Genomic DNA, 67,587 nt, shown 5'->3' with positions numbered 1-67,587 from the left:
CCTCTGTCGTGTGTATACATACATGGTTATCCATTTGTGTCATTCAAACGCTTTTTTAACGCGCGTTGTAAAAGCTCCCGTGCGAATGGGGGCTTAAGTGTCTTATTTTCATTTCAGCAGTAATCATCGTTCGAATCGAACGTCGTGTTTCGGTCGAATTCTTTGTACATTTCGAGAAGCACTTTGTTACCATCATTTCTAATGTCTTTGTTTTTGTAACCTTTATGTTTTTTATCCCATAAAAATGGCATGTCTTTATAAAGTTCAATCATGTTTAGCAGTACTTCCTTTTCCCTAGTCTGTGGCTGCGTCATTTTGAACTGAAATGCAATAACCAAAACAATAAAACATTCATACGTTCGAGTGCGTCGGAGGCGTGCCGACATCGACAACTGACCTTAAAGCCCCCTCCAGACTATGCGCGTGAATCCCGTTTTCTAAGGGGACCTTGCATTTTGGAGACAAAGCAAACCGCTTGGAACAGGTGTTCCTGGGGGTGACCTGAACTGATTAAGCCCGGTTGCCAAGAGGTTCCCCCCAGCAGGTGGGCAGGGGAGGGTGGGAAAAAGTGCCTCCGGCGCGCCTCACTCTAAGCTTTATATCTGCATACATCTCGCAACTATATCAAGTTTGGTGTCATTTTCGTATAATTCGAGGATGAAAAATTAATTTCTGTGACTAAATTTTCACTCACCCATAAAAAAAAATCGATAAATTCAAAATTCAGAAAAAATCTTTTAGTTTTTTTTTTCGAAAATCCTCTACAAAATTTATACTATGAGTATTTTCTCTAGAAAAAAAATACCTGTGAATAGCCCAGTTATCCTACTATACAGAATAGTAAACTTGTCAAACATTTCTTTTCATAACTCTGTTAAAAAAAATGTTTTGTGTCGCGCGGCGTACCTGCATTGTAAGAGCGGTATGCAACGTTTAGGATTTTTAAGTATGTTTAGATGATTTCTGATAAGTTGTTATTCTTCTGGTGGTAGATTACATTAATAAATTACTTCTGGACGTGATATATATACAAATATAAATTAAATATATAAATAAAGATGTTGCGAAAACTTTCGCTAATAGAGTTAAGTATTATAAATGTGAAAAAATTAACATAGGAGATGTTTGACAAAAAATGCGGGTTAAAATAAGATATATATTGTTCCTAATTGCCATTACATGCCCATGGGACTGTGCATTTTAGGTTTTTTTTAACGCAGTTGCACCACCCTGCGCATTTTGTTTTGCAGCGGCAATGAATAAGCTCTAAACAAGCAGCAGCCGCCGCAGGTAGACCATACTCAATGGTATGAAATCAAAGGGAGTAGACGAAACCACCAGATGGGTACATAGCATGCTCTCGAACAGAGCAGCCACTCTGACCATCAATACTATATATAGAGCATGAATTTTGTACCACTAAAGGGTGCCTATAAGGAGGCGTTTTATCCCCACTATTATGGACCCTAGCAGTGGACCAACTTCTTGCAATCATGTCAGGCCAAGACTTTGATACACAAGGATATGCCGACGACCTTGTAGTCATCGTCAAAGGCCCTTGCCTCAACACAATATCCAACCTAATGCAAGGAGCTCTAAACACAATATTCAAATGGTGTAGAGAAAATCACTTGTCCATTAATCCGAGCAAGACTGTAATAGCCATTTAACCATTCACAAGGAAACGGTAGCTTGATAAACTCACAAAACCAAGACTTAATGGACAAATAATACCGTTCTCGGCAGAGGTCACCTCCGACCAAAAGTTAACATGGAACCCTCACCTGAGAAACATTATACAAAAAGCGAAAATGGCCATGTGGTCATGCTGTCGAATGGCAGGAGCAAGATGGGGCTTAAGACCCAAATTGCTATGTGGTTATACACAGCGGTAGTGAGGCCAATTGTCACCTACGCCTTCGCAGTCTGGTGTAACAAAACCAGCCAAAAGACAGCAATAGACACTCTAAACAGCCTGCAACGCACGGCTTGTTTAACAGTAACAGGCGCCTACTCCTCGACACCGGGAGCGGCCCTAGATGCACTGCTGGACATCATACCACTCCACTTGCAGGTGCAAAAGGAGGCCAAGCAGTGCGTCTACAGAATATGCACGCTAAACAGGTCAAAATGGCATTAACCAATCTAAAGGCCTGGGTTTTTGCGAATAGAACCCTTAGCATGCCCACTGATGACACGCACACCGAATGTCATCTCACCAAACTGTACACAGTAGAAATACCTCCTAGAGACAAATGGATCAACAACCAAATGTACGTCGAAGAGGGAAGCCACATCTGATATACAGATGGTTCCAAGAAAGGCAACGATGTAGGATGTGGGATCTATGGTGAGAGATCTAAGCTCAGAGCTAGCGTCAGCATGGGCACACTGACCTCAATTTTCCAGGCAGAAGTCTTCGCCATCAACAAATGTGCGGAGATCAACCTGGATAGAAACCGAAGAAAGACACTAGCATATCTACATCAACTCAGACAGCCAGGCTGCTCCGCTGGCACTAGAATCCCTTGAATCAAACTCAAAACTAGTCCAGAACTGTAAAACAAACCTAAATGCACTGGCTTACTCCAACAACGTTACACTTAGATGGGTACCAGGGCACTCCGACATTAAGCCCCCATTCGCACGGGAGCTTTTTCAACGCGCGTTATAGCAGGAGATCTAAGGTCCACCACCTTGCATTTTGGAGACAAAGCAAACCGCTTGGAACAGGCGTTCCTGGGGGTGATCTGAGCTGATTAAGCCCGGTTGCCAAGAGGTTCCCCCCAGCAGGTGGGCAGGGGAGGGGGGGCAATAGTGCGTCCGGCGCGCCGCACTTTAAGCCTTATATCTGCATACATCTCGCAACTATATCAAGTTTGGTGTCTTTTTCGTATAATTCGAGGATGAAGAATTCATTTCTGTGACTAAATTTTCACTCACCAATACAAAAAATTCGAGAAATTCTAAATTCTAAAAAAAATCTTTACTTATTTTTTTCGTAAATCGTCTAAAAAATGTAAACTATGAGGATTTGCTCTAGAAAAAAAATACCTGTAAATAGCCCAGTTATCCTACTATACAGAATAGTAAACTTGTCAAACATTTTTTTTCATAGTTTGTTAAAAAAAAATGTTTTGTGCCGCGCGGCGTACCTGCATTGTAAGAGCGGTATGCAGCGTTTAGGATTTTTAAGTATGTTCAGATGATTTCTGATAAGTTGTTATGCTTCTGGTTGTAGATTACAATAATAAATTACTTCTGCACGTGATATATATACAAATATGAATTAAATATATAAATAAAGATGTTGGGAAAACTTTCGCCAACAGAGTTAAGTATTATAAATGTGATAAAATTAACATGTCTTTTCCATATCTCGGGACCATGGGGTCCCGGACCTTTGGGAGGCGTACGTGGGGCCGAAGCCAACAGCGCAGAGGCCCTTTAAGGCACTTTAATCTACAAGCAAGGTATACATGTGGTGGATACTATCTCCGAACGCACAATGTGATACATCCGGAGATGGTCCCCGCCAGGTGCAAAGACTATTGCAGTGCAGCACTTTTGTGCTGCGATGGGAACTAAGGTCATGGGCTATAGATGTGAAATTTGGATGGACTGGATAATGGGCTATGGGAGAGACTAGCGGACACCTGCCGTGACAATCAGTCTCAAAATTGTAAATGACAGGTGGTGACTCGCCAACTCATTGAGTGGGCCCCGCAATGGCCGCACGCACAGTGCGACAACTGGGCAACAGTTTGGAGTGGCTGTGAGGTTGCCGAGAGGTGAGTATGCGGTAGCCAGATCCCGTTAATCGGTTCAGCAGGCCGCCGGCGTTATGACATTTTACACTTCCAACCTGGAGCATAGGTCCCGCTCTTGCGACTCCATTCTGGCCGGCCAATCAAGGCAAGCACAGAGGCGAGGGCCAGATGACAGGGCCCTATGGAATAGGGGTCCGCGGTGTCGCCACTCACCGTCAGCTCGCCACAAGCTGCCCCCGCGGGACATTATTATTATTATTGTGGTGTTGTGGGCCTTTGAGTGTCGCATTGACCAGCATTGATCTATTGTGACGGCCCTTTAAGTTCATTACTAATGCCCGTTGCATCCAGAAAGTTCCAGATTCTTTGGGCCGTAATGTTTTGTACCTCATCGTGTCGCCCTAGGTAGGTACTTCTTTTTGACATTAGTGGTCCACAAGAACAGAGAATGTGCATTGCAGTCTCCTCTGACTCCTGACAGAACCTGCATGTCGCATCTTGTTTCTTGCCAATTTGAAACATATGTTTGTTCAACTTGCAGTGTCCAGTCAGTATTCTGGTCACCGCGCAGGTTTTGTGCCTTTTGAGTCCTAAAAGCTCCTTAGCAGTTTTGCTGTTGAACCCTTTGATCAGAGCTTTCGAGTGTTTTTGTCCTTTAACGAACTTCCACCAATCGATTGCTCTCGTTTTTTCTAAGTTGCTGAGCAGAGAATATGCATCTCGTTTTGTGCTTCCACAGAACGGTTCTGGGCCGACCAGGGGTGTGTCTGCGCCCTTTCTAGCAAGTACGTCCGCTTCTTCGTTTCCGTTAATGTCGGAGTGCCCTGGTACCCATCTCAGTGTAACTTTGTTGGAGTAAGCCAGTGCATTTAGGTTTGTTTTACAGTTCTGGACTAGTTTTGAGTTTGACTCAAGGGATTCTAGTGCCAGCGGAGCAGCCTGGCTGTCTGAGTTGATGTAGATATGCTGGTGTCTTAGGTTTCTATCCAGGTTGATCTCCGCACATTTGTTGATGGCGAATACTTCTGCCTGGAAGATTGAGGCCAGTGTGCCCATGCTGACGCTAGCTCTGAGCTTAGATCTCTCACCATAGATCCCACATCCTACATCATTGCCTTTCTTGGAACCATCTGTATACCAGATGTGGCTTCCCTCTTCGACGTACATTTGGTTGTTGATCCATTTGTCTCTAGGAGGTATTTCTACTGTGTACAGTTTGGTGAGATGACATTCGGTGTGCGTGTCATCAGAGGCCATGCTAAGGGTTCTATTCGCAAAAACCCGGGCCTTTAGATTGGTTTATGCCTAAAAGCGCCATTTTGGCCTGTTTAGCGTGCATATTCAGTAGACGCACTGCTTGGCCTCCTTTTGCACCTGCAAGTGGAGTGGTATGATGTCCAGCAGTGCATCTAGGGCCGCTCCCGGTGTCGAGGAGTAAGCGCCTGTTACTGTTAAACAAGCCGTGCGTTGCAGGCTGGTTAGAGTGTCTGTTGCTGTCTTTTGGCTGGTTTTGTTACACCAGACTGCGGAGGCGTAGGTGACAATTGGCCTCACTACCGCTGTGTATAACCACATAGCAATTTGGGTCTTAAGCCCCATCTTGCTCCTGCCATTCGACAGCATGACCACATGACTATTTTCGTTTTTTGTATAATGTTTCTCAGGTGAGGGTTCCAAGTAGGGTTTCCAATACCGGGATACCGGTATTTCGGGATCCCGGGATACCGCCTTTTTTTGGCAGATTTCAATCCCGGTATTTAATTTTGAAATACCGGGATCCCGGTATTTTTATAATCTAAAAAAATATGCATAACGAACATAAACTACCCCTCAAAATGTTAAAATTCGGCATCACCACGAAGCTTCGCGCGCGTATATCATGCGTCTCCCTCTAGTTTTACGATTCCACAGTATTCTCTGTCTTGCGCACGCGACGCGGAGCGGTAACTTAAGCTAAGGTATTAGCTACTTAAAGAAGAGGCTGATAGAATGGGCCTGCAAATCAACAGACGCAAAACAGTCAGCATGCGAGTTAAATCAAGGACAACGGATCCGCTATCACTGGGGGGCGAGAGCCTAGACTCGGTGTCCAAGTTTGTGTACCTAGGGAGCGTATTATCCTGCAAAGGTGGAGCGGATGAAGACATCGACAACGGGCTAAAGAAGGCGAAAGCTGCGTTCGCTCAGTTAAAGGCTGTTTGGGAGTCGAATGTGCTCACGCGACGTGTTAAACTTTCCCTCTTCGAATTCGAATCAATTGTGAAATCTGTGTTGCTTTTTGGCTGCGAAACGTGGAGAGTGACTAAGGGCCTAACGAATAAACTTCAAGTCTTCGTCAACAAGTCCCTCAGGTCGATCCTTCGCGTTTTCTGGCCAAACAAAAACTATTCGTAACGAATACCTATGGCGTATATGCCGACAAACACCCATTGGCCAAGAAATCGCGACACGGAAATGGAGTTGGATAGGACATACCTACTATTCGAAGAGGGGAAACAAATAACGCGACCATCGCTTTCGGTTGGAAACCGCCGGACGGAAGCCGTGGCCTCGGGCGCCCTGTACACTCTTGGCAGCGGTCCGTCACAAATGAACTACGAGAGGTCGGGTTGAGCTGGTGTGAGGCCAGAGCGGTCGCTGAAGATAGGAAGGAGCGGCGCGAGCTTGTGAAGGCCCTTTGCACTTCTGGAGTGCCATAGGACAACAACAACTAGTTACTAGTTATAGCTTTGATTGTAGAATGTTGACTGATTTTTATTATATTACAACTAGAAAAACTGTTTGATTGATTTTTAATTTATTACATACCTAATAAGTAAATTTTAGTTCATGTTTAGACGTTGTCTTTTATACAATGCACTGTAAGTGCGCTAATTTTGTTAGAAAATCATTGTACCTTATACTAAAAATATTTGTTTTCGATTGAGTTGCAAGTGCCCCAACTTGTCAATAGAGAGAAAAAGAGATTGATTATCAAGTGATAATTATGATTGTAAAAAAATACTATTGTAAAATGCATGCAAAATAAAAAAGAATTTGATTAAAAATTTGGTATTTTTCTTTCAAAATTTCTTGTTTCTCATTTTGTTGCAAAAAATCCCGGGATCCCGGTATTGGAGTCGCCCATCCCGGTATTAATACCGGTATTGAGAAAGGTCCGGTATTTGGAAGCCCTAGTTCCAAGTTAACTTTTGGTCGAAGGTGACCCCTAGATAATTGACCTCTGCCGAGAACGGTATTATTTGTCCATTAAGTCTTGGTTTTGTGAGTTTATCTTCCGTTTCCTTGTGAATGGTTAAATGGCTATTACAGTCTTGCTCGGATTAATGGACAAGTCATTTTCTCTACTCCATTTGAATATCGTGTTTAGAGCTCCTTGCATTAGGTTGGATATTGTGTTGAGGCAAGGGCCTTTGACTATGACTACAAGGTCGTGTTGTGTATCAAAGTCTTAGCCTGACATGATTGCAAGAAGTTTTGATTTCATACCATTGAGTATGGTCTCTGTGGGCGTATTGTCGAAAGCACCTTCAACATCAAGGAACGTACATAGAGCGGTTTGCTTTTCCTCTAGCTTACCAGGTTGACAAGGTGCAGAAATTATTCCGGCGACACGGCGGTTTTCAGTTGTGTCGCATGTTCCGGTGTAGGATTTGGTCTATGTTTGGGGACAGATTATAGCCCCTCAGCAACAGCCACCATGCCCTGCTGACTGGGGCTGGTCCAAACAACATGGTTATTGGGAGCCCATATGGACAAGCCTACCTGCGGCGGCTGCTGCTTGTTTAGAGCTTATTCGTTGCCGCTGCAAAACAAAATACGCAGGGAGGTGCAACTGCGTTAAAAAAAACCTAAAATTCACAGTCCCATGGGCATGTAATGGCAATTACGAACAATATATATCCTATTTAAACCCGCATTTTTTGTCAAACATCTCCTATGTTAATTTTATCACATTTATAATACTTAACTCTATTAGCGAAAGTTTTCCCAACATCTTTATTTATATATTTAATTTATATTTGTATATATATCACGTCCAGAAGTAATTTATTAATGTAATCTACCACCAGAAGAATAGCAACTTATCAAAAATCATCTAAACATACTTAAAAATCCTAAACGTTGCATACCGCTCTTACAATGCAGGTACGCCGTGCGACACAAAACATTTTTTTTTAACAGAGTTATGATAAAAATTGTTTGACAAGTTTACTATTCTGTATAGAAGGATAACTGGGCTATTCACAGGTATTTTTTTGCTAGAGCAAATCCTCATAGTATAAATGTTGTAGAAGATTTTCGAAAAAAAAATTAAAAGATTTTTTTTGAATTTTGAATTTTTCGAATTTTTTGTATGGGTGAATGAAAATTTAGTCACAGAAATGAATTCTTCATCCTCGAATTATACGAAAATGACACCAAACTTGATATAGTTGCGAGATGTATGCAGATATAAAGCTTAGAGTGAGGCGCGCCGGAGGCACTTTTGCCCCCCCTCCCCTGCCCACCTGCTGGGGGGAACCTCTTGGCAACCGGGCTTAATTAACTCAGGTCACCCCCAGGAACACCTGTTCCAAGCGGTTTGCTTTGTCTCCAAAATGCAAGGTCCCCTTAGAAAACGGGACCTTAGATCTCCTGCTATTAAAAAAGCGTTTGAATGACACAAATGGATAACCATGTATGTATTCACACGACAGCGGTGGCGCTTTCTTATCAAACGTTGTTGGATTTTCGACTTTAAGCCTTGGTCGTTAAATCGAATTTAGAGTGCGGACAGATTCAAACGCTTTTTTAACGCGCGTTGAAAAAGCTGTCGTGCGAATGGGGGCTAACGGAAACGAAGAAGCGGACCAACTTGCTAGAAAGGGCGCATATGCAACATATGTTTCAAATTGGCAAGAAACAAGATGCGACATGCAGGTTCTGTCAAGAGTCAGAGGAGACTGCGATGCACATTCTCTGTTCTTGTGGACCACTAATGTCAAAAAGAAGTACCTACCTAGGGCGTCACGTAGTGAGGTACAAAACATTACGGCCCAAAGAATCTGGAACTTTCTGGATGCAACGGGCATTAGTAATGAACTTAAAGGGCCGTCACAATAGATCAATGCTGATCAATGCGACACTCAAGGGCCCACAACACCACAATAATAATAATAATAATAATGTCCCGCGAGGGCAGCTTGTGGCGAGCTGACGGTGAGTGGCGACACCGCGGATCCCTATTCTAGAGGGCCCTGTCATGTGGCCCTCGCCCCTGTGCTTGCCTTGATTGGGCGGCCAGAATGGAGTCGCAAGAGCGCGGGACCTATGCTCCAGGTTGGAAGTGTAAAATGTCATAACGCCGGCGGCCTGCTGAACGGATTACCGGGATCTGGCTACCGCAGACTCACATCTCGACAACCTCACAGCCACTCCAAAGTGTTGCCCTGTTGTCGCACTGTGCGTGCGGCCATTGCGAATCACCACCTGTCATTTACAATTTTGAAACTGATTGTCACGGCAGGTGTCCGCTAGTCGCTTCCATAGCCTATTATCCAGCCCAACCAACTTTCAAATCTATAGCCCATGACCTTAGTTCCCATCGCAGCACAAAAGTGCTGCACTGCAATAGTCTTTGCACCTGGCGGGGACCATCTCCGGATGTATCACATTGTGCGTTCGGGGATAGTATCCACCATATAAGGGATAAATGATCCCTTGCTTTTAGATTAAAGTGCCTTAAAGGGCCTCTGCGCTGTTGGCTTCGGCCCCACGTACGCCTCCCAAAGGTCCGGGACCCCATGGTCCCGAGATATGGAAAAGACATACAAATAATAATGATAATTTTATCACATTTATAATACTTAACTCTGTTGGCGAAAGTTTTCCCATATTTAATTTATTATTTAATTTATTATTATTTATTATTTATTTATTTATATATTTAATTTATATTTGTATATATATCACGTCCAGAAGTAATTTATTAATGTAATCTACAACCAGAAGAATAACAACTTATCAGAAATCATCTAAACATACTTAAAAATCCTAAACGCTGCATACCACTCTTACAATGCAGGTACGCCGCGCGACACAAAACATTTTTTTTAACAGAGTTATGAAAAAAAATGTTTGACAAGTTTACTATTCTGTATAGAAGGTTAACTGGGCTATTCACAGGTATTTTTTTTCTAGAGCAAATCCTCATAGTTTAAATTTTATAGAGGATTTACGAAAAAAAAAATTAAAAGATTTTTTTTGAATGTTGAATTTCTCGATTTTTTTGTATGGGTGAGTGAAAATTTAGTCACAGAAATGAATATTCTTCATCCTCGAATTACACGAAAAAGACACCAAACTTGATATAGTTGCGAGATGTATGCAGATATAAAGCTTAGAGTGAGGCGCGCCGGAGGCACTTTTCCCCCCCTCCCCTGCCCACCTGCTGGGGGGAACCTCTTGGCAACCGGGCTTAATCAGCTCTGATCACACCCAGGAACACCTGTTCCAAGCGGTTTGCTTTGTCTCCAAAATGCAAGGTGGTGGACCTTAGATCCCCTACTAGAACGCAGACCTGCGAAATCGACTCCAAACTCGCGTTCGCGGCTTCGCCCGCGATTCACGCGCATAGTCTGGAGGGGGCTATATGTTCGCTCCGCGACGTCGCGCCGCGTGAAGCACATAGTCTGGAGGGGGCTTTACACAGTAAGCGCTGAGCGCGCTAAAACCATTTACACTATACGTTCTAGTGCGCTAGATAGCGTTAGTGCGGCAGAGCACATGCGATCGCACTAGATTGGGTCACTAAAGCCCCCCATTCACACTCCTACCATGTAGGCCGCCTCGTTGGGTAGGATTGTGTATGGGGGTTGCGGACTACGGGCCGTCCTACCGTTTAGCCGTTTGTATGGGGGTTGCGGACTACGAGCCGTCCTACCGTTTAGCCGTTTGTAGGACGGCTCGTAGTCCGCAACCCCCATACACAATCCTACCCAACGAGGCGGCCTACACGGTAGGAGTGTGAATGGGGGGCTTTACTGGCTAACTGTCTTTACACTATACTAAATTAGTGCGCTAATGCAGGCTACATACGATGACAAATCGTTACGATAATCGACAACGATTTGTCATACACACGGCAGATAAAACTGCGCAGTTCGGACTGCACAGTTTAATCGCTACGATTTATCGTTACGTGAGTAGCCGGGGTAACTCAGCTAGCGCACTGCAAATTGTATAATGTAATGCCCGCTTATGGAGTCCGTTCTCTATACCTTTCTAAATGTTGCCATACAGGAAAAAAAACGGTTCTTTGGTGGTGACATGCGTGCGCCCGTGAGGAACAGAGAGCCTGCCGCGACTCCGCGAACCATGTTCGATGTGTTGCCTCTCTGTCGCACTTGTAAATTCGTACGTAAGTGTGTCAGGGAGGCAACAAGTGGAACGTGGTTCGCCTTAGAGAATATAACCAACGGAGACGCCATGTCTATAATTTTTGGTACAAAATAGTCTGCCATATTTTGCGGGGGAGGGGCACATCAAATTATCATCAAATGTATACGTACGTAAACTTAGCCCAAAGAGAATATAATCACTACGTTTTAAGAGACGGGACTTCCATACTGGCGATTTGATTAGTCTGTTTGTATGTTTGGTGTTCCAATCATTACCAACATGTATGACAAAGAACTGTCAAAGAACAATAGTACCAACATAACAGACTTAAATAGTGTAGTATGCCACACGCTTGCCTATTTTATCGATATCGATAAATTGGGGAGGGTTGAAACATGGGCCCCTGTCAACAATTTTCGCAATAGAAATCAGGTTAGAATCAATCCACATGTAAGTCGTATGTTATATATAGTGTGGACTTTTAGTGGACTTAAGGTGGCTACTGACGAGCCTTCCAACAGTCCAAATAGCGTGGCTGCAATCCAAAATCGGTCCGTGAATGTCAAAAACGTACAATGTTTAATATTAGGATGCCGTCCATTTGGATGAATCCATTGTAACGGCATCCATTTGGAAGGCTCGTCAGTGGCCTGCTTAATACATGGTTGGACTTAAATGTGAACACGATTTTTATTTGTTAAAATAAAAATATGTAAAATGTTTTTTTTTTAATTAATTTAATATAATTAATTTAAAATACATCCCGACGGTCCGACGGTCCATAGGTAACAGAGGAAAATGTGTGTTCATAAATGTTTTTTTTTCTATAGGTATATAATATTCTTGAATAATAAAATTAAGTCTTCCTTTACAACTTATTTGCGCCACTGCCTGCATCTAAAAACATTTAATAATTACACATACTTTTTCTTATATTTTAGGTTAAAATCTTAAATAATAGAATATCACGCAAAACTCTGCCTACCTACGCAGAGTTTTGCGTGATATTCTCTATTATTTAACGTCACTACCACTATATGTCACAATCTGGGGGTCTACCGCCTTATCCTCTCTATCACTCTTGCATATTCGAGCGATAAAAAGGCAGATAACTAAATTTAGATTTTCGCGTTTACCAGTACTTCGGACCTTGTTAACAAACCGCCTTGATGCATCAATGTCATAATAATTTATTGTCTGTGAAAACTTGTCAAAAAACAGTTTAAGGCAGAGTATGTATAAGTTAGTCTATGAATTTACTGGAGTCGGTAGTACTGCACTCTGGCGGCAGAACATTGCAGTAATATCCCCTATTACTAGAATCCAAAAATATCATATATATATATATATATAAAATTGAAAAACCAGAACGGGATAAAAAACTAGGGAAGAAGCGAGATGGCGCCTTACAAATTTCTAAGAAAGTTTTTGACACGTTTCTCGAATACGACGCACGTATGATAAGAAAAACCTGTTCAAATCAATTATCTACATATGGGAATAGAACTAGAGCATAAAAACTATCGCTTCCGATGCGTATTTAATTTACAATAAGGAAAAGAAATTTTCATAACAATCTTCATTTTACGACATCGGCCATTTCTCGGCAACTCTCGGTTGCTTTCGTTTGGCGGTGCTACAGATTAGACCAAATAATCCGTAAGTTAAAGTAAACTAAATTATGTTTGTCATGTTGGTATACAGTTATTTCGTCGTTTTTTTACACGAAGTAAAATAAAAAGTGCTGTCAACCTCAACCTTAGTCTATAGAGCCCATACGAGTGATTTATGTCATATATGACTTATCATTATTATCATTATTATAAATCAAAGTAATTACTATATTATTATTATCAATTTGTATTTTGTTGTTTTAAATTTATTTTTCAGTTATATTATTCAGATTGACTTTCACGGCTTCGGCAAACATTGCCATTCGTCCGGGGAACGGGCTAAGAATGCTGAGATGGGCCAAAAATACAAAGTTGATAGTAAGTTATGTAGGTAGATTAAAGTGCATGTTCAGATATTATTGAGCGACCTGATAAAAACAAGCAAATGTACAGTCAGCAGTCAGCCAAATATCGTAATATAATTTTGTTGCCATAGAAATAAGGATGTGGTCCGATATAGTGGCGAAATATTGAGAGACAAAAGCGGCTAAATTCAGTGGTGGCTCGGACACTTAGAGAGAATGGGAGAGGATCGTGTCGTGAAGAGAGCGCAGGTACTTGGGACAACAAAATGAGAGTCGCCCGAGTGGACGTCCTAGGTACCGCTGAAACGACGTAGTTGCTCAAGACCTGCTCAACCTCGGCCATGGCGACTGGCGAGAGCTATCGCAAGACCGAGAGGACTAGACTTATGTTTGTATGAAAAGGCGATTTAAGGGCGGTGGTCGTCCATATTCGTCTTAAGGCGGAAATTAATCTAATGAACGTTTTTGCAACTAGGCTTATAAGAACAAATAATAATTTTATCTTGAAACAAGTTTTAAATAAATACGTGTAGATGAAAAAATACAATCTTGCCTTTTATCAAATCACATCATTTTTTGACAAATTTGCGAATTGAGTTATCCAAATAACGGCTACAAATAAGAAATCCCTATCACAGTTTTAAACCATGGCAGGGTTGAATACATAATAATGTCGGTATTTAACTAAACATAAGACGAACTCTTTATTTCATTTACGCGAGCGCAGCTGCGGGCCCGTCTAGTATAATATAATGTCCATTCCATTAATGCACAGATGATAAACAATTTTCCACTAAAAATATTCGGAGAAATAATTATAGTTATGTTGTATACCAGGAAATTCACACATTTTATTTTATTTACATTGATAAAAAATAAGGCTGCAGTCGATATCGATACTTCGTATCGATACTTGTAGTACATCACTAGTTCACAATGAAAGTGGATATGAAATATCTAATTTTCGATGTGTTTATAGCCTGCTAGCCTGCTACACCAAAATAAGGCTAAAAGTATCTAAAGCAATACTTACCGGTCTTCATCTAATGGAAATTTCGCCATAAACTTCCTTTTTTGCGATTTTCGCGAGCGTATCAATTGCCACATATTTCGCACTGAAACAACTTAGTTTTCGGTGGCATTTAAACTAAATCTATTGACTCACTGTATGTTCTTATCACGTTTGACTGTTTTGGAAAATAACGAAGGCTTTTAAAAAAGAAATTGCAAGAAATACGTAAGTAAAACCTACGAACCGCCATGACAAGCAACAAAGCAATGTGGCTGACAGTTGACTTGACAGATAAATATATATATAGCACTGACGTTTTATTTTGTTTTTTTGGCTATGGCTAGGTCACTGAAGACCATACAAAACCTATTTTTGTTCCTAGTTGCGTCAGCCTGATTAAAACGACCGAAGGCAGTGTTTTTAATCGACACGATTTGCGAATTACCTAGTTACCTAGTACAACATTTTACCCCACGCTGGATATCTGTCTCGCTCGCTCTTAAATATATACTTGGTCAAGCAGATCTTGTCAGAAGAAAAAGGCGGCAAATTTGAAAAATGTAGGCGCGAAGGGATATTGGCCCATAGAAAATTTGAATTTTGCGCCTTTTTTTACTGACAAGATTTGCTTAACCAGCTATAGCTGTGTTTTTTAATGGACGTACGGCGGACCACCTTCCTCACAATCGACCATGATCGCGATTCAATACGCCCATCCCATCTGTAACAGTTTTTATAACGACTAACGACTTTCTGTTATAACGACTAAATTAAGTAAGGTTGTGTGAAGCGTTTTACAGAAGAGAAATAAACTATATCCATCCCTTTTATGGGGCAATTATACTAGCATAGGGAAAATACAGTATGATTCTCTCTGATTATGCACGAATGAGAAAAGATCCTGGCCAAACTATACATTCCATCTTATGCTAATATCCCACATTCATATGACTTATGGTCACCCTAATTAGAAAGAGATGGAGGGCTCAGGTTTGACCTCTCATGTGGACACACTTTTTGGCCAGTGTACACTATCCAGTTTACTCTCTACGTCCGTGAGTAAATGTCGCAATGTATTAAGGCCCCAGTACGCAATGGGCCATCACCGGCCACTCCAAGGGACGCAGCCATGCGATGCGGTAGAATGAGATAGCAATATAATTTGCTCCCTCTAACGCATATAGTTCGTTTTTTTTAGCATTAGAAAGAACTCCACAGAAGCAAGCGTGCAGTTTTTATCAGGTTCTTTAATTGTTAATAATTATTGAATTATATAATGTAGCATGGTCAATACATATAATTTACTTCAAATTATTACCGCTGAAAGTGCTGGATTTGGAACCACAAGCTTACTTCTGCGAAGTTCTTTCTAATGCTAAAAAAAACGAACTATAAATGCATCCCTTGGAGTGGCCGGCGATGGCCCATTGTGTACTGGGGCCTTTACAAATCATCATACGATTATTGGTGACGTTTGGAGAGGCCATAAATTCCATTTCCATGTCGATTATGAATGTAGTATTTAACTGGATCAGTCATGTGCTGGCGAAAGAAATGACCGAACGGGATAGTCTTATATATCTTTCAGTAGGAGTAGCAGAGAAAGAGTTATTATTGACATTATTGTTTGTCCTTGTCACAACCTCACTTTTTTTTAATTCCCCACCAATAACCCGACTAAATTACGTAGGTTATGTTTGGTATGTTGTCAGGAATCTTAAAAGGAGTTTTAATTTTGTCGCATTGCGTATGTTCTGTCCAAAATCAATGGAAAATTAGAAGATACTAGAGAGACATAAATCCGCCATTTTGATTTCAACGCTTGGGCTCGCTTTTCGTGTGTCGCTCCTGCCCGCCATTAGTGACGCCGGCCATTAGTGACAAACCCATTAAAGGTTATTTGATGGATTTAACTTAGTTGTGGTTTAATTTAACGTGACTGTTGCACCAGAGATACTAAATATAAATGTGATTAGTTCAACACGCTAATTTTAAAAGCTTGGTACGTATTTTTATTTGAAACATGTACGTAGGTAATAATTGTGTTTTAGGTTACTTTGCTGCGTATATTAACATGCATTGTTTTATTTCAGATCATGTCACGTTACGGTGACTGTAAAGTGTACGTGGGCGATTTGGGTAACAACGCCAGTAAGCCTGAACTTGAGGATGCATTTTCGTACTATGGCCCTTTAAGAAATGTTTGGGTGGCAAGAAATCCGCCAGGCTTTGCCTTTGTTGAATTTGAGGATCCTCGAGACGCTGAAGATGCGGTAATTACCTTTTAACTCTATAAAATCGCTAAACTTGGCACAATACTTAGAATTTTATTGTTTGTGTGTACTTATTCAGGCTAATTAAATGTTTTCAGATCCGTGGTTTAGATGGCCGTACAATATGTGGTCGTCGAGCTCGCGTCGAGATGTCCAACGGCAGCCGTGGATTCGGAGGCCGGGGGCCGCCGCCCAGATCCCGCCTGCCGCCTCGGCCCTACGACGACCGCTGCTACGACTGCGGAGACCGCGGACACTACGCCCGCGACTGCACACGCCGTCGTCGCCGCAGGTGACTATTATTTTAATCATTTTATGTATTAACTTTACGGCTTGTGGGACAACCAATGCAGCTTTGAATAAGATATTTTCAGCGGCTGATAACAAAGAAAATTATAAAATCAGCAGAGTTTAGTTGAACACAATCTTTTTTTATAGTGACGGGTTTGCTGTATGAATGGTGCACTTAAAGTAAACAAAATAATTTACACTACTTACCTAGTAAAAAAAGACAAGTTTAAATAACAAGCTTTGATATAAATATGTATTTACTGCATTTGTAGATAATTAATTGAATTGGACAGTCATTCATAAAATAAAGTAATTAAATATTTCTTAAACCAAGTTTCTGTATAAGCAAACAAATTCATACAGGTTAACAAACACATGGAGGCAGTGACCAGTAAATAATTATTAACCTAACTGCTGTAGACTGATACTTATATAAGACGTACAAATTGGGGCTCATTTCACTGCGGTCTGATAAATAAGACAAAACGTTGTGTCACTTTGTACTGCGGGCGACATGAGCACGCTCAATGAAAAATTCTGTAGCGGTTAAAAGGTTAATATCTGTATTTATTTTCAGTATTGTGAATTTTTGAATAAACTGGTTAAAGTGAACAATTGGTAACCATCAAAAATCTGGGGTGTCATTAAAAGTAAAAAATTCACATGTGGTGAGTCAATATTTCTTCCTTGCAACTTGCTCTACACATTCTGATAGTCATCATAGCATAAGGAATATGCTGTGGCAAATGTGTGAAGTTAATTTGTTATGTAATGTTTGTTTTCTTCTGTGGAAAATTTGGTTGAAAGAGATCATGATATGTGCACTGTAGGCTGGGGGGATTTCCATGCATTTAAAATTCAAAACAATGTATAGATTCCCAATGTTTCAAGACTCACATAAACCAATGATAACTATGTTATAGGTTATCATTGGCCTGTGCGCCGAGACCGAACTCTTCAGAGTCTGCACTTCTTATTATCTGCGCTACGTAGATTTCACTTCGCGGCGTGTACTCCGATGAGTCGCCCGCATCGGTAACCCCTCTGCAAACTACGTAGCTACAGGCTACGTGCGCACGTCAATTGTCGACAACTACATTGAGTGTAACGTTTTCTACGCGTCGCGACGCACGTCTAATGTAATCACTGCGCGCACTCAGTGAGTTACACATTATTCACAGTATTTGAGTTCAAAGCAGACTTCCTATTCTATAAGTAATAATTATTTATTTCTAGTACAAGGCAGGTATAGTAAGGACAGTTTTATCTCATTAGGACATAGATTTGGTGGATTTGCTGCAGAAGATATTACAAGAAGTAATCAAGAATTATCCAGGAACAAGCTCATGAAGAAATAAACCTGTGTTATTATGTCTTCACTAGAAATTTGTGTTATAACTTATGAGCCTGCCTAACAAACATTTTCGATTTCGCATTTGTTAGCCAGACTTATAAGAGACTGCTGCCTACTTTCTCAACTTATTCTCAGCTACTTTTTATATATTACATTCTTGTGTACAAATGGCAAAATATGTCATATCTGGTTGGCACGACAGATCTGAAATGTATGGGAAGATCTGCGGATCCAGATCTGGATAATTGGATAATTTTATACATTTTGGATCTGGATTGCAAAGCCTTAGTCATATCACTATTTTGTAAATACCTCTTAAATTCTTCTGCCGCTATGTAAATACATAATCTCGTAAGGTACTATTAATTTATTCAGATTGAGGTTTTTACAGAGTGGTGATAATAAGCATTAGTGAGTGTCAGTAAGAATGAACGTTATTTTGTATGTATTTCCAGCCGCTCTCGGTCCCGCCGCCGCAGCCGCTCCCGCTCGCCGCGCTCCGGCTCGCGCTCCCGCAGCCGCTCCCGCTCGCGCTCCCGCTCCAAGGGACGCTCCATGTCGCGCTCGAGGTCTAGGTCACCATCCAAGGAATCCAAGAAGTCCAACTAAAAAACTTTTAACCACCTGAACAACTAGCTTTACTATTACCACTACGATTCCTTTTGTGTGTTAAGTGATACAGTTTTTGGATTCTTTGCTGAGGAAGACATTCCTTATTTATGTAAGGTATTAATTTTGCGATCAATAAAGTGACTTGCGAATTATATTTGTTTTATTTATTAAATTGAATCTTACATATAAATATGTACATAGAGAAATGTTTTATTATGATATTCTCATGAATTTAATTTAATCCTATATAGACGGCATTATATTACGTCTTTGAATAAAAAAAAATCTAGTACTTATATTTACACAGTATATTTACGTGTCAAAACATAGGGCGCATTGTCACTGGTGAATTTCCAATATGATTTGGAACTCTGGTAGCCGTTTAAGAAGTATAGTGCTTTTACGGTAGATGTTGCTAGGCGTCTCCCTAAGGCCCACTTGCACCATCCCAATAACCCGGGGCTAAGCGGTTAAACTGTTAACCCAGTGTCAAATTGTACTGGTAACCATGGTAATTCCAGGTTAACCCCAGGTTAGTGGAATCGTGCAAGTGGGCCTAAGGTGTTTACTGCTTATGATGGAAATACTCGTCGTCCTCGGGTAGAGTCTCGGTAGCTCAGTTGGGAGAAAGAACGATGGGCTAGTGATCCAGTTAGCGGAAGGTGCTGGGGGTGGGATACGGCGTTGCGTGAACAAGAGATTTCCTTTGGCAGGATTGGTCCTTAGGACCCAAGGATGGATTTAAGAAGTGGAGCCACCGAGATTTTTGATGTAAATTTTTAGGGGGGGGGGGGCTCTCAACTTGATCTTGATATCTATGTCATTTAAGCTACTAGGCCAAGTTTGGTATCGTTTTCGTATAAATCGGGGATGCCGAATTCATTTATGATATCATAATGACACAATTCCGAAGTAAAAACACATAAAATATGAAAAAAATACTTTTTTTTAAATTCCTCTTCATGCCTAAACCGCTAAACCAATTTAGTTAAAATTTGGTACAGAGATAGTTTCAGTCCCAGGGAATAACATACCATACTTTTAATCTCAAAAATTATCCCTTAAGGGTGTGAAAAGGGAGGTGGAAATTTGTATGGGGATCCAATAACCGCTAAAGCGATTTAGATAAAATTTGGTACCTATAGAGATATTTTGAGTCCCGGGGAAGAAAATAGGATACTTTTTATTCAAAAAAAAAATTCTCTCAAAAGTGTAAAGGAAGGTGTAAGATTGTATGGGAAATCAATAACGGCTGAACCGATTTAGATGAAATCTATGTCTACACTTTGATTTAGTTGAAAATGATACTAAACTTGACATAGAACCTATACTTAAAGAAATATTAACCTCAGACGTCACCGACCCTTAAAACCTCCCCACCCCCCACCTGCATCAAAAATCTGGGTGGCTCCACTTCTTAAATACATTTTAGGAACACAAAGATTGATTCTACCAAAGGAAATCTCTTATTCAGTGAACGCCGTATTTGACCTTTTTATGGCTTGAGCACACTCCACTAAGTTTCGAATTTTAGCATTTTGTGCCTCGCCCAAGATATTGAATTTTTCGACTTAAGTAATTTTTGCTACTCTTTGTTATTAATTAGTACAATACAAGTGCGAAAAGTAGGAAATTCTTAACGAGTGGCGATAAATTGAAACACGACCGAAGGGAGTGTTTTAAATCGACACGAGTTGCGAATTACCTTTTCGCACGTGTATTGTACGACGTTTTACAGTACATAATTATGGCCATTTAAATTCTTGACATAGGCACGATGTCCTTAATGAGCTTAATCCCGCCTAGAGATGGGTAAATACCCGAGAGCGGGTATTTACCCGGTAAATACCCGATATTTACCTACCCGCGGGTAAATACGCGGGTATTTTCGTTTTTCTTTTAAAATTGATGTGTTTAATGGTATATGAGTATAAATAAGATTAATTTAAGTATTTTTTATAATGTGACATAAAATGTATGTTCAAACTAATTACGAAAAAGTGGCTTTGAGGTGAAGTTCGATTTTAACATATCAGTCCAATTATGAAAATCGTGTAAAATCATTCCCTGGCTTCCGGAAATGTTTTAAAACGCTTTTAATATACATTACAAAGATAAAAATAAAGACTATTTATGAATGATAAAAAAAAATTGTACAGTGTCACAACTTGGGAAGCTCATAAGTCAAATACAGTTAGTTTTAGGACAAAAATGTATATAACCTTTTTTGTAGAAAATTATGCCTACTTTAGTTTATACATACTATTACATACAACACTTTTCGATATTAATAACCTGATTAATAACAGATTCCAAGAAATATGAAAAAGTTAACTTTTATCCCCCTCCCCCCACCACACCTCCCGCCGACCGAAATAAAATGTGTATTATCAACGTATAAGTACGATAATTTACTCAAATCTAAAAAAATACTCTTATGACGGCCTTTTTTTAATATTTATCAAAATTGTACTAAAAAATCCTTAGTTACAACTGCAGGTTTCACTAAACCATTTCATTTTAAATCACCTGACCTGACTGACCTGATGCTGAACCCTGGCTGTACATAGTGGAACTCTGGTTTGGTGCAACATAGGAACACGCTGTTTTGGTAATCCAAGATGTCTTGATGAGCACTTGGGAGAGCAGTACCTAAGATAGAGCTGATGCTGAACCCTGGCTGTACCTAGTGGAACTCAGGTTTGGTGAAACATAGGAACACGCTGTTTTGGTCATCCAAGATGTCTTGATGAGCACTTGGGAGAGCAGTACCTAAGATAGAGCTGATGCTGAACCCTGGCTGTACCTAGTGGAACTCAGGTTTGGTGCAACATAGGAACACCCTGTTTTGGTCATCCAAGACGTCTTGATGAGCACTTGGGAGAGCAGTACCCAAGATAGAGCTGATGCTGAACCCTGGCTGTACCTAGTGGAACTCAGGTTTGGTGCAAGATAGGTACCTACGGTTTTGGTTAACCGACTCGTCGTGTGCCTATGTTGCAGGGTTCCTCTAGGTGGATCAATTCACTTTTTTCTAATCGCCTTCAAAAACAAAGGAGTTTCTCAGTTTGACCCGTATGTTTGTATGTCTGTATGTTTGTTCGCGATTATCCCGCGTTTGGCTGAACTGATTTAAAAGCGGTTTTCAGAAAAGTATTTGTTAAATTCTGGAGAAGGTTTTAGTACTTATTCATAGATGGTACCACTTGGACCCGATAGGTGGCGATGCTATCGGTATATCGTCAAATTTGATTTGATAGATGAAATGGTGGGAGTGGGAGTGCGAGACAACAGTGCGAGTGCGGGTGGGAGTGGGAGTGCGATTGGAAGTGGGAGTGCGAGTGGTAGTGGGAGTGGGAGTGCGAGTAGGAGTGGGAGTGAGGTCCATCATTTACATGCCTATACTCGTATCTTGTCGAGTCTTTTGAGAGTTTTAAGGCGGTGCCAAACCAACAAAAACATTATTTGCTGCCTAACAGAAAAAATAGGAGTACTTAGTAGTGCAAGAACTAAATTAATGAGTAAACTATGTCCTTATGTCTTTTTTAAGCAAGTACTTAAGTGGAGCGTTCTTCGTTGTCTAAAATTTTGGTTCTCTAACATTTTGGTTTGGCACCGCCTTCAAAACCTTAGTAATTACCCCGATGATTATTAATTTGCTTATTATTAGGTATTAATTACTTTTTGGCAGAATTTTGCTTTACGACGGGATAAGGAATGGATAAGGATAGGGGTGGGGTATATACAAATTATTTAATGCTTTTCAGTGGGTTGGTTTTTGAAGGCGGTTCCCTTTTTTTTTAAAAGAAATAAAATTAATCTTCCATTTATAAACATATTTTTTAATACAGTTGCTCCAAAAGTGCTACTTTACGTAGCCGGAGGCCTACCGCGAAAATCGAAATTCATAAATTGCGGGAATCTTTTACTCTTATTAAGACGTAATTAGACTGACAGAGAAAAATGCCCCTAATTGACGAACTTCGATTTTCGCGGTTATCCCTGTTTAGCGTGCGGAAAGTTAAAACCGCGAAATCGAAGTTCGCAAATTGCGGGCATTTTTCATTGTCACTCTTATTACGCCTTCATTGGAGTAAAAGAGAAAGATCCCCGCAATTTGCGAATTGCGGTTTTCGCGGTAGCCCCTCTGGAACTAGTGCTTTTCAATTTTCCTTTTTTTTTTTAATTTATACATGTTCCAATTCACGACTACTTATTGATGAGTGTTAATATTAGTTTCCTTTAAACGTCGTCGTCGTAAATTTAAGAGTTAGACTCTTGTCGATGTAGCTCTCTCCATTTGACTCTATCCAGGGCCGCCTCCTTGATTTCCTTATACCTTATACGACATTACAGCTACCTTTTCTTTTATTTGTGTTATGTAGCTTATCCTCAGCCTTCCCCTTCCTCTCTTGCCTGCAATCTTTCCTTCTATTATGTTATTTATAAAAGCGTCATGTCGTATAAGATGACCAATCATTTTCCCTCTCCTACTCTCTATTGTCCTCAACAGTTGCCTTTTCTCTCCTATTTTTTTAAAATCATTTGTGATTCTTTCTGTCCATTTGATCTTTTCCATTCTCCGCCAGCACCACATTCAAACGTCGTAATCAACATAAAACCTACTGTTAATGTAAGAATACGAAAAATATACATATTTCATATTTATAACACGTTTATTTTTTAATATTGAATATTGAAAATTCCGTTCTTAATAAGTTGTCTGAACTCTGAATGGAACGGAATAGCTGCCAGACCTCTGTCAAAGAAGAGTCGTTTTTTAGCATGAATCTAGAATATACCTGGATCTGGCATGAGTGGTGGGGGTAACTGACAGAACGGGATAGTCTTATATGTATCTTTCAGTAGGTGTAGCAGCGAAAGAACTATTATTGTTTGTCCTTGTCACAGTCTCACATTTTATTTGTTCCCCACCTTTTTTTTAGTATGGATAATGGTGGGCAACAAATGAATTCGACCAATCACAGCGTCGCATTTGCGTATGTTTTGTCCCTCACCGTGGCACGCGTATACCACTTCTACATATATATACGATCCTACCTTCTATGTTTTTTAGGGTTCCGTACCCAAGGGTAAAACGGGACCCTATTACTAAGACTCCGCTGTCCGTCCGTCCGTCCGTCCGTCTGTCACAAGGCTGTATCTCACGAACCGTGATAGCTAGACAGCTGACATTTTCACAGATGATGTATTTCTGTTGCCGCACGGTGGGCTGAAAATCGGCCTCCATAGAAATAGAAACCGAAGTCTTAAATTTGAACTTTTTTTTATTGGAATAGCTTTTGTTAGGTTTTATTATGTCCCAAAATTAATCTTAGCTAATTTGGTTGGAAAAATAATTAATTATAATTTTTTTTCAAAATCTTTGTAAGTATGGCGCGTATCAGATAAATCGAGTTTTCTCCGAAAATAAAAAGTTGACCGTAATATCCTGACAGATGATTTTAAAACCAATTATTATTGATTTTTCCACATAATTAGAATTTTCCTACGGGGTGAACTTTAAAAAAAAAAATCGATATATATTTTTTATTTTATTTTTTTATTTTAATACGGTTATACTCGTTAATTTGACTACAAAAAATGAATTTGAGCTTGATCGAACCAATAACTTTCGCGTAGTGAATATTTGTTCTAAGCAAATGTATGGAGCGTACGAGTAAACCGGATGTTTTTTTCAAAAATTAAAAGTAGGTATACCGTAATATCCTTGCAGATAATTTAAGTACCAATTATTAATGATATTTTGTCATAACGCGAACTTTTCTACCGTATGCACTTATTTACCAAAAATATAAAAAACTTATTTTTTCATGCTGAAACAGCTTTTTCTCATTGTTTTAATCAAATAAATAATAAACATACAAGAGTTACAAGTAGAAAATTGAGAATAAAACCATTACATCCCTTACATTATTACCCTTGTATCCTCTTTATTACATTATCTTTGTACTTAATGAAACAGTATTTAACAAATGACACATTGACAACTGATGAGTCTAAAATTAATGATCATTAATGAGGTCCGGTTACAATCGTTAGTAGATATTATGAATAGCTAAGTTTAATCATTAAGGTTTTAATCATTATGCTTATAATTAGACGTAAAACTAATTACAATAGCAATGATATACTCGTAGAATGGTGGTGTTCATTAGTACTAGCAAAGACACATCTAACTTCGTATAAGATGAATAAAGTCTAAGGAAAAAACGTGCCTCGGAAATCAAGAAAAAGTCATTCTCGGATAGATGGCGCACTCACCTTTAGCCTATGCTCGGTTAGATGGCGTGACGACACCGTTTCATATTTAACAATTTTAACACATAGATATCAGTGAATGAACATGGGTCAAAATGATATAAAAATAATAAAATCATTTATCCATATATATAATTTTTTTTGATAATTGTATACTTTTTCATTTTGAGTTTTAGTCGTGTGTCGATAGATGGCAGTAAATTTACTGCGACTACAAAATTTACAATGACAGGACCCCTCTATACTATCTATTCTCTTTGGTACTAGTAATAAATAGGTAAGGGGTACATTTTATATTTTAGTTCATCTTGAGCTTCTTAACCGCTTATGGCGCTAAATTATGCTGAAATATCACAAATAATTCGTAGAATAACCATATGCGAGGATATTACCGTATTTGTTGCGGTTCTTGAGATATTTTGATTTTTTGTTCCGGCTCCATACATTTTTTTTGAAAAAAAAATCATAACTCTACTGTTTTCAACTCAAATCCTCTGAAACTTATAATTTAGCATAAACACACTAAGCAAAATCCATTTCAATCAAAAAAATCTTAAAATAATGACTTTGTTTTGTGCTTTTTCCATAAACAATTAATGATTTAAAAAAAAAACCGCACCCGTGACGGATATATGTAGTATGCCAAAAAATCGCAAATATTTCGTAGTATAACCACCTGCTAGGATATTACGGTTTGTTTTGCGGTTCTTGAGTAATAATGATTTCTTGTTCCTGCTCCATACATTGTTTTTGAAAAAAAAATCGTAACTCGACAATTTTCATTCCAAATCGTCTAAAATTCATAGGTTACCATAACAATGCCTAGCAAAACCTATTTCAATCAAAAAAACATAAAAATAACAACTTCGGTTTCTGTGTTCTTCATATACGTGATGGTTTACTCTGGGCCCAAAATCGACGATCTCCTTTTGGTATCGGATGAATTCACTTAGCACAAATGTAATATACGTAAAGCTAAGCTAATTGAGCCCGGTAGACATCCGGCACCCCCTGGCAGGTAGTCAGGGGGGCTAGGGTTGCCAGATCGAAAGGCGCTATTATCGGGAAACAATATCAATTTTTCGGGATTTTGGGACTTAAGTCGGGAAAAAAAAAATACATTCAAATTAAAGTAATTGTATTAAAAACAACGATATTTTACATTATTGTCACTACGTCAGCTCGCTCGCTCGACGACAGTTCGGAACTTGAAATTATTGTTTTATAACGTGAAGCTGTTTTTCGGGACAGTTTACACTTTGTCGGGAATCGGGAACACATGCTAAAAATCGGGAGAATCCCGCCAAATCCCGACCATCTGGCAACCCTAAGGGGGGCCGATCAAAGTAATATGTAATGGATTCAAGCTTTCAACTCCTTTTCAACCCCGTTAGAGGATGAATTTTTAAAAACACTGAAATTACTTTTCTTGTATTCTTATAATATGCGCATATAAAAAGTTTCAAGTCCCACACTCGAAAAGAAATTTGATCTCCATACAAATTTTGAACCCCTATTTCGCCATCTTAGTGGATGAATTTTCAAAAACGCTGAAATTAGTTTTCTTGTATTTCAATAATATATCTTTAAACGAAGTTTGAAATTCCTAGCTTAAAATAAAACATGAACCCCATACAAACTTTCATCCCCCTTTTAACCCCCTTTGGAGTTGAATTTTTCAAAATCGCTTCTTATTTCTTGTACACATTATAAATGTAACCTAGTGTGCATATTTCAACTTTCTAGCATTTGTAGTCTCGGCTGATAATAGTAATAGTTGAATAAAAAAATAGCAAACCGATTTTGATTTGTTCGTCAATATTTTAATTATTTTCTATTAAACTGTACTGTCTCAAAAATGAATTTCTCATGCCCGAGTTATCTGGAAATGATGGACCAAACTTGAAGTGGTAGGTAAATAGAAGCCGATATACGGCGTGTAACTTTGGATGCCCCCCTGCCTACCCACCAGGGGGTGGCGGATGGCTACCGGGCTGGATTGGTTTAGCTTTACGTATACTACATCTGTGCCAAGTGAATTCATCCGATACCAAAATTTGCACGTCCCATACATTGGTTGACACTACTTCCCTCACCTCACTACATAGAAAATTCGAATTTCGCGCCTTTTTCTACTGACAATAAATTTGCTTGACCATCAGTTGGGTAGTTTTAGGCCTCATTCTAACGAGCGCTTTTTCAACGCGCGTTAAAAAACGCTTGAATCCGACCGCACGCTAAATTCGATTTAACGACCAACACTTAATAAAGTCGAAAATCCAACAACGATTGATAAAATAGTCACCGCCATCGTGTGAATAAATACACATGTACATATCTATTTGCTCGGCTGATACCAGTTAAGTTAAGGGCTCCAAAGACCTTGCAATAAATCGCACGCGATTTTCGATCCATTGCCGCCCAAGTAACATTTTAGTCCTATAATTTTAGTTTTTATCGCTAAAAGCTTGTATAGACGTCGTATTAAGGTTTCAGAGGTGACCACCTGTCATATAAAAGCGCTTGGCAACACCTTTTTGCTCTATAGGCTTGTACAGCTAATATATTCTATAAGCAATTGATGTAAAGGTTTATTTCATAATTTTATAGAGCCGTTATAGGCGTGTACTATAACAGGTTCAAATATAACCACTATAGAGCAATATTACTGTATAATAGTATTTTGAATCACTTTTATGCAACTAATTTGCGCTATTAAGGTTCCCTGCCAAGCCGCTATAGTTTTGTGTTTTAACAGTGACAAAAACCCAACTATACAACGATTTTAGGATATAGTGGCTTTAGAGATCACTGCTATAGTACATAATACTTTAGTAGTTTGCGCTATTAAGGTTCCCTGCTAGCCGCTATAGTTTTGTGTTCTAACAGTGACAAAAACCCAGCTATACAACGATTTCAGGATATAGTGGCTTTAGAGATCACTGCTATAGTACATAATACTTTAGTAGTCATATGAACACTATTGTAGAACTGTTTTGCTCTATAGTAGCGTTTTTGGGACATATTTATAGCGTTGAAAAGCGCTTTAGTAGTTTTTAAATCCCTATTATATCTCATCGCTGTAAACGTCACAATGACTCTTTTATATCACAAAACTGTTGTACTTATAGTGGTTTTGTTTTTTCTTTTAAAAGACAACAGCGTTATAGTTGAGTTTTTATGTCTTATATAAACCGAGTTAGATACATAAAGGTAGAAAACGACTACTTGTAAATGATAAATTTGATCTGTAATGGCTACTTATATCTTGCTTATAAGTTCAGGCCTAAGCCACATAATGTGGTTCCGTACAAAATATTTTTATATTTTAATGAATTGATAAAAAATACCCCAGTGATATTAGTGATTGTAGGTGAGATTTATCATCAATGATTTAATACAAGCATAAAATCGTGACGGTTTAGATATTTATCGACATCCATTGTCAGCACATTTTTTTTACCAATCACACTGAAAAAGGAAACAACAGTAATGACTACATCTAAATTAAAAAAAAAATCCTATATCTTTCTAAAGAGTTTGTAGGTGTAACTGGGTCACAGCAAAATTCTTTTGGAACCCTAATTTTAATCATGATGGCGGTGAATATTTCGTCGTAAGTTCTATAGTTAGCCTATAAAAGCGTCGGATTTACTTCTTGGCTGTATAGTAGTAACTATGGTGAATATCATAATATTTTATGAAATTATTTTATTAAAAACATAAATAAATCGAGGGGGCATTTAAAATTCCTCATTAAACTAATACTATTCTAACGGTAAAACTTCCGTCCCATATACTTTTTGCACTAAGGACCGAATTATTCGACATCTAAATGGCGCATATTAATATAAAGTCTTTACTTATCACCAGTTTACTTAGTACCGTTTTTGTGAAGTAAACACACAACAAAACCACTCACAACAGTTGATGGAAAACTTGATAGCAAATTTCGTAGTAAAGGAACTATGAATTCTACAATAGTATAAAAAAGCACTATAATACAATTTCAAATACTACTATAGTATAAAACAAGCACTATAATGGAATCTCCAATGCCACCATAGTATAAATTAACACTATAATGGCGTTACTGACAACAAATTAGCACAAAAGTGATCATCACATCACTTTTATAGACCTAAAACGTCACGACTGACACTGCTACAGGTCTACTATATCACTGAATGGCACATAAGATGCGCCATTTCGGCTTTATACAATCTTCTTTGGTCTTTTATAGGACCTTAGGTGGTATTTGGGAAACGTTCTATCGACTACTATAGAACCACAAATTGTTACTTGGGCGCGACTAAGTAGGTGCAACAAATTCAATCGCTATATAGTTTTTGGCAAACCGCGAGTTCTGTTCGGGCGAACTGCTAGTAATATACTAGTACTAGTAGAATTCGTTGTACCTACTTAGCCGGCAATTATCTAAAATTGAATACTATTTGTTGCAAGACTTGCAAGGCCTGTAGAGGCCTAAAAATCCCCGACCCAACCACCACCACCACCAACCACCACCTTGCCAGAGGCACAGAATAAATAATAGTACTAGGTACAGAAGACTCACTCTCTAACAAAACGCGTCTGTTACGATCAGCACAGATATGGCCGCTAGGTGGCGAGGCGACAGCGCCACGCGCGGACGCGCGGCTTATGACTTTCCCCAAAATTGGTGTGGAACGGATGTACTTTTAGCTACCTGTAGCAAAGCGACGAAATCGCGGAGTGAGCCACGCCTGCCAGAGGGCCTACCGCGAACCACGTTCGACGTGTTGCCTCTCTGTCGCACTTGTAAATTCGTACGTAAGTGTGACAGGGAGGCAACACGTCAAACGTGGTTTGCGGTAGGCCCTCAGGTTTTTAAACCCGTACAGTTAGCGAGGTTTGATAGATACTAATCATTGCATAATTTTTAGAAACGAGTAGGTATGTAGTTTGTATGTACTGATAAATTCTAGGTCAATTGTCGCCTTCACCCAACATCATTGCACACACATCTAGGTACATTATTATGAATTATGAATATGCAAATACAGCTATAAAACATCGCCAATCAACACCTTTAGTCTAGACATAATGTCAAGTTATCACAGGAGTCAGCAAACTTTTAGGAAAAACTGCCAGCTGCTGTAAAAATCTTGTTTCAGTAGGAAATGCAAAAACCGGCCAAGTGCGCGTTGGACACAGGTACATAATAGAGTTAGACCAAGATAAGTCTGCAACGATTTTGATAGCACACGCAGTGCAAGTGTTATTTTAAACGTTACACTTCTATACTGCAAAACGTAATTCAAGACCAAAAAAAGTAAGAAAATGTTGCCACTTTTTACTAGCGCGTCTTGTATTTATGTAAAAATAGGTAAATAAAAGTACTTTATTAAATCGTAAGAGTAAGATTACTTATAAATAAATTATCTTAGCGTTATTTATCAAAAGGAATTTACTATTTTACAAAAAAAATCACAGATTTCGTGCCTCACACGACTATCGAGCACATTGGAAATGAATCTACGGAATTCGAAAAAATATATTCGCTGAGCGACGAGAAAGTCTGGATAAGGAAAAAGTTACAAAATAAAACTACAACGTTGAATGATAATTATTTTATTCTTAGATTTCTTAGATTAACACAAGTATCCTGAACATAACGCATGTGAACAAACAAATTTCAAAATTTCCACACGCGTATCGAAGTTTGAATAATTGTCGCCGTGGCGCATAAGTATAAGTACATATTTCATTTTTCGATTAATAAGCAGGATATATTAATGTTCAATTCAAAGTACAAGAAAATTATTACACGGCAAATCCGTAGTCAACTAAAGAAGTGGTAGCCACATCGCCGTTATCGTCACTCGAGTCTTGATCGGCAGCGGCCCATTTGCTGCAAGATATGAAATTTTCTTGACAGCAGTTTGACGCGACGAGAGATGACCATAACAGCGTTTGTCTATGTTGCACCAAACCTGAGTTCCAATAGGTACTACCAGGGTTCAGCATCAGCTATCTTGGGTAATGCTCTACCATGTGATCATCATGACGAATCGGATGTCCAAAACAGCGCGTGCCTATGTTGCACCAAATCTGAGGTACAACCAGGGTTCAGCATCAGCTCTATCTTGGGTACTACTCTCCTAAGTGCTCATCAAGACGAGTCGGATGACCAAAACAGCGTGTGCCTATGTTGCAACAAACCTGAGTTCCTTTAGGTACAGCCAGGGTTCAGCATCAGCTCTATCTTGGGTACTACTCTCCTAAGTGCTCATCGAGACGAGTCCGATGACCAAAACAGCCAAAACTGCCAGGGTTCAGCATCAGCTATCTGCTAGCAGCCGCCAGCAACATGCTGAGGTGAGACCATTTGGTGGCACTTTCTCTTTTTTATGTTTCTATGTATAAGTTTTTATTTTGTTTGTGCTCACGAATAAAATTATTTCTATTTCTATTTCTACCTCTACCTCTACCTCTACCTCTACCTCTACCTCTACCTCTACCTCTACCCATACCTCTACCTCTACCTCTATCTCTATTTCTATTTCCACCACCACAAGAATGCATAGATTGTCGAATAGTGAAAACGTTATCTACGCCCGTCTCAAACAGGATAGATAGAGTTAGACCAAGAAAAATCTGCAGCGATTTTGATAGCCCACGCAGTGCAAGTGTTATTCTGCCGTCATAATCCCGATAATTCACAACAAACACCGATAACGAATTCTGCGAAACATGAAGTCATAAATGTCATGTATAAATGTCGTTCCGACTTTTTGACTATTTTAAGGTTAGGCTACAGGGCAAACCCTTAACCCGATTGTCTTTGTTTTAGGCTCAAATTGTAGCTGACTAAATTGTCCAGAGCCGTTTTTCTCAAATTTTTGATATCATTCTTCGTTTCCAAATTATCGAGCACCAAAATCAAAAATTCGGAAAAAATTTAATTTTATTTCCACTATTTCGACCATAACTTTTTTCGTTTTTGACTTTCTCGAATAATTATTTCTGCACCTTACAGCTCTCGTGATTATGCGTCTTTTGAGCCGTTTTTTTAATATCATATCTTCACAACTTTCCGAGATATAAGGGGATCGCACTTTTTCGTGAAATCGGACCCTATACTGGAGCGAACGAAAAAACATTTCCAATGTCAAAAATATTGCAGTGGCAACATTGTCTTACTTTTTTTGGTCTTGAATTACGTTTTGCAGTATATCATAGAAGGTAGGATCGTGTCACAGTATAATAAATAGTACTAACGTAGAGTATGGACACTCCCTGCCTCCCGTTGAAAGTGCCGCCCACCCGCTCTCGGTTACCTCTCAGAGGGGCTACCGCGAAAACCGAAATTCGCAAATTGCGGGGATCTTACTCTTTTACTCCAATTTCATTTCATTTATTTAAAACCACATGCAAGTTTACAGTGCTGGACCAAAACACTTACACATTAATTACATTATTAACATTAAAACATTTAAAAATTCAATACATTCAATAAAAAAATTATACATAAAGAAAAAAAATGTCATCACATCAAGCTTATTCTAATATAAATGTCATTTGATAAATAAAGATAAAAGTCAACAAAGAAATAAAAAATAGAAAAATAAAATAAGAAATAAATAGTCAAATACAATTCGCGTCACTATAATCATAATACATTAAATACCGTTCTATGTAGAGCAATTGTTAAGATACAGCGCCACAAGCCTCACAAACGTCCCTATACTGTCAGCGAATACGTCGACCTCCGGGAGGTGCTGGCCCATGTCATTAAGAAGCGCACACGCCCGGCGCGTTGGCGCGTTGTCAGTGCGGCGAGTACGCGCCACGCTTCGCGCGAACAGCGGCGGCCGGCGACGCGGCGCGACAGCCTGTCCCGAGCCGTCCCGAGCGCTCCGAGCCGGCACCGCTAGCCCTACCCGCTCTAACACCGCCGAACCACTAACTCTACCATTGAGTAGTTTATAGTAGTGGATCAACGTCAGCGTCTTTCTCCTGAACTCTAGCGTATCCAGCCCTACCATCCCTGATACGAATAGCGACGGATACAGATATGGGTAGTATCCGTACTGACGTTTATACAAAAACCTAGCGTATTTGCGCTGTATTTTTTCTACCATAGTGGTGTACTTCGATTCGTGCGGACTCCATATTATGGCTCCAAATTCTAACCTACTCCGAACAAACGCATTGTACAGCATGATTGCGACTCTGACATTCGAAAATTGATATGCTACTCTCATTATAAATCCGAGCATTTTACTTGCATTTTGGCATGTCATAGTCACGTGCTGTCTGAAGTCCAGTTGTCTGTCTAGTGACAGTCCCAGATCTCGAATCTCAGTTACACGTTCCATCTGATCGCCGCTTAAAGTATATGTAGCATAGATCGGCGTCCGGGCTCTGGTAAAAGTAATAACTTTACATTTTGCTGCATTAAAATATAATTTATTTTCTTCACTCCACCTTACCACTGCATCTATATCTTTTTGGAGTGCTACACAATCGGTGATGTTGCTTACGCCCAAGAATAGTTTGAGATCATCAGCAAACATTAAGCACTTAGCAGACCTAACAGCCCTCGGCAAGTCATTTATCATTATAATAAACTGCGTAGGTCCAAGGGTGCTCCCTTGGCTTACCCCAGATCGAGTGTAGTACGGTTCCGATTCATATCCTCTTACCCTGACAACTTGGCTACGATTATCCAGGTAATTCGCGAAGAATCCCAAGAGTTTAGGTGCAAAACCTATCGCAGCAAACTTTTGCAGAAGGATGTCGTTGTCGACGAGATCAAAGGCCTTTCTAAAATCAAAGTAAGCTGCGTCTACTTGTCGGCGCGCATCCATTTCTGCCGTAACATAATCTACCAAATCTACATGGTTAGTGACAGTGGAGTGCCCAAGGCGAAATCCATGTTGTGCTTCAGTAAGCTGTGATGCAATTTGACGACTGATTCGGTAGTCTATGATAGATTCGAACAACTTGCCGAAGACAGAAAGGACCGCGATCGGTCTGTATGTGCTTATATCTGACCCCAACATACCCTTAGGTACAGGTGACACTCTTGTTTTCTTCCAACAGGACGGGTATACGTTGGTTTGCAATGAGAGATTGAATATATGCAGAAGCGGCTCTTCCAGAGCAGACATACAATCCTTTACCAGATACGGTGGGATAGCATCGAGACCCGCCGCCGAACGCGATTTGAGTCTTTTTGCAGCTCGACGAAGATCAGAAACATCGACTCTGTCCAGTGCAACGAGTGGCGCGTCGGCAGCCAATCCCGGTGCCACCCGCATCGCCTCCGCCACATCGAGCCGCGGTACCGCTCTCTGGAACACTGAGCTGAAATACTCTGCAAAAGCATCCGCTGCGGCTTGCCCCGATACTCTTCGGTCCCCATATGTCAAATCATCCATCTGTCGTCGGTCTTTCCGTTTACTTTTTACATAACCCCAAACTTGTTTCGGATCGTCCGTAATGTCCCGTTCCATTTTGCTCATGTACTGTCGGTAAGCGCCGCCTATCAAAAATTTAACATGTCCTCTGTAATAACGGTATAGCTCACGATTATAATCACGTCCTGTAGCTTTAAATGCTTTTAAGTGGTAATACTTAAGCTTTATATTGGCAATTATATCGGGAGTATACCAGGACGGATAGACATACCGCTGCCCGACAGCACCAGCACATCTCTTAAGGGGTACGTGGTGTGTGATACATTCGTTCAGTTGAGTATAGAGATAATCAGTGGCAATCTCAACACATTGTGCGTTCGTGACATTACCCCAATCTAAATCAGCTACAGCTGAATATAAAGCGCGTAAGTCGGCCTTACGGAAATTCCACCCGGGAGCTGCCTGATCATAAACCGGCGGTAAAGGCGGCGGAGGCTGTAAACCCGATGTAGGCTGTAGACCCAATGAAGGCGTAATTAGAGTGACAGAGAAAAATGCCCGCAATTGACGATTTTCGGTATTGGCGGTAGCCCTACAGTTACCGGCTGGTAAGGACGCGACGACGCGGTGCGCAGAGCGGAGGCCACGTAAAATATTAAACAAATCATAAATATTTACAAATCCTTTTGTAATGGGCGTGTGTTGTGCTGTGTAGTGTACGGTTGTTTAAGCTCTATAAACGACAAAACTAAAAGAAAGTTCCACAGATTCCCATTGTATGAATCAAGGCAAGTACATACCCAGTTATTTTTAAAGTGTTTTATGTTTTAGTAGTGTTATGTATGTAGGTAGTTTGAGCAGGGTTTGACAGCTCGCATGAAATGATCATCTACTGAACCACACCTAGTCTTTTATTTAACACTGGCGACGAGGATGGCCACGCCACTCGTTCCCATACGTAAGCCTGACGGCAGCTTACGCCTTTGCGCCGATTACAAGGTAACATTGAACAAAGTTTTATTGGTCGACAAATATCCCGTTCCGAGAATAGAAGATGTGTTTAGTAGCCTCAGTGGTAGTACATATTTTACAAAATTGGATCTGTCACAAGCATATTCTCAAGTATTATTAGACGAGGAATCAAAGAAATATACGGTCATTAACACGCACCGAGGGTTATTCACATATAATAGATTGGTTTTTGGCTTAGCTTCCAGTCCAGGTATTTTTCAAAGGTTGATGAGTAACCTCCTACAAGGTATTGATGACGTGGTTGTGTTCTACGATGATATTTTAATTACGGGGAGTAACTTAAAGCAACATTTAACTACGGTAAATACGGTTCTAGCTAGATTGCAGGCGCATGGTTTAAAATTAAAAAAGGAAAAATGCGTATTTTTACAAGAAAAGGTTACGTATTTGGGGTATGTTATTGACAAAAGGGGTGTAAGTGTAGACAAAGCTAAAATAAAACCGATCTTGGAAATGCCGTACCCTAGTAATGTCAGTGAACTCCGATCATTTTTAGGCATGGTTAATTTTTATGCTAAGTTCATCAAGCATCTCGGTAATTGTTTGGCGCCACTTCATGCGTTGTTACAAAAACACACTAGATGGCAGTGGGGTGAACAACAGATTATAGCGTTTGATAGGGTAAAAAGTATGTTGTCAAGTGCCGAGGTGCTCGCGCATTACGACCCCGCGTTGGAGGTGGTGGTCACAAGTGACGCTAGTTCCTTCGCAGTAGGTGCCATTTTGGCTCAGCGTTACCCCGATGGCTCCGAGCGTCCTTTAGCATACGCGTCGCGCGCGCTTACCGCGGCTGAGCGCAATTATAGCCAAATTCATAAAGAGGCGTTATCAATCTATTTTGCGGTCAAACGTTTTCACCGATACTTATATGGTAGGCGTTTTTCTTTGCGAACAGATCATAAGCCCCTGGTTAGTATTTTTGGACCCAATGTAGGCGTACCGAGTATGACGGCCAGTAGATTACAAAGATGGGCTTTATGCTTGTCGGCGTACGATTTCGACATAGAATACGTCAAATCAGAGCAAAACGTGGCGGATGTCTTATCGCGACTTATCAAGGCGCATAAAGTAAGTGAAGTGGAGAATGAGAAAAGGGAGCCAGAACAAACCTATCTCCACTTTGCGTCTGACGCCTTGCTATTAGATTACAAAGTGCTAAAGGCTGAAACTAGGAAAGACCCGTTACTGTCTCGCGTAACAAGTTTTATTTTAGATGGGTGGCCAGATTCCATAGAAATAGAACAATTGAAACCGTATTTCAATCGTAGGAAGGAACTCTATTTAGAACTGGGATGCATTATGTGGGGACACCGAGTGGTCATACCGGTGGGCTGCCAAGACAAGGTTATTAGGGAACTTCATGAAACTCATATGGGAGTAGTAAAGACCAAATCATTGGCGAGAAGTTACGCCTGGTTTCCGGGCATGGATGAAGCGATTGAGCAGGCGTGCGGCGCGTGCGCCGTGTGCGCGGCGACGGCCAGTGCGCCGCCAGCACAGGCCCCGCGCGCCTGGCCCTGGCCGGAGCGCCCATGGACCAGGTTACACCTAGATTTTTTAGGACCCCTCACAGGAGTTATGTACCTAGTAATGGTAGACGCGTGTTCTAAGTGGATCGAGGTTATAAAAATGGCGAGTACCACGGCGGCCGCTGTCATCGCTAAGTTGCGAGAAATCTGGGCTAGGTTTGGTATACCTAAACAGGTAGTATCAGATAACGGACCTCCCTTTGCTAGTCACGAATTTCAGTTTTTCATTAAAAGTAACGGCGTGGAGCATATATTTACAGCCCCATACCACCCTTCGTCCAACGGTGCGGCGGAAAGCGCTGTAAAAATATGTAAACACGTTTTGATCAAGGCACAAAAACAGAAACTCGATGCGGAAATAGCTCTGAGTAGATTCCTTTTAATTTATAGAAATACAATACATAGTTTGACGGGGGACAGTCCTGCCAACATTTTACAAGGTAGAAATTTACGCACACGTCTGGATTGTTTAAAACCGGAGAGAGGGGCGCACGCGCGCGAAGCGCAGGCGCGGCAACAACGCGCTGCTGGCGGTGCGCATCGGGGTTTCCAAGCGGGTGATATGATTTGGTACAGAAATTACAGCTCGAGGAATGCGGACAGGTGGCTCGAAGGAATTATTAAAGAAAGTTTAGGTAGCTCAGATTACGCAGTAGAAACTATTACGGGCGAAATTGTTCATCGTCATGTCGACCAAATAAAACGGCGTTCAAGAAATACTTTGTTACTTTTTCCGTGTGACGGGGCACAGTCGGGAGCCGCAGGTCCGAGCAGTCCGGGCGAGCGCGGTGGCACGAGCGGGGCCCAAATTTTACCGCCCGACCCGACTCCGAGGTATCAGCCCCCTAGAAATCGAAATCCTCCAATAAGATATGGGTTCGAGGAAGTATTTTTTTTTAACTAGAGTAATTTCATTTTCGTTTCCGTAGTTTAAGTGATTTAAAGAGTTGTATGGAATACTTGCCATTGTAATTATTTCTTTTTTTTTTGTACTGCTAATTAGGTATATTCAGGTCTGAAATCAAGGCTAAGCCTAAAATTGTTCTACTATTAAGTATACATATAGACTTGTTAATTTAATTTTAAGATTATGGTGTCATTACATCTAATTGTATCATTACATGTTATTTTTGGCTGTAAGTACTAGCAGGAGATCTAAGGTCCCGTTTTCTAAGGGGACCTTGCATTTTGGAGACAAAGCAAACCGCTTGGAACAGGTGTTCCTGGGGGTGACCTGAGCTGATTAAGCCCGGTTGCCAAGAGGTTCCCCCCAGCAGGTGGGCAAGGGAGGGGGGGGGGGAAAGTGCCTCCCGCGCGCCTCACTCTAAGCTTTATATCTGTATACATCTCGCAACTATATTAAGTTTGGTGTCATTTTCGTATAATTCGAGGATGAAGAATTCATTTCTGTGACTATATTTTCACTCACCCATACAAAAAATTCAAAAAATTCAAAATTCAAAAAAAAATCTTTTAATTTTTTTTTCGAAAATCTTGTACAAAATTTATACTATGAGGATTTGCTCTAGAAAAAAAATATCTGTGAATAGCCCAGTTATCCTACTATACAGAATAGTAAACCTGTCAAACATTTTTTTTTCATAAATCTGTTAAAAAAAATGTTTTGTGTCGCGCGGCGTACCTGCATTGTAAGAGCGGTATGCAACATTTAGGATTTTTAAGTATATTTAGATGATTTCTGATAGGTTGTTATTCTTCTGGTGGTAGATTACATTAATAAATTACTTCTGGACGTGATATATATACAAATATAAATTAAATATATAAATAAAGATGTTGGGAAAACTTTCGCTAATAGAGTTAAGTATTATAAATGTGATAAAATTAACATGAGAGATGTTTGAAACATGCGGGTTAAAATAAGATATATATATTGTTCGTAATTGCCATTACATGCCCATGTGACTGTGCATTTTAGGTTTTTTTTTAACGCAGTTGCACCTCCCTGCGCATTTTGTTTTGCAGCGGCAACGAATAAGCTCTAAACAAGCAGCAGCCGCCGCAGGTAGGCTTGTCCATATGGGCTCCCAATAACCATGTTGTTTGGACCAGCCCCAGTCAGACGGGTCGATGCACGCTAAACCGGCCAAAATGGCGCTCTCAGGCATTAACCAATCTAAAGGCCTGGGTTTTTGCGAATAGAACCCTTAGCATGCCCACTGATGACACGCAAACCGAATGTCATCTCACCAAACTGTACACAGTAGAAATACCTCCTAGAGACAACTGGATCAACAACCAAATGTACGTCGAAGAGGGAAGCCACATCTGGTATACAGATGGTTCCAAGAAAGGCAATGATGTAGGATGTGGGATCTATGGTGAGAGATCTAAGCTCAGAGCTAGCGTCAGCATGGGCACACTGGCCTCAATCTTCCAGGCAGAAGTCTTCGCCATCAACAAATGTGCGGAGATCAACCTGGATAGAAACCTAAGACACCAGCATATCTACATCAACTCAGACAGCCAGGCTGCTCCGCTGGCACTAGAATCCCTTGAGTCAAACTCAAAACTAGTCCAGAACTATAAAAGAAACCTAAATGCACTGGCTTACTCCAACAAAGTTACACTCAGATGGGTACCAGGGCACTCCGACATTAACGGAAACGAAGAGGCGGACGAACTTGCTAGAAAGGGCGCAGACACACCCCTGGTCGGCCCAGAACCGTTCTGTGGAATCACAAAACGGGATGCATATTCTCTGCTCAGCAACATAGAAAAAACGAGAGCAATCGCTTGGTGGAAGTTCGTTAAAGGACAAGAACACTCGAAAGCTCTGATCAAAGGGTTCAACAGCAAAACCTGCGCGGTGACCAGAATACTGACTGGACACTGCAAGTTGAACAAACATATGTTTCAAATTGGCAAGAAACAAGATGCGACATGCAGGTTCTGTCAGGAGTCAGAAGAGACTGCAATGCACATTCTCTGTTCTTGTGGACCACTAATGTCAAAAAGAAGTACCTACCTAGGGCGACACGTAGTGCAACCCTATGAGGTACAAAACATTACGGCCTAAAGAATCTGGAACTTTCTGGATGCAACGGGCATTAGTAATGAACTTAAAGGGCCGTCACAATAGATCAATGCTGGTCAATGCGCCACTCAAAGGCCCACAACACCACAATAATAATAATAATGTCCCGCGGGGGCCGCTTGTGGTGAGCTGACGGTGAGTGGCGACACCGCGGACCCCTATTCCAGAGGGCCCTGTCATTTGGCCCTCGCCTCTGTGCTTGCCTTGATTGGCCGGCCAGAATGGAGTCGCAAGAGCGGGACCTATGCTCCAGGTTGGAAGTGTAAAATGTCATAACGCCGGCGGCCTGCTGAACGGATTACCGGGATCTGGCTACCGCAGACTCACCTCTCGACAACCTCACAGCCACTCCAAAGTGTTGCCCTGTTGTCGCACTGTGCGTGCGGCCATTGCGGGGCCCACTCAATGAGTTGGCGAGTCACCACCTGTCATTTACAATTTTGAGACTGATTGTCACGGCAGGTGTCCGCTAGTCTCTCCCACAGCCCATTATCCAGTCCATCCAACTTTCAAATCTATAGCCCATGACCTTAGTTCCCATCGCAACACAAAAGTGCTGCACTGCTATTGCAGCATTGCTTTTCCCCGCCATGTGCAAAGACTATTGTCTTTGCACATGGCGGGGACCATCTCCGGATGTATCACATTGTGCGTTCGGGGATAGTATACACCACATGTATCCCTTGCTTTTAGATTGAAGTGCCTTAAAGGGCCTCTGCACTGATGGCTTCGGCCCCACGTACGCCTCCCAAAGGTCCGGGACCCCATGGTCCCGAGATATGGAAAAGACATACAAATAATAATGATAATTTTATCACATTTATAATACTTAACTCTGTTGGCGATGGTTTTCCCAACATACTTATTTATATATTTAATTTATATTTGTATATATATCACGTTCAGAAGTAATTTATTAATGTAATCTACAACCAGAAGAATAACAACGTATCAGAAATCATCTTAACATACTTAAAAATCCTAAACGCTGCATACCGCTCTTACAATGCAGGTACGCCGCGCGACATAAAACATTTTTTTTTAACAGAGTTATGAAAAAAAATGTTGGATAAGTTTACTATTCTGTATAGTAGGATAACTGGGCTATTCACAGGTATTTTTTTTCTAGAGCAAATCCTCATAGTTTAAACTTTTTAAAGGATTTACGAAAGAAAAAACTAAAAGATTTTTTTAGAATTTTGGATTTCTCGAATTTTTTGTATGGGTGAGTGAAAATTTAGTCACAGAAATGAATTCTTCATCCTCGAATTACACGAAAAAGACACCAAACTTAATATAGTTGCGAGATGTATGCAGATATAAAGCTTAGAGTGAGGCGCGCCGGAGGCACTTTTTCCCCCCCCACCCCTGCCCACCTGCTGGGGGGAACCTCCTGGCAACCGGGCTTAATCAGCTCAGATCACCCCCAGGAACACCTGTTCCAAGCGGTTTGCTTTGTCTCCAAAATGCAAGGTGGTGGACCTTAGATCTCCTGCTATACCGAATTAACCGCTTTTCATTAACTGTAATAAATTGTAGTATGCAATGATATAAAAAAAAAAAAAAGCATTGTTATTGTGTACTTATTAGTATAATGCTCATAAACACATGTAGGTATATTACTGTCTTTCAGCTTAGGACCATTGATATTCTTATGTAAGTTTGTTTCCTGTGTTTGATTGGCACTACAAGTTTTTTTTTGTGTAAGGCAAGAACGATTTATAACTTGTATAGTGAGATAAACAAGTCGTGCGAAGGGTAGTGGTAGTACTGGTTCTAAAATGTAATAACGCGTGTACCTATTTAGGCGGACCATAATTAAATAGCTTTATTATAAACTCAATTGTTTATCGTTATATTGTTTAAAAAAAAAAAAAGGTGTTATGTATGTAGGTAGTTTGAGCAGGGTTTGACAGCTCGCATGAAATGATCATCTACTGAACCACACCTAGTCTTTTATTTAACAAGTAGAATACCAACTTACAATAGGTACTTATGTTTAGTATTTCTTTTACCCTATCTGTTTTAGACCTAAACCTATCAGATCACACTGAAAACAACACAATATCTATATGAACAAAAAATCATGTTTTCAACTTACGTAATATTTTGGTGGCCTGAATTTCCTTACAAAAATTTTGTTACTTCGTTTATACTGATTCAAAATAGGAAACTATTGTATAAATCGAGCTTAGATACCCACCTTACAGCATAATATGATTCTTATTTCTTCCTAATTCGCGCAATGAGTTTTGGGTAATTGAGGTCATCGAACTTGTCAACAAAATGACGGGAACCCTAGCACGTCTTATCTCACTCACACAAGCATGGTACGCGTTCACCTACATTAGCTTAGACTGTGTGCGTAGGAACGCGTTTGTTTCATACATTTGATCACCAGTGTCCGGGGTGTGATCGTGTAAAAGTGGTGTACGCGTGCCTCCGTGAGGGACAAAACATACGCAAATGCGACACTGCGATTGGTCGAATTCATTTGTTGCCCACCATAATCCATACTAAAAAAACGGTGGGGAACAAAAAATATCTGAGACTGTGACAAGGACAAACAATAATAGCGCTTTCGCTGCTACTCCTACTGAAAGATACATAAGACTATCCCGTTTTGTCAGTTATCCCCACCTTCATGCCAGATCCAGTTTTTAATACTAGATTCATGCAGTATATGAAATTATGACGTAGGTAGCTACGTAGGTGACCTATAAATAACACTCGCATTGCGTATGGCCGTTATGCTATCAAAATCGTTGCTGCAGACTTATCTTGGTCTAACAATTTTTTTATCAAGTTTCTTATAAGAAGGTCAGGTGACCTTCTTATAAGAAAGAACAATTTGCCTGTATTTTTTTTTATGTTTAGGGCGGGGGCGGGAGGGGGTATAATTTTGGCCTATTTATTTTTAACCGACTTCAATTTCATAGAAGGAGGAGGTTCTGTATTCGGTTGTGGCTATTTTCTTTTCTTTTTTTTTTTCTATGTACGTTCACCGATTACTCCGACATCCGTAGTCCGATTTGAGTAATTCTTTTTTTGTTTGAAAGGAGCTACCTCCGAGTTGGTCCCATTTTAATTTGGTTCTGTTCTGATGATGGGATCCATGAGGAATTGAGGGAACTCCTCAATTTTTAAAGGCACATGCATGGTGTTTTGGGCGTTTTCTTAAGCAACTCGAGGATTTTCTCTCCCGAAAACCACCAATTTGATGAAGTAGACCTTATGATGATGATTATTTTGATGATAATGATGATGATTTCTTTAAATGTAAGTATGTTCAGCGATTACTCCGGCACCTGTGATCCGATTTGAGTAATTCTTTTTTTGTTTGGAAGAAGTTACCTCCAAGGTGTTTCCGTATTATATTTGGTTCTGGTCTGATGATGGAATCCATGAGGAATTGAGGGAACTCCTCAATTTTTAAAGGCACGTGTTAAGTGATTTCGGGGTTTTCTAAAGTAACTCGAGCATTTGCTTCCGAAAACCACCAATTTGATGTACTGCAACTGTAGCCTTACCACGAGTTTGACATTGACATATTCGCTAACGTCTTATGCATCTAAATGTAACTTTTTATGCATCTCGCTCACACTAAGGTTAGTACGAGCGAGATGCATAGGAAGTAAGTTACACACATGCTAGCGAATATATCAATGTCAAACTCGTGGTAAGCTGGTAAGGCTACTGATCGGGGATTAGGGTTAGGAGTTAGGAGTTAAGGGGTCAGGGATTAAGGGGTCGGGGAATGGCGGTTGAAGGGTTGCTGGTTCAGGATCGAGGGGTGTTGTGCTGTGAGGTTGAGTGATCGGGGGGCTGAGGGATTGGGTCAGTGGCGGGGCGGGCGGATGGATTTAGTTGACAGGAATTATAATTTCCCAGACGGACTCGAGAAAATTCCTGATTACATATTTACTAAAGTAATAGGTACACGCATTTAGTGTTAAACATGATCTTGTTTTTCATTCATGCGTCGTCACGTCGTGCTCTTAACCATGCGTTAAAACTAAAAATGGTAAGATAAAAACTTTTACAAAAAAACTGAAACCGACTTCAAAAAGGATGAAATAAAATATTATCCTTTTTTATGTCTATGCGTTACCAACTCATATGTTTGAAGTCGGTGCCAAGCCAAGTAGTAACAATACCAGTCAAAAATAATCAGCTTTATGGCTATAAATCCCATTAGAACTGTACTAATAACTATTATAAATGTGTAAAGAATTCTGTCTGCCTCTTTGTCGCCTTTTCATGGCCACACCTCGGACACTGGCGATCAAATGTATGAAACAAACGCGTTCCTACGCACAGCACAGTCTAAGCTCGTGTAGGTGAACGCGTACCATGCTTGTGTGAGTGAGATAAGACGTGCTAGGGTTCCCGCCATTTTGTTGACAAGTTCGATGACCTCAATGACCCAAAACTCATTGCGCGAATTAGGAAGAAATAAGAATCATATTATGATGTAAGGTGGGTATCTAAGCTCGATTTATACAAGTTTCCTATTTTGAATCAGTATAAACGAATTACAAATTTTTTGTAAGGAAATTCAGGCCACCAAAATATTACGTACTTAAGTTGAAAACATGTTTTTTTGTTCATATAGATATTGTGTTGTTTTCAGTGTGATCTGATAGGTTTAGGTCTAAAACAGATAGGGTAAAAGAAATACTAAACATACGTACCTATTGTAAGTTGGTATTCTACTAAAACATAAAACACTTTAAAAATAACTGGGTATGTACTTGCCTTGATTCATACAATGGGAATCTGTGGAACTTTCTTTTAGTTTTGTCGTTTATAGAGCTTAAACAACCGTACACAGCACAACACACGCCCATTACAAAAGGATTTGTAAATATTTGTTTAATATTTTACGTGGCCTCCGCTCTGCGCACCGCGTCGTCGCGTCCTTGCCAGCCGGTAACTGAGAGGTAACCGAGAGCGGGTGGGCGGCACTTTCAACGGGAGGCAGGGAGTGTCCATACTGTACGTTAGTACTATTTATTATACTGTGTCATGGCTAAACAACTGAACCGCTGTAGGTGAAATTTGGCAAGAAAGTAAATTCCTGTATAAAGAGCATGTTGCGTCATATAGACATAACCATCCAGAGAAGTTCAATTTTGCAAAGCACTTATTAGATACAGGTCACACTTTATCTGAGAATCATTCTTTTGGTATTTTACATGTTTGCGAAAAGGGATTGCGTTTGGGTGTTCTGGAACAACTTGAAATAATTAGGTACAACAATAGGGGCATGATTCTTAACGAACAATTGAATGTTGCGTCATCGCCGTTATTACGAATTTATCCATCTCACTCACACTTGCACAGTAGGGGGAGTGGTCAAGGTATAAATATGGCCGACCATTCTAGACAGGTCATTCCGTTGCCGGGCGTCAGACCGTCAACAACTCCTGAGGATGCCTCGTAGAGAGGCGAAACACGTGTCGAGGATTATTCTTTTGGTGGTGGTTTGTTATATTTATTTGCGTATTTATTTTTGCGGTGGGAGGGTGGGAATATTAATTGCATGTAAAAATACGCAAGTAAGTATAACGGGTTAGCACTGATTGACTAGCACGTTATCTTTTCGCGGATTAGCAAAGTAATATTTTCGTTTTAATTGATAGACAGTTGTACATTTAGTATGGAAATCAGAAGCGAGTGCGAAAATTTTTCGATATAAAAAACGCAATTTGATAGACAGTTGTACATTTTTACTTTTAGTCCCAACCAGGCGCGAATCCAGGATTTCATACAGAGAAGGGATGGTACAGTTTTCTATCAGCCTAGCTTCGCATAGGGCTCGATATTTAAGGGTCTCAGCGAGGTTGTTTTCATACAGAAAAGATGCAAGAAAGCAGAGCTTGGAATTGACCAAGTGAATTGAATTGGCGAAGTGTGAGCAAGGCAAAAGGCCCAGCTGCGAAAGAGGAAAGCTTGGATTTGGATCCACGCCCAAGTGTAATTAAGGCAGAAGATCAACTTTGCCGTAAGGCAGAAGGCCTCGCATAAGACCTAACGCCGAACTGCAAAAGAGTGGCTTGAAATCGAATCTATGCATGTAATCACGACTCTTCTATTGCTCGCTCTTTGGCTTCACTCGAAAGCGCTACTTGATAGGATGCTTTTAGTTTTCGGCTTTCACGGGGCCCCTTATACTTTGACAGTTAGGTCTCAGGAGCGCGGCTAAGGAGCAACTCGACTTGGCCGACAAAACTGGCGTGCAAGAGAGCAAAATTAGCTATAAAATCGGTAACCTATGTCGAAAAAATCGGCTGGCCGCAAACCCGAAAGCAAGGTTTTTTCCATGACTTTAAGGGCCTACGTTGGATATGTTCTTACGTACCCTCACTATCTTACTTGATCCCTACGACCCTTCGTTATTAGATGGATACTTGTACACGTATAAAAGTTTCATGTAGGTACCTACTCCACGACGACTACAATGCTGATGCAGCCTGCGCGTTGTTTTGCCTACGGTTTTGGTGCCCCCTAGACGTGGTGTCCTAAGCACGTGCTTATTTTGCTTAAAAGTGTTAATCCGGCACTGCAAATGACAGAGCTCAATGTTTTTTTTTTCAAAGTACCCACCTTTGTGGCCATTATTAAGTGCTTTTAAAGGAGGCGATACGTATGAATATGGATTTGATATGAATGCGATATAATTACGATTAGGTATATTCATGACGGAGAAAATTAATAATTTTAAATAATTATGCAATTACACGCGTGTTGATATGTGTGTTTATTTTACCACTACGTAAGGTAAACTCATTGTTAGTTTTCTTGATTACTTAATGTTTACTCAGTTCCCCAAAAGATGGCACTGTGCAATGTGTGGCAATTAAATTATTGTCGTTTAATTTTGTTGTATTATTAAATCAACACAATTATTCAATTAAATTTGTTGATATCCGTACCCCCTCTTCTGGAGTTAATTTGGCAAAGTCCTTCCTCGGTGGCTTATTCATGTCACAACGTATCAAATTCAGCGCCATCTGTTAGTTTACCAGGGTACTCTATAGTGGTAGCACATATTTGAAAAAAGTTTGCCCCTCCTTCCTAAGAACGCCATAAGATTCAGGGGCAAACTTAAGTCAATTGAGTGTTGTGGCTACCCCCCCTTTTAGGGGTTGAATTTTTATAGCCTATAACCTGGCCGGGGATTTTCTCGACAGATTAGTAAAGTTTTCATCAAAATCCGTTCAGCCGTTTTCACGTGATGCGCGTTCAAATAAACATACAAAAATTCTAAAAACTTTTGGAACGTGTTCTGTTATCGATTCTAAGTATCCCCAGCCAACTTTTTTTCAAATATCTTCCATGTACAGACTTTCGACCGTCTTCAGCTTTATTATATGTATAGATAGATAGATAGATAGAAGATAGAAGTAGCGAGCTCATGGACTATTACTTATTACAAGCGCTACAGCTATATGTAGGACAGGTCATAACCTTTCAATTACCTATGTAAACCTCGGAGTAATTAACAATGGAGCCGCCATTAACAGGCGTTCCCCTCTGTCGAAAATAGGCGGCCAATGGTCAACAACTTGTCAACCATATGTATGGACTGACGTTTATCTGACATGACGTACCTATACATTTGATGTGCCCCTCCCCCGCAAAAAACGGCAGACTATTTTGTACCGAAAATTTTAGACATGGCGTCTCCGTTGGTTATATCCTCTAAGATGTAAACAGACATGTTAGATAGGTATCTAAGATTACGACGAGAGTTTAACTGACATGATTTCTCATTATCATTTGCACTCAGACAAGAGCGTGTTTATTGCGTTTGATTTTAAGTATCTTATTTAATTTTGAAATCCATTAACGTCTCAAACTTATGGAATTCCCAGCTTTATATAGAAAAGTTGCATTCCTTTCCAAAAGGGACGCAAATAAAGCCTTAGAAGAGTTCACCTTCAACAACAGGTGGAGGGAAAATGCATCTATCATTGACATTGGAAGTGGAGACGGGAGCACGACTAAAACTATTTTGGAAAAGCATGCGCCACCCAGTTATAGTAAGATAGTGGGCTGTGATATAAGTCCGAAGATGGTTAAATACGCAAAAAAACATTTCAGGAGCGAACGCATCGAATTTATACAATTTGATATTACAAAGCAATTGCCACTGTTTCTGAAAGAATCCTATGATCATGCGTTCTCTTTTTATGTGTTTCAAAGGATCAAGCAGCAGGAGTAAGTTTCATCTCTTTTTTCATAATTTCTATACTCAAAGGAGGTAGGAAACTTTGTAGTCTGTGGCAGGAAAGGGTAATGGCAAACTGCAAGGTTTAGAAGTTTATGTTTGTAGAGTTAAAATTGAGAAAAGTCTGCAGTGATTTTGATAGCCCACGCAATGCAGGTGTTATTTTTTACGTCATAATCATCATCATCATATATATAAAATTGAAAAACCAGAACGGGATAAAAAACGAGGGAAGAAGCGAGATGGCGCCTTACAAATTTCTAAAAAAGTTTCTGAAATACGACGCACGTATGATAAGAAAAAACTGTTCCAATCTATTATCTAAATATGGGAATAGAACTAGAGCATAAAAACTATCGCTTTGGATGCGTATTTAATTTACTATAAGCAAAAGAAATTTTCATAACAATCTTTATTTTACGACGATCGGCCATTTCTCGGCAACTCTCGGTTGGTTTCGTGTCGTGGGTGCTACAGACTAGACCAAATTATTCGTAAGTTAAAGTAACCCAAATTATGTTTGTCATGTTGGTATACAGTTATTTCGGCGTTTTTTTACACGAAGTAAAATAAAAAGTGCTGTCAACCTCAACCTTAGTCTATAGGGCCCATACGAGTGACTTATGCCATATATGACTTTTATCAATCAAATTAATATTATCATATTATTATTAATAATTTGTATTTTGTTGTTTTAAATTTCTTTTTGAGTTATATTATTCAGATTGACTTTCACGGCTTCGGCAAACAGTGTCATTCGTCCGGGGAACGGGCTGGATGGGCCAAAAATACAAAGTTGATAGTAAGTTATGTAGGTAGATAAAGTGCATGTTCAGATATTTTGGAGCGACCTGATGAAAATAAGCAAATGTACAGTCAGCAGTTAGCCAAATATCGTAATATAATTTTGTTGCCATAGAAATAAGGATGTGATCCGATAGTCCGATATAGTGGCGAAATATTGAGAGACCAAAGCGGCTAAATTCAGTGGTGGCTCGGACACTTAGAGAGAATGGGAGAGGATCGTGCCGTAAAGAGAGCGTACTTGGGACAACAAAATGGGAGACGCCCGAGTGGACGTCCCAGGTACCGCTGAAACGACGTAGTTCCTCAAGACCTGCTCAACCTCGGCCATGCCGACTGGCGAGAGCTATCGCAAGACCGAGAAACATGGCGTGATCTGGTGTCGGAGGCCAGGACTCACTTTGGGTCGTTGCGTCACCGTAGCCGTAGTAAGTAATGTTAATATCCAGAAAGGGAAATGGTGACTAGACTACCTACGTTTGTATGAAAAGGCGATTTAAGGGTTAAGTTTAAGGAGAGTTAAGGGGATTAATAATTTTGCAACTAGGCTTATAAAAACAAATAAGTCTGGTTTATTAAAGTCAGTTTAAACATATTAAAAGTTGTACGTCACAAAAAATAAATCACACTTAAAACTAATTACTGCTACTTAACCTTAACCTACCCAAGCTATAACTAGATAAAACTAAAACTAAAACATAACTAAATGTAAAAAATCTCCCTCAACTCACCCGCTTCCGGGAAACTCCTCAAAATGCTGGCGACATTCCCCCTCTGAATCGCCAGGCCTAGCCTCTGAACAAAGAACGAGCCCGCTCTTGGGTCGCCTGAGACGCCGACCAATCGAGCCGACACTTCCTTCATAAATTTTTTCGTGTTGGTCGACCAAGGACCCAATGTTTCCACTGCAAGCGCCGCAAACTCGTATTCGTTTGTTAAGAACGCATACTTGCGGCGCTTCAGTGTCTGTGCCTGGTCCGCGGCTGTCCCAGGCTTCCGAGCAGACCTCTCAACGTGGGACGGGGCCAGCGTATCGACGCAGGTAGCGTCTCACGCTAAGGGGCGACCCAAGCTCCATGGCACGAGAGTGCAGCCGTCAGGTCTCTTGCCGTCAGCCGCCGAGAGGCCTGACGGCTCCAAAGTCGCGGGAAGAGAGGCGGTGCTGAGGGCGCGACGGATTAAATCATTCAGGGTGGAATGTCTATAAAAACGACCAGCGCTCATCCTGCAGTGCAGGCCATGCCGTCCTAGAGTGTCCACTGGTTGGGCGCAGCGACTGCACGCATGGGCCTCACAAACAAATAATAATTTTATCTTGAAACAAGTTTTAAATAAATACCTACGTAGATGAAAAACTACAATCTTGCCTTTTATCAAATCACATCATTTTTTGAGAAATTTGCGAATTAAGTTATCTAAATAACTGCTACAAATAAGAAATCCCTATCACAGTTATAACTTATAAACCATGGCAGGGTTGAATACATAAAAATGTCGGTATTTAAATAAACATAAGACAAACTCTTTATTTCATTTACTTACGCGAGCGGAGCTGCGGGGCCGTCTAGTTTCATATAAGTTTGACGTTTAAAATAACACTTGCACTGCGTGGGCTATCAAAATCGCTGCAGACTTTTCTTGGTCTAACTCTATTATTTTTAATGCTTTAAAATAAACCGATTTCTACAAAGGAGGAGGTTCTAGGTACAATAAATGGTAAAGCTGCAATATTACGGCGATGTCAAATGTTTTTGTTTAATCATTTATTTACATACAATATATATACAGTGGTACTACTAAACTAAATTAATAACTAGCTTAAATCTAAAATAGGCCCTTGAGGCATTGTACCAAGGATGCTGGCGGCATTTCCTCGCTGTATCGCGATGCTGATACGTTGTGCGAGGTAGCCGCCAGCTCTTCGGTCACCAGTTACGTCAACCAGACGCTTCGCGATTTCTGCGAACAACTTATGCGCGCTGGGACCCCATGGACCTAGAGTTTCAACTCCAAATGGTACAAAATGGTACTCTCTACCGAGGCTCTTATATTTGTTACGTTTTAGAATTTCGGCGCTTTCCGCCGCTCCGCCCGCTTTTACAGTAATCCGTTGGAGGTGGAACGGTGCCAGTGTGTCTACGCAGGTAGCATCCCACACCAACATCCGTCCCAAGCTCCAAGGAACTAAGGACACTCCATCGGGCCTCTTGCCATCATCTCTGATAATGCCAGTCGGCTCAAGAAGAGCAGGCACATTGATGGTGGCAAGAGACCGACGGACTATGTCATTAAGCGACGCATGTCTCGAAAAACGGCCTACACTTTTTTGACAAGATAATCCGTGGTGTCCCAGTCGGTCCACGTCCGTGCCACAAGAGCATATGTGTGGCGTACACACCGAAACCCCGAGTCGCAAACCAGTCGCCAGTCTAAGGGAGGCCGGATCCAAGAAAGTACCAGTATTGGGCGAAGGATGGGCATGTAGCCAGTAACCGGCTTCCCGGGCTCCGACCGCCAAAAGCCTCGCGCGGTCTGGACCTGTACAGTTGTTTAGGAGAGTATTGTAAGTTAAATCACAGTAAACATTATCCCAACTCCTTTGTGAATTTGGGTTGTCTGGAAATTGTTTGCCTGCGCAAGCAATTTTAAAAGCATTTTTGGCGTCCTCAAAGCCCGCGATCTCACAGTTTGTGGGCAAAGCCCTTAAGATATTTCCTATGACACCAGACGTGCTATGAGTAGACGCCAAAAAGGCTGGGGAAGCCACACTGGAAATTTTGCGAATTCCTAAACCTCCAAACCGAATAGGGAGGGACGCTTGAGACCAGGAAGGCTCACTTAGCTGAATGTTTAGAATCGTCTCTAAACTAATTTTAGGGCGATCCGGTAACAATGTTTGCCATAACAAGGATTGCCTTACACGACAGCAATTATCATACTTTCTGTAGATACCTAAGAACCCACTGTCAATCCACCTTGGCGCAGTCCGTACCATGTTTGTCGGTACTAGTATAAAACCAATGCGATTGCCGATATGTTTTTTAAACAGCAATTTTTACTAATTTTCGAACTGTCCATAGTACTCAGGTGTGGGATTGGGACTGAGTTATTTCCCGCCTCTTATCCAGAGAACTTGATTTCAAAATATAAAACAATTCAAGAATCATCTACAGGGCTTTAACTTTTTACCTGCATGGCAAATTTCACCAGTTTACATGGCAGTTGTTTAGCTGAAAAGGTGACAAAGAGACAGACAGAATTACTTTCACTATTATAATAGGTACCTATTAGTACAGTTGTAATGTGATTTATAGACATAAAGCTGATTATTTTTGACCGGTATTGTTACTATTTGTCTTGGCACCGACTTCAAACATATCAGTTAGTAACGCATATAAGTACTTAAAAACGGATTATATTTTATTTTATCCTTTTTGAAGTCGGTTTTCTTTTTTTTTGTAAAAGTTTTTATTTCTCCATTTTTAATTGTAAGGCATTGTTAACAGCTTATGAGTGACGCGTGACGCATGAATGAAAATAATAATGATGCGTATCACTAAATTCGTAATCATTCCTGTCACTACAGTGCACAAACACAAAATCCATCCTCCGCCCCGCCACTGACCCAATCCCTCAACCCCCAGATCACTCAACCTCACAGCACATCAACCCCTGATCACGGAACCCCTCGACCCTGAAGCCTGAACCACCAACCCTTCAACCGCCATTTCCCGACTCCTCAGTAGCCTTACCATAAGTCTAACACTGACATATTAGCTTAGCGAGTGCGTAACTTACTTTCTATGCGTCTCGCTCGTACTGGCATCCTATTAGTGCGAGCGAGATGTATAGAAAGTAAGTTACGAAGACGATAGCGAAGATGTAGTGTCAAACTCGTGGTAAGGCTACAGTTGTACTTCATCAAATGGGTTATTAACGGGAGGAAATGTTTGAGTTACTATAAAAAACAACGATGTCGCCATACTTGTACCTTTAAAAATTGAGGAGTTCCCTCATTTCCTTATGAATTCCGTCACCAGATTATAACCAACAATATTATGGGAACACCTTGGAGGTAACTTCGATCAAACAAAAAAATAATTAATCAAATCGGACCACGGGTTCCGGAGTAATCTACACTTATAAAAACATCATCATTTATCATCAACAATCATCATCATCAGGTCCACTCCATCAAATTAGTGGTTTTTATAGCAGGAGATCTAAGGTCCCGTTTTCTAAGGGGACCTTGCATTTTGGAGACAAAGCAAACCGCTTGGAACAGGTGTTCCTGGGGGTGACCTGAGCTGATTAAGCCCGGTTGCCAAGAGGTTCCCCCCAGTAGGTGGGCAGGGGAGGGGGGGTAAAAGTGCCTCCGGCGCGCCTCACTCTAAGCTTTATATCTGCATACATCTCGCAACTATATCAAGTTTGGTGTCATTTTCGTATAATTCGAGGATGAATAATTCATTTCTGTGACTAAATTTTCACTCACCCATACAAAAAATTCGAAAAATTCAAAATTCAAAAAAATCTTTAGATTTTTTTTTTTTTATACCTCTACAAAATGTATACTATGAGGATTTGCTCTAGAAAAAAAATACCTGTGAATAGCCCAGTTCTCCTACTATACAGAATAGTAAACTTGTCAAACATTTTTTTTCATAACTCTGTTAAAAAAAATGTATTGTGTCGCGCGGCGTACTTGCATTGTAAGAGTGGTATGCAACGTTTAGGATTTTTAAGTATGTTTAGATGATTTCTGATATGTTGTTATTCTTCTGGTGGTAGATTACAGTAATAAATTACTTCTGGACGTGATATATATACAAATATAAATTAAATATATAAATAAAGATGTTGGGAAAACTTTCGCTAATAGAGTTAAGTATTATAAATGTGATAAAATTAACATCGGAGATGTTTGACAAAAAATGCGGGTTAAAATAAGATATTATATTGTTCGTAATTACCATTACATGCCCATGGGACTGTGCATTTTAGGTTTTTTTTAACGCAGTTGCACCTCCCTGCGCATTTTGTTTTGCAGCGGCAACGAATAAGCTCTAAACAAGCAGCAGCCGCCGCAGGTAGGCTTGTCCATATGGGCTCCCAATAACCTTGTTGTTTGGACCAGCCCCAGTCAGCAGGGCATGGTGGCTGTTGCTGAGGGGCTATAATCAGTCCCCAAACATAGACCAAATCGCGTCGTGCGCCAAAAACCGCCGTGTCGCCGAAATAATTTTCAACCAGGTTGACAAGGTGCAGAAAACCCTAGAGGAAAAGCAAACCGCTCTATGTGCGTTCCTTGATGTTGAAGGTGCTTAATTTCGTCAATACGCCCACAGAGACCATACTCAATGGTATGAAATCAAAGGGAGTAGACGAAACCACCAGATGGGTACATAGCATGCTCTCAAACAGAGTAGCCACTCTGACCATCAATACTATATATAGAGCATGAATTTTATACCACTAAAGGGTGCCTACAAGGAGACGTTTTATCCCCACTATTATGGACCCTAATAGCAGTGGACCAACTTCTTGCAATCATGTCAGGCCAAGACTTTGATACACAAGGATATGCCGATGACCTTGTAGTCATCGTCAAAGGCCCTTGCCTCAACACAATATCCAACCTAATGCAAGGAGCTCTAAACACAATATTCAAATGGTGTAGAGAAAATGACTTGTCCATTAATCCGAGCAAGACTGTAATAGCCATTTAACCATTCACAAGGAAACGGAAGCTCGATAAACTCACAATACCAAGACTTAATGGACAAATAATACCGTTCTCGGCAGAGGTCAAGTATCTAGGGGTCACCTTTGACCAAAAGTTAACTTGGAACCCTCACCTTAGAAACATTATACAAAAAGTGAAAATGGCCATGTGGTCATGCTGTCGAATGGCAGGAGCAAGATGGGGCTTAAGATCCAAATTGCTATGTGGTTATACACAGCGGTAGTGAGGCCAATTGTCATCTACGCCTCCGCAGTCTGGTGTAACAAAACCAGCCAAAAGACAGCAATAGACACTCTAAACAGACTGCAACGCACGGCTTGTTTAACAGTAACAGGCGCCTATTCCTCGACACCGGGAGCGGCCCTGGATGCACTGCTGGACATCATACCACTCCACTTGCAGGTGCAAAAGGAGGCCAAGCAGTGCGTCTACAGAATATGCACGCTAAACAGGCCAAAATGGCGCTCTCAGGCATTAACCAATCTAAAGGCCTGGGTTTTTGCGAATAGAGCCCTTAGCATGCCCACTGATGACGCTCACACCGAATGTCATCTCACCAAACTGTACACAGTAGAAATACCTCCTAGAGACAAATGGATCAACAACCAAATGTACGTCGAAGAGGGAAGCCACATCTGGTATACAGATGCTTCCAAGAAAGGCAATGATGTAGGATGTGGGATCTATGGTGAAAGATCTAAGCTCAGAGCTAGCGTCAGCATGGGCACATTGGCCTCAATCTTCCAGGCAGAAGTCTTCGCCGTCAACAAATGTGCGGAGATCAACCTGGATAGAAACCTAAGACACCAGCTTATCTACATCAACTCAGACAGCCAGGCTGCTCCGCTGGCACTAGAATCCCTTGAGTCAAACTCAAAACTAGTCCAGAACTGTAAAACAAACCTAAATACGCTGGTTTACTCCAACAAAGTTACACTTAGATGGGTACCAGGGCACTCCGACATTAACGGAAACGAAGAAGCGGACGAACTTGCTAGAAAGGGCGCAGACACACCCCTGGTCGGCCCAGAACCCTTCTGTGGAAGCACAAAACGAGATGCATATTCTCTGCTCAGCAACTTAGAAAAAACGAGAGCAATCGATTGGTGGAAGTTCGTTAAAGGACAAGAACACTCGAAAGCTCTGATCAAAGGGATCAAAACAGCAAAACTGCTAAGGAGCTTTTAAGACTCAAAAGGCACAAAACCTGCGCGGTGACCAGAATACTGACTGGACACTGCAAGTTGAACAAACATATATGTTTCAAATTGGCAAGAAACAAGATGCGACATGCAGGTTCTGTCAGGAGTCAGAGGAGACTGCAATGCACATTCTCTGTTCTTGTGGACTACTAATGTCAAAAAGAAGTACCTACCTAGGGCGACACGTAGTGCAAGTAGTGCAACCCTATGAGGTACAAAACATTACGGCCCAAAGAATCTGGAACTTTCTGGATGCAACAGGCATTAGTAATGAACTTAAAGGGCCGTCACAATAGATCAATGCTGGTCAATGCGACACTCAAAGGCCCACAACACCACAATAATAATAATAATGTCCCGCGGGGGCAGCTTGTGGCGAGCTGACGGTGAGTGACGACACCGCGGACCCCTATTCCAGAGGGCCCTGTCATCTGGCCCTCGCCTCTGTGCTTGCCTTGATTGGCCGGCCAGAACGGAGTCGCAAGAGCAGGACCTATGCTCCAGGTTGGAAGTGTAAAATGTCATAACGCCGGCGGCCTGCTGAACGGATTACCGAGATCTGGCTACCGCAGACTCACCTCTCGACAACCTCACAGCCTCTCCAAAGTGTTGCCCTGTTGTCGCACTGTGCGTGCGGCCATTGCGGGGCCCACTCAATGAGTTGGCGAGTCACCACCTGTCATTTACAATTTTGAGACTGATTGTCACGGCAGGTGTCCGCTAGTCTCTCCCATAGCCCATTATCCAGTCCATCCAACTTTTAAATCTATAGCACAAAAGTGCTGCACTGTAATAGTCTTTGCACCTGGCGGGGACCATCTCCGGATGTATCACATTGTGCGTTCGGGGATAGTATCCACCACATGTATCCCTTGCTTTTAGATTAACGTGCCTTAAAGGGCCTCTGCGCTGTTGGCTTCGTCCCCACGTACGCCTCCCAAAGGTCCGGGACCCCATGGTCCCGAGATATGGAAAAGACATGCAAATAATAATGTTAATTTTATTACATTTATAATACTTAACTCTGTTGGCGAAAGTTTTCCCAACATCTTTATTTATATATTTAATTTATATTTGTATATATATCACTTCCAGAAGTAATTTATTAATGTAATTTACAACCAGAAGAATAACAACTTATCAGAAATCATCTAAACATGCTTAAAAATCCTAAACGCTGCATACCGCTCTTACAAAGCAGGTACGCCGCGCGACAATAAACATTTTTTTTAACAGAGTTATGAAAAAAAATGTTTGACAAGTTTACTATTCTGTATAGTAGGATAACTGGGCTATTCACAGGTATTTTTTTTCTAGAGCAAATCCTCATAGTTTAAATTTTTTAGAGGATTTACGAAAAAAAAAATTAAAAGTTTTTTTTTTGAATTTTGAATTTCTTGATTTTTTTTGTATGGGTGAGTGAAAATTTAGTCACAGAACTGAATTCTTCATCCTCGAATTACACGAAAAAGACACCAAACTTGATATAGTTGCGAGATGTATGCAGATATAAAGCTTAGAGTGAGGCGCGCCGGAGGCACTTTTACCCCCCCCTCCCCTGCCCACCTGCTGGGGGGAACCTCTTGGGAACCGGGCTTAATCAGCTCAGATCACCCCCAGGAACACCTGTTCCAAGCGGTTTGCTTTGTCTCCAAAATGCAAGGTGGTGGACCTTAGATCTCCTGCTATTAAGAGGAAATGCTTGATTTGCTTAAGACAATACCCAAATCACCATACATGTGCCTTTAAAAATTGAGGAGTTCCCTCAATTCTTCACGGATCCCATCATCAGAACAGCACCAGATTAATGTGGGACGCTCTTGGAGGCAGTTCCCTTCAAACAAAAAAAGAATTGCTCAAATCGGACCACGGGTCTCGGAATAATCGCTGAACGTCGTACATTTTAAGAAATCGTCATGATTATCATCAAAACAATCATCATCATCAGGTCCACTTCATCAAATTGGTGGTTTTCGAGAGAAAATGCTCGAGTTGCTTAAGAAAACACCCAAATCACCCTACATGTGCATTTAAAAATTGAGGAGTTCCCTCAATTCCTCATGGATCCCATCATCAGAACAGCACCACATTAATGTGGGACCACCTTGGAAGTACCTCCTTTCGAACAAAAAAAGAATTACTCAAATCGGCCCACGGGTCTCGGAGTAATCGATGAACATAAGTACATAAAAAAAAAAACAGCCACAACCGAATACAGAACCTCCTCCTTCTATAAAATGGAAGTCGGTTAAAAAAGTAAATCGAGAAGTCTCCGTTTCGTCTTAGGCTCCCCTGAAAATTTGCGAGCAGGTTTCTTGTCGATTCCGTTTTTGGTTTTATTTCAAAATGGAGGAGCCATATTATTTATTCAATTTTAAGCTATGCTCACGAGATCTACCTACAGCTCACAGAGCCACTATAGTGTAATATTACTTTAATGTATTTTGTTTTCAATAAACTTAATTACTTTCATTTTCTAAGGGTGAAGGAGGTTTTTCCTTATAGGTACATTTATAACAAACGTGATCGTTTCTAGGGCCGCTTTCTCGTTCATCTATAATTCCTTAAAAGACGGGGGTAGCTGCCTCCTTATCTTTCTCGGTCGATACCCCGTTTACGATGTATATCGCTCACTCGCTCGCAAGGCGAAGTGGGCTGAAGACCTTAAAGATGTTGAGAACTTCACGTCACCCTATCACGATTCTCAGGTAATGTTATTTGGTAGTAAATATTATAAGTAAGTACCTACTTATTACCTACACTGATGTGAATACAATTCTAATCTAACTAGTTAGGGTTCCGTACCATTACGCAAAAAACGGTAAAAAAATCACGTTTTTTTTTAAGTAAACGAGACCCAAAAAACCATAGCGGTCATCTGAAAACACAAGTACTTTTATTTTACCAAACTATAAAGTTAGTTATTTATTATTTAATGTACAACAAGAGAGCCAAGTTAGTATTTTTGCTTTGAGTGTTAATTTTGAGCGTAGCGAGTGATTCTAATTTGGAAGCTTGAGCGTAGCAAGGGACCTTAAGGCACAAAGTGCAGAAAATCGCTGGTCTCAAGTGGCTATACAACTTTTCACCTCAGCAGTAAGAACACTATAAGAAGGAAATATACAATATGAATAAAAAGTCCCCCTAAATACAGCCCCGGGCACAACATCCCCGTCCCATCTACAGTCCCGTTCCCTTTCTCCTGTATCCATAATTCCATACTCTTGGCTTTAACACGGTTACAATTTTAGGTGCCTTCACAATATACACCTACATACGCATAAGGCGTAAAAGAGAAGGCATACATAATTAAAAGAAAATACCTAGTCAGTAAAAAGAGACGACTTGTGTTTTTGTCACATCATGCGCGTTATAGTTAAAGTCCAACAAGTGTAAAATCGTCACAAGTTAAGTACTTCATTTTTGGAGCATAATATTATATATAACCTATCTACTCGTATAGTTATACTAGAGTCTGGCTAGCCAAAAATTGTTGACAGATATTTCGTTGTTGTATCACCAATTGTCTATGATTTAAAAAAAAAGCTAAAAGTCAGTTGTCAATTTATGTCATTAATTCAATTTGTTTGCGGTTTATAAGGGGTTTATTTTAAATTACATTAATAATGTCTATACTGAGTGTGGTTCGCAAACTTTTATTTAAGCTCGTAAATAATTACGACAATGTGCGAAGTCGACGTGTAGCGTTGTATAACGAAAAACTGCAATGTTTACAACTCCTAAACAAATGTAAACAAATTAGGAGGTTGGTGCTCTATAAATATTTTGATACTTAGCATTTAGCATATTTGGCATAGTACTTATGTATTTTTTTGGTGATGGATTAATATCACGGTATTATAGAGCTAGGTCTTATTTACACTACATTTCATTTTTCGCCTTGTTACAATGGTATATGGTGAGAAAGTGTTAACATATGTGTTTATCGTTGACTGTACTTTACATAGTGGTAGAAATTATGTGAGCTGACTTTGAGTGCACGTCAACGTATATTTAACTTATATCCTTAGGTAGCTTACGTGTGCACAGAAAATCAAAAATATTTTCTAGTATCAAAACTATATTTCCTACTACACAAAGTGTGACCAGCCCAAGATTTTTTGAATTTCCCGCCAAACATTTGTGTAATATTTCAGTAGCCAGACTCTATCAAAGATTGGTTGTCAGTGTCACGATATTAATGTCTAAGATATCTACGACCGGTATGGCCTAGTGGGTATGGGTACCTTGCCTATCAAGCCGATTGGCGGCTCGATTCGGAAAATGAATTAGATTTCTACTAGACTTCAACAAGTTACGATACGGATAATTTATCAATCAATCAATCAAAATATACTTTATTCATGTAGGCCTAGCAACAAGCTCTTATGAATCGTAATTAATCTTAATCTAATTATCAGAGCAATTTATTGATGTTAATATTATTCCATAATAGAATTGGATTATTATACATATCAAATTTAACACTAAGAATTTCACAAAAGAATCGTTAAACATTAAAAAGATTGTATAAAAAAATATTAGTCTAGAATTTCTAGAATAAAATCTAAATGTCAAAAAAAAGCATAAGTAACAAAAGAAGTAGATAGTATTACATCGGAATATCCATTTCCTCATCAATAATCAAATATACCTAATAAATAAATAATCATTTCGTATAACAATTAATCCCACGTTGTATTATCATTCATGTAGTCTTGTGTGGTATAATAAGCTTTAGAAATAACCGGGATCCCGGTATTGGAAGCCCTAGTGCCTACATAAATATTTTATGTAGTAAAAACATGAATAACCAATGTTATTGATATTTTTGTTTAAAGGACCCCAAGAATGATGTAAGAAATATAATGGATTCAATTGGCTTCAAAAAAATAGAAGTGAATGTATTTGATAACACGCATACATATGACGATGCTTATACTTTCAAATGTAAGTATACCTACTCGTAGTTCCTTAGCGTCACTTGCACCATCCCACTAACCCGGGGTTCACCGGATAAACCGTAAACCCAGTGTCAAATTCTCATCATCATCATCATCATATCAGCCAGAGGACGTCCACTGCTGGACATAGGCCTCCCCCAAAGAGTGCCACAATGACCGGTCTTGCGCCACCCGCATCCAGCGGACTCCCGCGACCTTTACCAGGTCGTCAGTCCACCTTGTGGAGGGTCTACCCACGTTGCGCCTTCCGGTACGTGGTCGCCACTCGAGAACCTTTCCGCCCCAACGGCCATCGGTTCTACGGGCAATGTGCCCCGCCCACTGCCACTTAAGTTTAGCGATTCGGAGGGCTATATCGGTTACTTTGGTTCTGCTGCGGATGGCCGCATTTCTGATGCGATCACGCAGAGAGACTCCAAGCATAGCCCTCTCCATTGCCCTTTGGGTGACTTTGAGCCTTCTTATGAGGCACACAGTAAGCGGCCACGTTTCAGTTCCATATGTCATCACTGGCAACACACACTGGTCGAAGACTTTCGTCTTGAGACACTGCGGAATATTGGACAAAAAGATGTGCCGTAGCTTCCCAAACGCTGCCCAACCGAGTCGGATTCGTCGATTAACCTCTTTCTCGAAGTTGGACCTACCTAACTGGACAGTCTGTCCTAGGTATATATAATCGTCTACAACTTCAAGTGTAAAGTCTCCGATTGTAACAGGAGTTGGTTCTACACGGGCATTTGACATGATCTTCGTCTTGTCCATGTTAAGTAGCTTCCTTCCAAGCAGTTTCTCAGCAACACCATTACTGATTCCGATATACCCCCATCGCTCAGTTTCCTTCTGACTACTTCTAGACATTCTTTAACGGGAACATTGGTGAAGAGCGACTCAACGTCAAAGCTCACCATTACCTCATCTGGTTCCAGCGTTATTTCCTTGAGAATATCTATAAAGTGACGAGAGTCCTTCACAAAAGACGACGTACCACCCACCAGCGGCTGCAACACCGACGCAACATGCTTTGCAAGATCGTAAGTGGGAGAAGAGATTTGACTCACGATAGGCCGCAAAGGCACATTCATTTTGTGTACTTTTGGCAATCCGTACAGTTTAGGTGGCAGTACGATCTTGGGTTTGTACAAACGATCGAACACGTCTTCTTCGAACAACTCCCTGTTGTCTCTGATGACAGCCCTAATGCGACGAGAGACCCTAGCTGTAGGGTTGTACGAAACAGGCTTGTATACGAGACTGTCATCCAGTAAGTGTCGTATTTTGCTGTCATAATCCGTTGAGTCCATCACTACAGTGGCGTTCCCCTTGTCAGCCTTAAGAACCAGGATATCCTCATTTTCCTTTAGATCCCTAAGGGCTGATCGCTCCTCCGAAGTGGTATTACTCTTTGGAAGTTTGGCTTTCCTTAGAATAACGGTAACATCCTGTCTTAACTCTTCCGCGTCGCACGACGGCACCTTGTTACGCGTTATAGCCTCCTCAACACCACAGATCACAGTCTCATACGGAACCCTCTTAGGCATCATTGCAAAATTTAACCCTTTCTCCAGTACGCTAACAGTTGCATTATCCAATGTAGCACTCGATAAATTCACAACTGTGGTGGTAGTTTTGTCCCCATGATGATTACTTGTACTCACGTTTCTCCCATATCGATAAAGCAGTCTGTCATATTTCTTATCATGCACATCACTACTAGACCTAGAAATACGATCCGCTTGTTCAAAGGTTATCCGATCGAGTAAGTCAAAATCATCACGTGACAACACTGCACTACACATACAATGCACCTCGTACAACTCACACTGCACTTTGTTCAAGTCTGAATAATTGTTTTTTATTAGCAGTTTTAAAAGACGGATGCTAGCAGTCCTTAAAATATTTGCAGAAAACGGTATGTCCCTACGCGGTTTTATCCTAACACACGTAGGTACTAAGTCCGAATCGCGACACTTAATTAAAAATGACAACGACGTTATTATTCGCACTCGTTTCCTACGCAAATATCCCAGACGTTTTATTTTATTTGCTAACTCCGGGCCGTACCGGTTTGCAAAACACTGATTTAAACTTTCACGATTATTAAACATTATCAAACTACACAACGGGACTTAATCGCGTATTTTAAGATTTATCTCCGACGTTTCGAGGACGGCGTTGTCCCCGTGGTCTCGGAGAAGACTGGCTCAAGTTGACATCAACATCTTCTAGCCGCGCGAGTTTTTCGAACTACCCGCACTTGGTCTTGTTTATCAGTTTGAACGTTTTGCGCACTAGGGATGTTACTCTGTCGACACACAACACTAACGATATTCGATTTATCGACTGTCGATATTCGTTTCCGCTTACATTTGCTAATGACTGGATTCCATGTGGATGAGATCTTAAATCCCTCGTCCCGATTAAAATTGCAATGTTTTTTTATTTCAATGGCTTCCCGCACTTTTCTACTGTAGAAATGGCGATCCGTGGAAAGGATCCTCATCAGTCGAGAGCGCTCAACTTAACAGATATATTCAATGTGCCTCTCACCAGACGGTGATCACTTCCGGTTTTGACATATTGATCACAGAGACATCATTGAATATATGCTTCTTTGTCGACATGATGAAGTCAATCTCGTTTTTAGTTGCACCGTCGGGACTCATCCAGGTCCACTTTCTGTGCTCGCGTTTCTTGAAGAAGGAGTTCATCATGTAGAGTCCCTCCTTCTCCAAGAAGCCAGCCAGTAGGTGGCCCCGGTGGTTCCGAATTCCAACTCCAAATTGCCCCACTCTCAACTCTTCACCATCTCTCTTACCCAGTTTCGCGTTGAAGTCTCCCATGACAACGGTGAAGTAGGTTTTGAAGCTATGCATGGCCTTCGAAATATCCTCATACATAGCCTCCACCTCGTCGTCGGAGCGTGTCGAAGTCGGCGCATACACCTGTATGACCTTCAACGAGTACCTCTTGGATACTCTGAGTATAAGGTACGCCACTAGGGTTGCCAGATCGAAAGGCGCTATTATCGGGAAACAATATCAATTTTTCGGGATTTTGGGGCTTAAGTCGGGGAAAAAAAATACATTCAAATTAAAGTAATTGTATTAAAAACAACGATGTTTTACATTATTGGCACTACATCAGCTCGTTCGCTCGACGACAGTTCGGAACATGAAATTATTGTTTAATAACGTGAAGCTGTTTTTCGGGACAGTTTTCACTTTGTCGGGAATCGGGAACACATGCTAAAAATCAGGAGAATCCCGCCAAATCCCGACCATCTGGCAACCCTATACGCCATCCTAGCCGACACACTCTCGATATTCACTACGTTGTTCACGAGGGACTTGTGGACGATGAACCCGACACCTCCCTGGGACTGTTGGTCGCCCTCCCGGAAATAAAGCAAGTTGCCGGACTTAAGCGTTATCGTGTCCTCCCCCTCTCTTCGGACTTCAGATAACCCTATGATATCCCAGCGCAACTTGCTCAATCCTTCCTCCAGTTCCACTATCTTTTCGTCGGTCCGCAGTGTACGCGTATTGTATGTTGCCAGGGCCAGGAGTCGTCGGTGGTGGTAGCCGGACCTTTGCCGGAGATTCTTAGCACCCCTGACCCCGCTAATACCCTGGCCGCTACCATAACCAGGGCACCGGGGGTCGCCGGAACCTCGGGGCCGTGGTTTATGTGACTTTTCCATGGGGGGTGAATGCCGTAATCGCCACGCTTGGCATGCGGGTTAGCGATCGCAGTATCTCCACCGCACTCAGGGGACGCTGCTGCCCATCCTCCGGTGGTCTTGGTCGTAGTTTAAGGACATACCCGGGTCCGTGTCAAATTGTACTGGTACCTAACTTCAGGTTAACCCCGGGTTAGTGGGATGGTGCAAGTGGCGCTTAGGAAATCGTTATTCGCCTCTCCTCGAATCTCTATCCCTATAGAGGCAGGAGATGTAGGCGGTAGGCCCTCTGACTCTATATTGTTATTCAGCCCTTGCTTCCGGCGTTGCATCGAATATTTAACGGAAGTTGAGTTATTTTGAACTAGGATAGGTCTCACATTTCAGTTCCATCCATTTTAGTTCGACGTTTAAGACCTCTTGTCAAAATAACTCAACTTTTGTTCAATAGATGGCGCTGAACATTGGAGGAACGCGACTTTTTTGTATAGACACTGTCAGTATTTTAATCTTAATTATCTGTTAGGTACTAATAAGTTCGACTATCATGTTTTTCTATGCAGTTAATAGACTTATTAGCTGAGCCACATTGATGACGTGAATTCCTAATATTATCCATGCTCTCACGCAAAATATCCTCATTTTTTTTTAAACATTTAATTTTCAGGCTTGGTCAAGGCTATCAACCCCTTTAGTGCTCTCAACGAAAGCTGGGACGAATTTATGAAAGACTACTTTGAGGTTGCCCCAAACGCCATAAAAATGGACTATCAGCTGATTGTAGCCTACGGCATAAAATAATTACCTGCACGTTAAGTGATAGTTGGTAATAGTAATAGGTATTAAAGAAAATTTGGTCAACCGAGGAATCATAGGTTTGTTTTTTTAATAATAATATAATAATAACCTGTATATTGTTGAGGTATGTACATGTTTTATTAAGAAAGTTGTGGAGGTGTTTAAATAAAATAAAAAAACAACGGGTTGCACTCCGGGAGTGCCGACAGAAGTGAAAACTCAATGACTAGTCCAAAATGTCTGCAGCACTATGTATAATTAGGATTGTTCATTTTTTTTAAATGTTCTATTTCGAAAACCATTTCGAGATATATAAGGTTTTTAAACAATTTCCGACATTTGCTGCGATATAATAATTGAGGATTGAAGATATTTCAACAAATATCCTTATGACCTTAGTTTGACCTTCTCCTGGGCTGAATGTAAGGTCATCGCATAATAAAAGTTATCGAACCATAGTAAATAAATCCGTCACTCACGCAGAGCTGGGCACCGTTAATCAAAAAGTTAACTTCGTTAATCGTTAATCCGTTAAGGCGATATGATTCGACTCATCAACGAATCTGAGGGGGTGAGGTGCGCGGCAAACCGTGAAGCCCCGCCCGCGCGTCCCGCGACCCTCTCGCCGAGCTCGTGAGCGCGCGCCGCGCACGGTAAACATTGCAGACGGGTCACAGTATAATGATCTTATGATGGCAGTATTTTAACTAGACCGGGAAATGGTCACGTTTTAGAGTTTTTATTGTATATGTACGTATGTATTTTTTGCATTACGTATTTCTGATCATTTCATGTAGAATTATTATTTTTATATAGACATGTGTACTTATTATTGATCAGTAAGAACGTTTTAATTTCATGGCAGCGTGTTCGAGTTAAAGTACCTAAAGGAAAGTAACAATTTTAAAGGAGACGGTCAATTAAGGGTTCTATTTATAAAGGTTATTAACCTTAATCAACAATTTTACTTTACAGATTCCTTTAACTCAATAACGCTGCCGTGAAATTAAAACGTTGTTACTGATCAGTAGTACTTATTTATAAGCTCTAAAAACAAAAAAAAAAACAGTGTCAAAGTAAATTTCTGATAACTTTTTGGTCAGTGCAAGCCTTATGGTTTCGTCTTGGCAACATTTTACATGAAAATGTTTTTGGTGGGTCTCATTATCACAATTTCCAATACTTTTGTTGCCTAACTTAATAAATTATTGTTTACAATACCTATCGACTTTATACCTACTTTAATGATCACACAATTTTAACGAAACAATGTTTTCAAGAAAATAATTCAATTAAGTGCGAGTCAAACTCGCGCACCGATGGTACCTACATTTTATTAAGTACATTATATATATATTTTTTTTATTAAGTTGTAACTGACTCATCATCATCATCTCAGCCATAAGACGTCCACTGCTGAACATAGGCCTTCCCCTTGGACCTCCATTCCGGTCGGAAGCGACCCGCATCCAGCGTCTTCCGACGGCCTTAACAAGGTCGTCTGTCCATCTTGTGGGTGGACGTCCTACGCTGCGCTTGCTAGTCCGTGGTCTCCACTCGAGCACTTTTCGACACCATCGGCCATCTTCTCTGCGCGCAATGTGGCCTGCCCATATATATATATATATATATATATATATATATATATATATATATATATATATATATATAACATTTTCAAGAAGTCTGGTCGCTTGTGGTGAAAAAAAAAATGTATGGAGAACAGAGTGGCCAACTTTCTTAAAAATAGTTTATCTAATACTGATTCTAAAATGGTATCACACATGCTATTTACATTTCTACAAATAAAGATATGGCCTAGATGGTGTTTAAAGTGAAGTATGGTGCTAACTAGTAAAAAAGACATAAAAGTGCGATTATCTCGAAAACCACGAAACTTTTACTAGACCTATAAGTGCATTTTCTGGACCAGCCTAAGCTGCCCTGTCGATGGTTAGAAGGTTGTCCATTAATTACTGGACACTCTGTATAGAGATGTAACTAACCCAACTGGCACTTGGCACTTTTTTTATCTGATAGTCAGCAAATGAGCCGCCTGATGGGAAGCGGTCATCTGATACTACTTTAAACACTAAAACGTCCATGCGTTATTGATTTAGTGTAATTTCCCCACAACAAATTAGCCTTTTGGCTGCACTTGGGCCGAGCACAAG

The 67,587-nt window shown here is 40.6% G+C and overlaps 2 protein-coding genes across 3 annotated transcripts; both read left to right on the top strand.

The window, feature by feature from the left end:
* The first annotated feature begins 15,953 nt into the window (after positions 1–15,953).
* On the top strand, positions 15,954–18,822 carry LOC134792228 (serine/arginine-rich splicing factor 7-like). 2 transcript variants are annotated; one of them, XR_010144403.1, is made up of 5 exons: positions 15,954–16,145; positions 16,237–16,416; positions 16,515–16,708; positions 17,631–17,866; positions 18,517–18,659. XR_010144403.1 is itself a non-coding variant. In XM_063763492.1 (4 exons), exons 2-4 carry the CDS (start codon positions 16,240–16,242, stop codon positions 18,668–18,670), a joined length of 525 nt encoding a protein of 174 aa, XP_063619562.1. In that variant the 5' UTR covers positions 15,955–16,145; positions 16,237–16,239; the 3' UTR covers positions 18,671–18,822. The 2 variants fall into 2 exon arrangements, 1 of the variants encoding a protein (XP_063619562.1); XM_063763492.1 differs by lacking the exon at positions 17,631–17,866 and having other exon boundaries at positions 15,955–16,145; positions 18,517–18,822.
* Positions 18,823–47,780: 28,958 nt separating this feature from the next.
* On the top strand, positions 47,781–65,470 carry LOC134797783 (juvenile hormone acid O-methyltransferase-like). Its single transcript, XM_063770155.1, has 4 exons — positions 47,781–48,207; positions 58,506–58,677; positions 60,811–60,919; positions 65,283–65,470. The coding sequence occupies exons 1-4, from the start codon at positions 47,849–47,851 to the stop codon at positions 65,414–65,416; spliced, it is 774 nt and encodes a 257-aa protein (XP_063626225.1). The 5' UTR covers positions 47,781–47,848; the 3' UTR covers positions 65,417–65,470.
* Positions 65,471–67,587: the final 2,117 nt, after the last annotated feature.

This window comes from Cydia splendana, chromosome 1 (assembly GCF_910591565.1).
Source record: "Cydia splendana chromosome 1, ilCydSple1.2, whole genome shotgun sequence".
NCBI classification, from domain to species: Eukaryota; Metazoa; Arthropoda; class Insecta; order Lepidoptera; family Tortricidae; genus Cydia; species Cydia splendana.
Note: the sequence above shows the minus strand (reverse complement) of the source record. Positions and strands in the feature narration are given on the sequence as shown.

Coding starts and splice junctions, on each gene's coding strand:
- LOC134797783 (XM_063770155.1), top strand. CDS start 47,849: ATGGAATTCCCAGCTTTATATAGAAAAGTTGCATTCCTTTCCAAAAGG. Junction 48,208..58,505: donor CAAAGGATCAAGCAGCAGGA/GTAAGTTTCATC, acceptor GATCGTTTCTAG/GGCCGCTTTCTCGTTCATCT. Junction 58,678..60,810: donor CACCCTATCACGATTCTCAG/GTAATGTTATTT, acceptor TTTTGTTTAAAG/GACCCCAAGAATGATGTAAG.
- LOC134792228 (XM_063763492.1), top strand. CDS start 16,240: ATGTCACGTTACGGTGACTGTAAAGTGTACGTGGGCGATTTGGGTAAC. Junction 16,417..16,514: donor CTCGAGACGCTGAAGATGCG/GTAATTACCTTT, acceptor AAATGTTTTCAG/ATCCGTGGTTTAGATGGCCG. Junction 16,709..18,516: donor ACACGCCGTCGTCGCCGCAG/GTGACTATTATT, acceptor ATGTATTTCCAG/CCGCTCTCGGTCCCGCCGCC.